We start from the raw sequence: 72,089 nt of genomic DNA on the forward strand, positions 1-72,089 counted from the left end.
TCCAGGTGCATATTGTGCAGATGGACGTTTCACATTTGCAGGGCCCGTTTGATTCCGATAATTAATGGGATTTGGTGAGTTAGTACGAAAATCTTTCTTAGCTAGAAAAAAAGAAATGTACAATCGTATAAGCAAATAATTTTTATTAAATACCTTGATGCATTGAAAAATTACCGTTCATATTAATTTGATAATTATTATTTATACCACCGCCACCAACGTGATTCTGTGGCGGTGTTATTGAACGTATGCCTCCTACGCCTCCTTGTTCGTTTGTCGGCGATGAATCTGTTGGTTGTGGTGCCCCACCTCGGCAAGCAAAAGGGGGCATCAATGCCAGAAATTGAGGAGGAATCGATGCAGTCGGCTTTTGCTGATTTTCTTGGCTTATATTTCCACTTTGAGAAATAGAACTTCCTCCATTTCCACCTTTTCCTCCATTTCCACTTTGCTGTTGTTGCAACCAATTCACTGTATCTGTTTGCGGTCTTAAACTGACGTTTTGCATGCCTTCTAAATTTCCTTCCGCACTTTGTTTTCCGCCGCCTGAATTTCCATCTCTGTAATTGTTTTGAGCATCTTTGTGGTGATGATTTTGCGAGATTTGTCGATTGTTGATATTGTTGGTCTGTATTTGTGGTTGAGCTGAATTGACCACGGTTGTTCCATCTAAAGATGGGAATTCGTGTTGAAATTGTGGACTTTGATATAATGGTGGTAACGATAAACCATCTTGTCCACCATGTGAACCTGTTGTGACTGAAGACCATGTTAGTGAATTATTATTCCCACCAGAACCAGATTGTTTAGAAGTATGTGAATTGGATTTTGTTTTTATACCACCGGAACTTCCACTTGTTATTACTGAATTGCTATTTATAGCGTTCAGATTTATTGAACTTATCCCAGTTGCGTTATTATTATGTTGATTACTTATATTAGCTGTTGCTTTTGATGATGTTGTTGAAACAAAATTATTTGTAGCTTGTTGTTGCTGCTGTTGTTGTTGCTGTTGCTGTTGCTGCTGGTTATGTTGTTGCGGTTGCTCTTGATGTTCTTGTTGATTTGATGTTGGAGATGTCTGCGGAGTACCAGACGGGTTTGTTGTTGTTGGTGAAGTTTCAGCTTTTATGGATGGAAGATTAGCCGGTCGCCGTCTAGCTGATGGTACTTTACCCAAGCTTTGCATTCCATAGTTTCGGGGTACTTGATTTTTTTGTTGTGAAGGCTCTAGAGATTCGCTCTAAAAATATTATAAATTTTGTTTATTAAATAAGATGCATTATAATATTAACCATAAAGCAAATAAACAGAAAAACCCACATTTCACAATTTAAACAATCCAATATTATAAAAAATTTATAATATGTTAAGTAAGAAAAAAATTATCCATTTTCGAATGAATAAAATGTGGCTTTTATATTTTTTTATTATCCAATGCTTTAAACTTACAAGGTTGCTATTATGTAATTCATTTATTCTGAATGCTGCGAATTTGGGCTTTGCTTGTCGCTCCCCCCTACTTCCCCCCAGAGTACTCATGCTGCCAGTGAATCCTCATCAGCGTAAGTAACTCCTTGCTGTTCTCAATCACCTTTGTAAAAACAAAGGCTTTTACTCAGTTCTATTATTAGGTTTGTATTAGCTTCTCAAGTTTTCACAAATGTTTTTTTTGTTTGCTTTCAATATTTATTGGATACGTAAATTTCGCTTCCCACAATTGATACGAACTTTTTAATATTATTACACGAATCAGTCTTTTGTTTTGGTCACTGAAAAAGATTTAAAATATAAAGCATACATATTTACAACAAATTTAAGAACAACATATACTGAATTGAGTATTAACTGTTTTTAAATGGTAAATCTGAAATTTTCCTTTTTCAAACATAGTTTATAAGTTATATTAGTGAACTGAAGGAACAATATTCGCGGAATAGTATACGAAAAACAGTAGTAAATGAATAAAATAAGTACTTATATATTTAAAAAACCGTAGAATCATCAATTCAATTAAGATATGAAAAAATTAGAAGTATGTAATATTAAATAATACAAAATGCTTTTAAAATTTAGGATAGGTCTGTTTTTTATACAGGTTAGATGCTAAGTATAAATTACAAACTTAAACTCTATAATAGCTAATAACAGTTACTTAAATAAAAATAAATTTTAAAGACACGTTGAATATACTTAATATACCTAAGTAGGAAAATTATGAAACAATTAAAAATTGAGCAAAAATAGCATTATTAGGAGTCTCTCAAAATCAAATCTGGCCAAAATTTTAAGAAAAATATTTACAAAAAAAAATAAAAAATAAATTACAAATAATTAAGATAAAATTTTCTCATGTTTTTTCAAAGCTTTAATTTGAGAAATGGTAATATTTTGCAAAGAATTTAAAAAATAAAATTCTTTGCATGCGTTAATTAACTCCAAATCAAATTTATAAGATTTTTGTAAACTAATCTGCAACATAGAAAGCATTATCTCTTAGATTGTAGTTTTAAGTACGACCCACCCTGCAGTATGTCAGGTTAATATGGTAAGTGAATACCTGCTTGCTTAATACTGTTTAATGTGGAAAAGATTTCTTTAACAAGCAATATATTAGAATTTGCTGTTTAAGTGAATAAGTAAGAGAAAACAAATTATTTATTTTATTTGGTAAGATTTTTACCGTAAATTCATTTGCATGTAATAAAATTACATAGATCAGTAGTACTCTCATACCAATATTACATACAAAGCACAATAAAAAAAAAAATTTTAACATTAAATCATGATGAAATTATTTATTATATTCAAATTACAAAAAAAAAGTAATGACTAAAAATTCTCCAGTTAAAAAAAAAAATAAGAAAGCAATATCTAAATTAGTTCATTTACTTTTCACAGGTAAAAGAAGGTAGGTATATATCTGTATGTATATGTATGAGAAAAATAACAATAAGAAAATTAACATATACCCATAACAATATATAAAATATTTAACTCAAACATACTACTACATTAAAAGAAATATGTATATTTATTATATGAAATAAAAATGATACATAAATTTCTTTTGTGTGAGTTCATGTGACTATTATATGCTACATGCACCAAACTTCATTATTCGTCGTATATATACATATATATATATATTTTAAAACAATAATAATAAAACAAAATAAAAACAAAAGAAAAGAAAAACTGCGGTGGCGGCGTCGTCTACACTACACATCTTCTTCTAAAAAATTTTTTTTTTTTTTTTATAAAACATGGCGATGAAATCAATTGTAAAATCTATAAGAAGTGGTATTATATATTTGTAGGTAACTTACCCACATACATATAGGATCTAACTATTTTATTTTAATTGCATATTAAAAAAAAAATTCATTTCCTAATCATTTTAAATTTTAACTATGTTTATATGAATGTATATATTATACTTTGTATATATTATTATTTATTATTCAATTCGAATGAAACAAAAATTTTTAATTTTTTAACAATATACATAATATTTTAAAAGAATGTGCATAGCTTATCGAAAATAAAATAAGAAAAAAAAAATGCTTAATAAAAATTGCAATTCTGAAAATAAAAATATTTTTTTTTTATATATTTTTATGCACCTAAGTAATAATTATGTATAAGATTAGTATTTATATTTATATATGTATATGTACATTATCCATACATATTATATGTATGGATGTTGGTGTATAAGAATATAAATTAAATTGTACTACGAATATATATTTTTATGTATGTATGTAAGTACATGAATACATATATTATATTGTTAATATTCTTGACGTTACAGTAAAAAAAAAAAATGGTTGAAAATAATTTAGGCTGAGACTGAGTGTAACTACTTTACTTACCTTTCGCCTTTTTTTTTTATGTCAAAAAAGAAATGTACTTTTTTTTTTGCTTTTGCAAGGTAGTAATTAATATTACTGTTTTTTATTTTTTTTTTTTGTTCTTATTTTCTGTCTAATTAGCTCAGTTATAAAAAGCGAATAACAAAACCGAAAAAAAAAAATTAATAATAAATTTCAACTTTAATATTAAAAATAAATAAGCGAAGATTTCATTGATTTCTGTTTTAATATTTTTTTTTTTTATATTATTTAACTTTTAATTACAATGATGATTAGGTAAAATAGGTGTATTTTTTTTTAATTATATTATCATCAATTGAGGAATTTTTAATTATATATTGTAGGTATAATTTTGGTTTTAATAACAATATTACAAAATACCTTTTATTGTTTTCTTTAAATTTAATAATAAAAATTCACAAAGGCGTTGATTTTTGTTTTTTTTTTTTCTGTGTAAGTATGATGATTTTTATTAATATGACACAAAAAAAAATGATTTGTGTGATTATTTCCTTTATTTTTTTTTAGTATTTCGTTTATTTTTTTATTTGAAAATTAAATACAAGAACATAAAAATTAATGAATTTGAGATGCTAAGCTACTCGTCTTAATAATTTGTGGTGTAGTAGATTTTTAAGATTATATGAAAATTTTGTTATTTTTTTTTCTTTTTGTATTTTCTTTATTTTGATTTAATTTTTAATGCAAAAAAATTTTAACTTAAAAAATTGGTTTATAAAACTGAAAAACTTTTCTCCCGTGGTGTTTAATTTACGATATTTTCACAATTTGAGAATTTTTGCAAATTGTTATTTAAAATATAAAATCAATTTTTTTTTATTTCTCTCTGTGTAAGTTTTAATTATATTATATATGAAGTTATGTATGTAGTTTTTTATTTTCTTTTTCTTTCCTTCAAAACAATTTGAATAGAATTTTTTTTTCTTGTTCGAAAATTTGAGGTTTCTTTTTTACCTAAAAGGTTTTTCTTCTTTCACTTATGTAGTTTATCTTATTTTTTGTTTTTACGTGAATGCCAGTATCTTTAAAAAAGAAAAATTGATATTAAAAAAAAAAAATCTTTTTTAGAAATTTTTTTTTCTTCTTTCACTCTTCCTTCAAAGTCAAAAGTCAAAAATCGTAATTTTTTAATTATAAATGCAAAATAAATTTCTCATTTCTCAAAAAGTTTTTTTTTGTTTCTTGTTTAAATATGTATTTAGATTTTATTGGAGAAAAAAAAACAAATAAAAATAGAAAATTATAAAAGACATAAAAAATATTTTTTAAAACAATTTTTTCTTTTTCCTTTCAAACTTTTTTTTTTCTTGTTAGAAAATTTTTTTTCTTTGAAATTAAAAAAAAAAATATGAAGAAAAAAAAACCGTATGGCTGTCTGCTGCTCACGCACTTGGAAAAAAAAAATTTTTTTTTCTTTTTTTTTTTTTAGCTTGCTTTTATTAAATTTGCTGATTTAAACACTTAAACTTTTTAATATTTTTATTATATTTTAATTATTTCACTTATAAATGATGTAAATTCACTTTTTTTATATTATTTAACTAATTTTTTCCTATTTTAAAATAATATTTTTTTTTTCTTTTTTCTTAAATAGAAAAAATGTTTCGCCACGACAGGATAGTAATATATTTTATTTGTGTATGAATGTATTGTGGTGTTCTTTATATATACATATATAAGATTTAAATGAAATTTTGATGGCTTTTTCTTTTCTTTTACATTAAAACAATATCACATACACACAAATAAATTTTCGCACAGTCAACCAATAAAAATCTTTTCAAATGTCAAAATTATACAAAAAAACAAAACATAGCCGCTTTCAAATTTTTATTATAAGTCGCAGTCGTACAAAATCTAATTAGAATATATGAAATTCAATCAAATATAATAAAAGACAAATGAATTAATTTTATATAAAATATATTTATTTATTATTGAATTATTATTATGTATTGTTAATTTATTTATAAATTTATTTTTATAATGATAATTTGGAAAATAAATGAATTTTGCTAAGCCGTAATAATGAAACGACTAGCCGTACAAAATTTTTTTATTTTGAAATGTCAATTTTGATTTTTATATCAAGAGACATCTACATTTTATATTTTTCCTAATATTATACCATCATAATACTGGATCTACATTTAAAATCTTATTTTGAGCTCTCGCCTTTTGCTAATTACAAAAGAAAGTTGTACAAAATCAAAAAATCATTCCTTTTCTAATATATATTTTAAAGGAAAATCATAAAGTATGGATTTAGTGTTATTGTCAAGAAATAATTTTGATTAGATACAAATACGTGTAAGAATTAGCAAGTGCAAATTTGACGTTAAAACTTGTAAATTGGTTGGATACTAATCGTGCATTTTGCTTTTTCATTTAAATTGTTATTCATCTTCAAATCGGAATTCGCATTTAAGATTACATATTTTTTCAATTGAATTTTTACATTTTTTCTTACATTATCAATTGTATTTTTCAAATTGAATTTGAAAATGGTAAAACGAGATACAAAATACAAAAAAAACCATCAATTCAAAAACCAAAACTTCTGGCATAAACTTTATACGAATTATAAACATGTGCTTGCGCATATACTCTTAAAATAATTATTTAAATACGAAATTGAACAAAATTAATCAATTGTACCTGTCAAATAGCAACATAAATAATTTTATCGTATACTAAACTTTCGTAAAATGAAAAATAAACTTCCTATTTTCATAAGTTAATCATTTACACGTTTTTAATTATTGCGTTCTCGCTATGCCATATATATTGAAATTTATTATATTGAAAATAAACGAAAACACTTTTAAATCAAAAAAATTTCTTATCCAGGATTTGTTTATTTAATTATTTTTTATCAATAAAGATACGTTTTCTCATCTTAATTTGATTTTTAAATGTCAAATTCATTTTTTTTTACAAACCTTCATGTCATATACATAAAATACGTAATATTTGCTTGATGTTTCCGAATAAAATCTAACCTAAATAAAAGCGTCAAAAAGTGGTTGTCAAAATAAAAATTGATCCTATGTTATACATATTTGAATATAAATCTTGACATAACAAATATATAATTCTTTCTCTGTTTCTCTATTTACTAAGTAATGCTGTCAGCTGTGATGATGTACACTATCGAAACAGAGGCACGCTAACTGCACAGAATTCAAATTTCCAAATTGAAGTGTTCGTTTTTAGAATTAAGATACTGCTTTAATTATCTGTTACAATAGCAGCTACATTAAAGTATACGGTAAAATTTTCATAAATAACAGCTGCCGTTAAAATTTCTCCTAATCTTTTTGTGCCTAATGGATAAAAAACTGCACATTTTAGAACACAAGAGAAAAATGTTTTCAAAGGATTTTCAATCTGACTGATTAAGTTCTACATCGATATGCAAATTTCTGAACGCATCTTTTTCGTAACACGTAACTGCGTTACGTTAGAATACGTTAGATGATAATAAACAAAACATAACGCTTATTCATTTTTTTATTAATTTGGTTCGGGTAGAGTTTTGAAAACAAAAAATGAATTTTTAAAACATTTTCATCAATTTATTTGTTTCTTTTCAAAAAACAAAAAATAAAAACATAGAAAAAAAAAATTACATAAATTTGACTTTGTTAAATGTTATGGTGGTAACAGCATATTTTGACTTTTCTGCAAGGGTCATAAATGCGTTCGTTTTTTTTTGTTTTCTTAAATTTATCCAATTTGTTTTCAAGTGTTTTATTTGTTTTAATTGTTAATTTTTTTTATTTTTGTCATACAGCTTGAATATCTACATGATAAATATGTTTACAGTAACTCTAATAAATTTGATTACAATAGTACATACAGGTTTCAAAAAAGAATTTACAATTATAATTTCTTTATTAGAAAAAAAACAAAAACAAAAAAGAAAAAGAAAATAAAATGAAAAACTAGATTTTTATTTTAAATAACAAATTCGATTCTCATTGTATAATACTTTCAGTACGTATAATAATTTTGCACTTGCCTATATAACGGTTAAAAGGTTTGTAGTTTTGTTGTTAATGTTTTCTTTAAAATTAAAATTAAAAATTTTTTTTACATTTTGTAATTTGTTTGGCTTTTTATGGCTTTTATTATATTTTTTTTTGTTTCATTTTTTCATTTTATTTTTTTGAATAAATAATTGAAGATTAACTTTAAATGCTTCTTTTTCAATATCTTCTTATACAATCATGGTAATAATTATTTTATATAATGACAGTTACTTTTATTACATTAACTTTTTTTTTATGTTTTTCTTTTTTTTTTTGTAATTAAGAACAATATTTTGTATGTTTTTCTAATATTTAATGAAAATACAGAGTAGAGTTACAGAGAGAAAGAATAAATTATATTTGAAAAATTTTATATTTTCGAATTTTTGGTTTTGAAAAATTCAATGTAAAATGGAAACGAAAAAAAATTAATAAATTCTGAATAATTTATAAATTTATTTTAATAGTTTTTAAAATTTATTGAATTGTTAAGGAAAATAGGAATAAAGATGAGTAAATCCAAGATTAACAATTAATTTTATTCATTATTTAAAAAACGAAATTCATATATATAACTTTTAAAAATGAGAGCGAGTTCGTTTTTGCAGCAAATATGTTTTATGCAGTAAACACAATAAGAAAGCACTTTAAACTGCAAAATTTGTCAATTGTACACAATGAAACTGCAACTGCAAACTACAACTTTAAATTTTTTTTCTATTTTTGCAGTTGGTGCCTGTCCTAGTGTTCTGTTTTTACAATATCATTTATTATTTTTTTTTATTATATGTTCTTATTATATTATTTCGTGCTGCAGCCTTATTGTGTTTTATAAAGCGTTGAGGCTAACAGTTTTGCAGCTATCGAATTTTATAGTTTTGGAAGCGCGTTTGATTGTATTTAAGGCATTACACGTCAATGAAAATTATAATTGTCAACGTTTTGGGAAGTCAATCTGAAATTCCAAAGTGTTTTCTTTGCAATTTGTTGTAGAAATAAAATTAATTTTTTTGAAAATATTATTTCAAAAAATAATATTTTCATGTTGCTAAAGTCGTTGAAAAATGCAAATGTCGTTCGCAATTTATTTGACGATTTTGGAAATCGTCACAATATGTAAACAATTAAAATTCCAACATACCTATTGTATGCAATAAAAAAAACATTATTTTTTTACATTCAATGTACATAAATTTTTCTAATTTCGAATTTAATTTCTTCATTATGTTTAATTCTTACAAATTTTTCTCTTATTTTCTAAAACAAAAAACAATCTTTTAACTATTACCCATATTCTGTTAGTCGCATCACTTGACGTAATGGGTTGTTATTTAAAAATCTTAATAATTTTCTGAGTAAAATCAATTTCGAAATTCAAAATTTTCTATTGAAAAACAAAATTTTTTCAATAATATTCCATCATTTCAAGTGATGCAACTAACAGAATATGGATGTATGTAATTGTTTACATTGTAATGAAAAAGCGAATTGTCAACTAAATATTTTATGAAAGCAATTAAAATAATAAGATTTTTTACACATATTTTTAGTTTACTGCATATAATCAAAATGTCAAAATTCAATTCTATCTAATTCGCACAGTTGTGCAATTTTCATTGCTATGAATCTGTCAAATTGACGTTGACTTAAATTTTGCGAGTAGCATTTTGTAAAATGTTGTTAAACGTAATTTCCTTGCAAAAATGAACTCAAATATATTTTGTGATTTAATTGTTATCTGAACTAAATAAAAATAAGAAAATTTATGTTATAGCGTACAGTTCAATTTTATTTGATCAAAAACAATAGTAAAGATTATATGTACATTCATAAAAATAAAAATATTTTAAAAATTAATTATTATACACAGTAGAATTTTTGTCTAATTCTAACATTTTGTTCGAAATGAATTTGAAATAGAGAATCATTAAATATGAGAAATAAATAAATATTTGAGAAAATTAAATATAAATTTATTTTACGTTCAAAATTATGTCAAAAATTGTGATTTTGAATATTTTTTTTTTAAATGACCTATTAAATTATCAAATAATAAAATTCAAAAAATAATTAAAATAAAATTAATATTATATATTTTTTAATATACTTTATGTTACAAAATGTATATTATATATAATTAGCCTGATAATTTTTTTTTATTTTCGTATAAATTAAAAATCTAGTATCCAATCGTATAATAATTTCATTTTCTAATTTCTACATAAAATAAAAAATTTTAATGTAAATTTTTATTAATTTTTTTTTTTTTATAAAACTAACACTTTAAACAAAATGCGTAAAAACAAGAACTCAAAAATTTATAAAATTTTAAATAAATTACGTAACAAATTTTTGTTATAGGTTAAGTATTCCGTTCGTAAGTCAAATTAAATAAGAAAACAAAAAAGAAAAGTATTCTCATTAAATTTTGGGGAAAGGCACGGGAAATTGAATTTTACCATATTTTAATCATTTTGTTAATTAATTTTTTTTTTTTTTAATTAAATATTTTAATTAATTAACAAACACTCATATTATTCATATGATTTATAAGAAATTGGTTTTATATTGTAATTTTTTTTCTTGTAATAATTTGTTTTTTATTAAAATGTATTTTTTTATATATACATATATATATATATATATATATAAATTATATAATGATAGTTTTATAACATGGTAATAAGAAAATTTCTTTTATTACTTTTTTTAATATCAGGAATTTTCCAAAAAAAAAAAATTAACAGGATAAAATTTGATTTTTCTTTATGTTCATAAAACGTCAAATTCAAGTTATGTATTTTGAGAGTTGAAGCTGAAAAATTAAAAAATTTTATACATCCAAGTTGATTTAATCAACTCAAAGTAGATGGCATCTATTAAAGTGTTTATTGGCAATTAAAGAAAAACGATCTAAGTCAAAAATTTTATTATCAAATTTTTTGAGTGGCACCATTTTCTTAGTTTGATTCGTCTAACTTAAAATGTTTAGAATTGGAAAAAATTTTGTTAGGATTTCTAAATTTGAATATGAAGAATTCAAAAATGATTTTTTTGGCTTAATCTACTTTATGTTGTTCTTCCTTATTACCACAGATTATTTTAATTTATTATTTGATTTTGACGTTAATGAACACAATATGGTTTTGTTTTTAATACAAAATAAAAATTTATAAAATTTTACAAAATATTCTAATTAAATTTTATTTAATTTTTGTTCAAAATTATTGTATTTTACGTTTCGCTTCGTTTTTTTTTATTTGTTTTTCATAAAAATCTAATTTATATTCTAACATTTTGTTGGTTTTTTTGTTTTGTTCTATAATAGAGATATGACATGCCAATAGCTAAAAAGACTTATTTTGTTAGTTTAATTTTTAAATTCTTAAAATAACTTTTGTTTTTATTTATTTTGTAATTTTATAGACTAAGTTGTTTACATTTTTTTTTTTGTTGTTTTCAGAATAATTTTGTTTTCTATTTCATTTATTTTATTTTTATAATTCAAAAATATTGTTAATTTTTTCAATTTTTTTCCCTTATTTGTTAACAAAATTCTGAATATAGAAAGAAAATATTTTAGTTTATTATTTTTAACATAATAATTAATTAATTAATTAATAATAATAATTAATATCTTTTGTTTTTTTTTTTTGTTAGTAAGTTGATTTTCGTTGTTGTTCTTCTTATTTAGATTTTCATTTTAATTTTATTTCACTTAAAAAATGGATTTGTCGAGGAAGATGATTTCATAGTACATAAAATTTGTCGTTCTAATTGAAAATCATATTCGAGATCTTCATTCTTTTTATTAACTTTTGTTAATTTATCCATTATCTAAAAATGTAATAAGTATAAATTAAATTTATTTTACTATACAAATAATTGAAATTATTTATGTATATACGTTATGTATGCGTTTACCTCATTAATACAAGCACCATTAGAATTAGAATTTTTGGCAAGATTTGGATGTAAAGTAAATGGAACACCTTCAATTTCAGTATAAGTTCCTAATGTTCCAATTGGTGTATAATGACTGACGGCATTATTAATATTATTTGTAGATGATGACGGTGGTTTTGGTGCTGGTCGTTTTGGTGATAATTGAAATGATGCTGATATTTCTTCATAATCATGTTCCGTTGTTGGAACTGGTGGCAGCTATTTTATAATGTTAAACAAAAAAAAAAAAGGAAAATATTAATTTTAAGAATAAAATATTGTATAAATTGTTAAACTTACTGGTTGGCTTAATCTTTTACTATTTAAATTAATTCTATTTAATGCTTTTTCTACTTCACTTGCAGTTGAATTTGTATTAGTATGTGAAACCAAAGGAACTGGTGGTGATTGTCGGACTGGTAATGTCCCCGTTTTATAACATACCAATATACCGTTTATTTCACTATATTAAAAAATTCAAATTAGAAAAAAATTTTTTATTACATGAAAATTTAATAATTTTACAATTTTTTAAAAAATATTTCATATAATTTCAATATTAAAATATTCAACATGGTAAACTTCAAAAAATATATCTACCACAATTGGTGAACTGAGGAATTTTATAAGGACATAATGATGGTACAGAGACATCTGTTAAAAAAATCTATTAAAAATTAATTTGGAAAAAAACTCAAAAATTTTAAAAATAAAAAGTTTCACTTATCTCTCGACTGAGGTTATATTCATAGAACGAAAAAAAAATTACAGCGAAATATGAAAAAATTTGTATTTTAAAAAATGGAAATACACTGTTATCTCTCGGCAGATGGCTCTGTTTCAACACAAAAACAATATTTTAGCGACATCTTGTGCAAAATGAAAAAAAAAAAAATCAATTTAAAAATAGAAAATTTGATTTATCTCTTGACAGATGTCTCTGTTTTTAAATCTAAAAAAAAATTAATTTGTTGAAATGTGACAAAAAATTTTCCTTTCGAATCAGCTGTTTTATGTTATTCAAAATTATTGAGAAAATTTTACAAATATCAAATTTTTTCTAATTATCAATTAATTATTTTTTTTTCTATTAATGATTGAAATTAAAGAATTATTACTTATTTTACCTAATTCCAATGATATCATAAATCTTACTGATGAAGGAACAGAAGTACGATATATTTTGCATGAAACCACAAAATTATTCGAAGCAAGACAATATGAAACCGAAGAATTCAAATCAAAAAATTATTGTAATTTAAGCTTTTTAATTGAAAGTTTAATTGAAAAGAAATGGGAAGAAATAAATACTGGTCATTTTAGTGAAGTACCAATAAAAACAAGAAATATTTATTCTTTAGCCTCTTATTTTACGGTAAGTAAAATTAGGACTAAGTTCATCTACCTTTGTATGTATATTTGAGTATATTTGCATATTATGTAGGTGTGTAAATATTTTTAAAATTTTGTATATTTTTAGATTATTTTCAATTTATTAAATGAGAATGCGAATATTGAAAAATGTCGTGAATATTTAGACAAAGCTATACTAATTGGATGTACTGAAAATTTATATGAAAAGAATGATGAATTCTTAAAAGCTTTATCAATTTATTTAGATCAACATGCAGGTAATGATCAGACCTTTCAAAATTTGCCTATAAAAGTTTTAATACCTTAATTTTTATATTTTAAAATTTTAGATTCAATTGAAGATTTAAATTTTTGTATAATAGAACCAATTAAATTTGAAGAATTTCCATGTGATATTTCAATTATAGATTCACCAACAATTATTGATTTTTATGAAAAATATTTTTTATTAAAGAAACCAGTATTAATACGTAATATAATTAATCATTGGCCAGCCATAAATAAATGGCGTAATTTAAATTATTTATTAAAAATTGCTGGAAATCGTCATGTACCAATTGAAATTGGTAAACAATATACATCAGAAAATTGGTCACAAAAATTAACTAAAATGAAAGATTTTTTAATGAGGCAATTTGTACCAAAATCAGAAAATACAAATAGTAATGATGATGATGAAAATTATCCAGAAATTGAATATTTAGCACAACATGAATTATTTGATCAAATACCAGAATTAAAAGAAGATATAAGAATACCAGATTATTGTTTTTGTATTGATAATAAAACTAATTCAACAACAAATTCAGAAGAATCTACAACAACCGATGGTATTAGATTAAATAAAAATAATGATATTGATATAAAAGCATGGTTTGGACCAGAAAATACAATATCACCAATGCATAATGATCCAAAAAATAATATTTTATGTCAAGTATTTGGTAGAAAGAAAATTATTTTAGCATCACCATTATATAATGATTTTTTATATTCACATGAAACGAAAATGTTAAATAATACATCAAAAATTGATGCAGAAAATTTAGATTTTGAAAAATTTCCATTACTTTCAAATGTAAAATTTTTACATTTAGTTTTACAAGAAGGTGAATGTTTATATTTACCACCGAAATGGTGGCATTTTGTAAAATCATTAAATAAAAGTTTTTCAGTAAGTTTTTGGTGGGAATAAAATTCTTATATAATTAATTATTATTAAAATATTTGAATATATATATAAAAAGAAATTCTTACCCAGCAAATTTAAATCCATCTGGAGCAGTCTTTAATTTGGAGCACAATATAATATCAGTTATGGCATAATTAACATTACCTCTTTTAGATAATTTATATGCAATTTGTCTTTTACGCCATGCTTTCTGTTCTGTATCAGCAGTTCTTGATAATAAAGAAAATTCTTGTGGTGGTGTCTCTTTTTCTGATATTATTCTAAATAAAAAACAAAATATATTAAATTATAATTGTAGTATTTATAAAATATTTTCTAAACTTACTTTAAAGTCTCTAAAACATATTCGGGTAGACCTTCAGTCTTTGAATAGCATAAATAACGTGATGTTTGACGTCCAAATAAAATATTTTCACGCCATAAATCTGCATCAGAATCTTGATCATAAGTTCTATTAACAGCAATAAAATGTTTTGGACATCTAAAAATAAGAATATTCATTTATCTTTTTAATTTTTAATATTTTTAATTTTAATATTAATTGTAAATGTAAAACTTATTAGTTTGCATTCTTAATTATCTACAATGTAATCCGAAACTTTATTCTATAAGGTATAAACGAAAAATTCCTGATTTAAGGAGCCTTTAACTAAAAAAATTTTATTCTTTTGTGCTGTAGTAAGATTTGACAGCTAAGCATATTATATGTAGGGTATGCTTCATGTATAAATTAACAATATTAACTGGACAAAGAAAATATCTGCTATGAAATCAGAGTTTATGAGACATAAAGATACATTCTAGTCTATATATCTCAAAAACTAGAATTTGAATTCATGCAAGTTCTAATTCCAAGTTTTATTGTGTTCTTTAAAATCCATCTATATTTTATTGTACATCGGGTTTAAAGTGCAACAACATCGTACTTTATTAGTAGCAAATTAAAACATACAAATGGTTACATTTCAAGAAGTTGAGCCACACAATGTGCAATCATCTTTCTTCTTATTTTAATTAAATATGAATTTAATTTATTTATTGTAATTTGAAGAGTTTGAATTCAGTTGGAAAGCAAAAATGACAAATAAATGAAGAATGAAGAAGTGAAAAAAAATATTAAAACGTGTAGTCCTTAAAATAGCAAATTGAAATTATATTTTTAATATTTTTCGTATATTCGTGTACTTATACAATAATTTTCGAATGGAAAATGATAGAATTGAAAGAAATTTTTAAAACAAAGGTACAAAAGAGAAAAAATTTTTTTAATAATTTCATTATTTTAATTTTTAAATATGCATAAATTGTAGGAATTTCATATTTCTTTTAGTTGTTTCTGACCATAATATAATGGAATAATTCGTCTTCAAAGTAGTAAAATAATAACTATGCAGATATTGCATATATGGGTCGGTAGGTACTTACCCATTTATTTAATACATAAGTGGAGATATTGAATAACCTTTTTTTAATATGTATGTGTTTGATCTTAAGGCGACTTTCACTAAATTTTTGAATTTTTGATTTCTTATTTTCGCATTTTCTCTCTATTAATGAATTGTGTAAACTAATAATATTTGTTGAAGAAATTATTCTGAATAATTTATATAGAAAAATCATTCCTTAAATTAAATGAATAAATCTAGATAGGTATACAGACCTACCTACCTATTTAGAGTTGTGCAACAAAGAATTAATACCTATATTAATATATAAATAATAGTTATGACTTTCATAATTGTACATGTGTAACGTGTATTTGTTCTCTATCTATTTTTTTTTCCTATTATTATATTAACAGAATACTAAGGCAATTATCAAAAATTATGACTCAAAGATAGTAAAAAACCAAACAAATACAATCACTTTTCACTGACGTAGACTATATTTTAATTTTAAATAATAGTTAGTATTAAGATTTCCGGATTCAAACGCAAAAAATATTTTTTGTTAAGTATGTAAGTATAAGTATTTAAAATTAAATCTCTTTAATCTACTTTTGATATTCAAAATAATTGGTTCTTTGTATATAAAATAATTAGATTTTATTAAAGAATCAGCTGCTTATTGTGAAATAATAATTTTCATCTATAATTTAATAATGAGTCTTAAGGAACCTGCTGTTTTACAGCTACCTATGTGGATACCAAGTAATATACCTAAATTTGAAAGCAAAATATTATGTTAATAGTTTACTATTATGCCATATCTACCGCTAACCAGTTAAAAAACTAAAAAAAGTCAAAAAATTTTCAAATTCTTGTTAGGTATTTACGAGTACTTTCATATACTTACTTTTCATAATCTTCAACTATTTGTAATGATGTAATTGGTCTATTATCCGGTAAAAAGCTCATTATTGAATTAATAACATTTTGCTGTTGAAATATTGGTTGTGAAGAAACATTGTTTTTCCCACCTTTAATCATCTTAATTTATTCTTTTTGAATCACACTAAAATAATATTATCACACTGAATAATAATAAGAAAGAAGAAAAACGAAAATCAAAGTTAGTCAAATTAAAAGGAAAACTTGTTGACATTAAAAATAAAATAAAACCTTTTTATAAATATATAAAAAAAAAACAACCGTCGTCGGGGAGGGAGGGTGTTAGTTACGGTAAGTAGATATTAAAATGTATAATAATAATAAGAAAATATTCTTTGAAATATAATTTGTGTAGTAATTTTATTTATTTATTTTAGAAATATTTTGGTTATCTTTACTTTTCAGAAATTTATTATTAATGATAAGCCCTTAGTTACATACTTAATATGTGTATGTGCATCAAAATATTGGTAGGTACATATGTAAATAAAAATTTTACCTATACAATGCACTTAATATATATATATGTGTAAATAAAAATTGCATAGAAATAGCTAGATGTTTATTCAAATATACTAAGAATTAAGTATTACTAAGAATATTTAAGAACTAAAAGAAAATTTTATAGAATAATTTATTTAAAAAAAATTCTAGTTATTCTCTTGCAAGCAATTAATTATTAATTTCAATTTAGAAAAATATTATTGAAAATTTCTTTTTCTTTAATTTTTTTTTTCACTTTTATAAATAACCATAAATGCAATATTTTAATTTGAACTTTCTAAATTCAAAAATTTAAATATTGGGTATGGCACTATGCTTAGGTCTAAATTAAAAAAAAAAATTTTCTTTCACTTTTCTTTTTTTTGGTTTTTTAGGGCGATAAAAGCTTATTGATTGTTTATTTTAGGAATCTGCACTCTTTTTTTTTTTTCTTCTTTTCACATTTCAATTGCTCTTATTTATTATACATTTTTTTTGTTTTCTGCTTTTTCTTGTGTTGTGTGTATGAATAGAATTAAAATTATAGATTTTTTCTTATTTAGAAAGAATTCTAACCAATTTTTTTTTCTTAAATAATAAATTTCTTTTTATAAATTTAAAAATGATTTGTAAAAATTTAATTTTTATTTATATATTTTATATTTTTATTTTTTTGCGTAAAGAAAATGAAAATCTGCTTTTAAATTATCGTAGTACTCCACTCACTCCACTATTTTTTTTTTTTTGAAAAAGTACTTAAAAAGACAACAACAACAAAATATAAAAGAACAAAGAATAATGTAATGTATTTTTTCTCTTTCCCGATAATGACTGACATGACACGAACAAAAGCAAAACAAATATTTGTCAAAGAAAACATAGAATTTGACATTATATTATTAGTTTTTGTTTTATAAAAATATATTTCTAATGATTTTAGCGCTTGAAAAAAAAAAACAAAATAATAATTTGATTTTATTTTATCATTCACAATAATAAAAAAAAATTAGATGGAATATAAAAATTGAAATGATTTGAAAATTAAGAATGACATAATAATGACCGAATTGAACTGAACACACAGCATAGTCCGATATTTTTGTACATTATGTACTTTTGAATTTCAAAAATTTAAAAACATATTCCAAGTAACATTGTTAAATTTGGCATTTAACATATGTGAATTGACAATAAGCAGACAAATGTAACATTAGAAAAAAAAACGAAAAAAAGAAAAATAATGTACTTACACATTGTCAAAATCAAAAATTCGAATTCGATGCGTAGGCTCGTAGGTTATTTGTATTATTTGATTTAAATGGGCGTAAACACTGTGCGCCCATTTAGAGTGAACATTTAGTCATTTTAAACAAATGAAATTTATTTTTTACAATAAGTAAATTAATTTTTTATGCATATATAGTTTTTTTTTTTAAATATACAATGTAGAGAAAAAAAAGTTTTAACAAAATGTCTTGACTAACTTTATATTGAATATTATTAACTTGACAAACTATTTTAATGCCTAACACAAATAAAAATTTAACAAAATCCTAATTTGGAATTATTTCAGAGATCATATTGGATTATTTTAAATGGTTCTGATAATTTAAAAGGTTGTCTGTCATTTTACATAAAATTATCATTTCTTTCACATTTTAGTTTTTATTAAATTGAATGTCAATATATTTAATAGAATTGTCATTCAACAAAAAAAAAGATTTAATGGATTGAGTAAAATAATATGAGAAAATAGATAAACAAATATGTATAATATTATTATTTTTGCCTTTTTTTAGCTGAAAAGCAGGTTTAACTGGCCTAAACTGTTTTAAATGTCATTTATTAAATATTTTTTCGAATAACATGACATATAATTTGATCGAAATTTAAATGAGAACGAAATGAGTACAATAAAAATTTATAATTTGAGAAGTGACTATCAAAGCAATTTCATTTCCAAGTCGTTGCAGAGTTGCCCAAGGAAAAAGAGTAAATGTTATGGTTTTAAAAATTAATTTGATATTGATAAAATAAATCTGCCAAAAAAAATATTTTAAAACGTACCATTTAAATATAACAATTTTCTGAACAATCTCCATTTTGTAAAACATAGAAAATCAGCTGATAACTCTTCTCAATATGCAACTGTTGTCAGATTAATGACAGATCATCATTATCCTTTTATCTAAAGAGAAATTTAAGAAAAACTTCTAAGTGAAATTTGGTTTGGCTTATTGTTAAACTAAAAATTATGATACATAGTTTATTTATTATTAATTCTAGCGGGTAAGTAATATATAAATTACGTAAGTTTCATGTAATATTTATTATAAATTTAATTAATTGATTTTAGAGATGTTTTTCTTGAAAAACATTGGAGAAGTGTTGTGTCGCGTTCGGTTTGCGATTATTTCATTGAAGCACAGAGAAGTTCTCCTTTGGTAAAATAGTTTAATCAGACATTTTTCAGAGTATGTGTATTGAATTTTGTTAACTTTTCAGGATGTACCACCTGTTATAGCCACTCCACACCATTATCTTGTAACAATACAGAGAGGTGGAATTTCGTGAGTTTAAAACAATAAAATATTAAAAAATATAAGGAATTTGGTAATGTAAAATTGATATATTTAATATTTTTAGTATGGTAGGAGTGTGTAAGCAGGAATTTCCACCATTATTCGTTATAGAATTTTTGCATAGAGTTGTTGATACTTTTGAAGATTATTTCTCTGAATGTACTGAATCAATTATTAAAGAAAACTATGTTGTTGTTTATGAGTTATTAGATGAAATGTTAGATAATGGATATCCTTTAGCTACTGAAAGTAACATTCTTAAAGAACTTATTAAACCACCGAATATATTACGTACTATTGCTAACACAGTAACAGGAAAATCAAAGTAAGTAAAAGTTTTACGCTATTAATTTAATTTTACGCTATTAATTTTAATTTAAAACTAATTAATGTTTTCAACTTCAGTGTAAGCGGTACATTACCATCTGGTCAATTGTCAGCAATACCATGGAGAAGAAGCGGAGTCAAATATACCAACAATGAAGCATATTTCGACATTATAGAGGAAGTTGATGCAATAATTGATAAATCTGGGCAAACAGTTTGCGCTGAGATATTAGGCTATGTAAATTCTTCATACTTTATCAAATATACTATGAAAATATTTTAGTAGAGCTTTAATAAACTTTGTATCTCAAATTAACAGATTGATTGCTGCATCAAATTATCAGGGATGCCAGATTTAACCTTATCTTTTATGAATCCACGATTGTTTGATGATGTTTCATTTCATCCTTGTGTCCGCTTCAAAAGATGGGAATCGGAAAGGATTTTGTCTTTTGTGCCACCAGATGGTAATTTCCGATTGATGTCTTATCATATTGGCTCACAAAGTGTTGTAGCTATTCCAATATATGTGCGACACAGTTTAAATTTTAAAGCTGGTGAGCAAGGCAAATTAGATATAACAGTGGGACCCAGAACAACTTTAGGACGAACAGTTGAATCAGTTAAATTAGAAATTCAAATGCCAAAATGTATTTCGAATTGTTTATTAACAACAACACAGGGAAAATACTCATTTGATTCAGTAACAAAGATTTTGCATTGGGATGTTGGACGTATTGATGTTACAAAATTACCGAATATTAGAGGAACGGTAAATTATGAGATTAATATTTTTTTCCCTTTCAAATTACAAACTTTATTTATGTGACATACATATTTGTATGTGACAATTTGTTATTTGATTGTAGATTTCTCCAGCTTCTGGTACAACAGTTATTGAATCTAATCCATCTATAAATGTTCAATTTACAATATCACAACTAGCCGTTTCCGGATTAAAAGTTAATCGTTTAGATATGTATGGTGAAAGGTACAAACCTTTCAAAGGTGTTAAATATGTTACAAAAGCTGGAAAATTTCAGATTAGAATGTAATAATTATAAAAATAAAGTAACTTTGTATTCCATTACCATTAATAATAAGTTAAATTCATAAGTTAAAAAAATAAATTAAAGAAAATATTAAGTTTACAAAAAGTTAAAAGTTAATTTGCAAAATATTCTTCATTTTTATAATATTAAAGACATAGTTTATTAATCGAAAAATTTTAATGAATTTTTACGTAATCAGAAATGAAATGATCTTGAAGATGGTCTTATATGTTAATCTACGTCTGTACAAATGTAAGTGCACCTTGTACTAGAAGGGACTTTGAGAAGTAGTGCCATGCATGACCAAGTAGAACAAAATCTAACTTTTAAAATTCATTCTTTAATCTTTTATAATTTAATAAAAAAGTAATGAATCACAATTTTTATGGTGAATTTTATTATTCACAAAAATATACATACAATTAATAGGTACATCGTATAGAGCGACGAAAATAAAAAAAACCAAATCAAATATAAATTTTCTCACATTGTCCCCATTCTTACACTGATAATATGAAAAAAGAAAAAGTTAAACAAAGCGCAATGTAATGTAACTAAGCTATTCTTATGTAGGTATCCATTTATGTATGTATATGCAATGTGTCTACGATCTTTGTATCATTCTATATATTTAAGTATGTACTCCTATACATACGTATTCGTATATTATGTGCATATTATGTTTATTTATACATATATGCATTTAAATTTAGAAATAATGTGACCGAAACCAGTTTTTAAACGTTTTATTTTTTTCTTTTATTTTATTTTAGTATAATTTTTTAACACTTTATAATCATCGTTCCAATATAAATTTTAGTATAATATAAATTAAATCCTCCTCAATTTCATATACACATCTACATAAGGTATGTGCCAACATAATATGCATCTATATAGTGTACAACAAAAACCTTTTTTTATAGCTTTTGATATTAAAAATTTAAGAAAGATTGTGGTATAAATACAAAAAAAAATTCTAAATGGCAGTAGCATTTTTCACAATATGATGAGTCTTTAAAATAAAACGAATGGGGAATTGATCTTGAAAAGAAAAAAGGTGAAAAAAGTAAAAAAGAAAATCACAAACTGGGCCCCATCTAAATATTACGTTTTTTTTTCTGTTTTTTCCCGAAAATTGGTTTCTTATATTTTTTTTTATTTTCATTTGTAGATTTTAAATTTTTTTTATGGTATAGATATGTGGGTATTCTTAATTTATTTATCGTATCTGTAATGATGAAGATTGCAGGTATGTAAGGAATATTTTTAGTTTCGGAAGGCATAATCAAATAAAAATATAATTAATTGCATATGCATATGTATAATCCTGCCAATCCCCATGGAAAATTATTGGACCCATGGTAGGATTTAATATGATTAAATAGAATTCTTGTGAAATTTTATTTGAAAAAGTTGACTTTAATCTGAAAATTTTATTTGAAAAAGATAAAAAAATTGCCCTTATTAGGTATATTGATTTTTAGAAAATTTAATTTATTAAATCCTTATTAAACTAGTTTTTTTTAAATTACTTTAAACAATTATTCGTATATCAGAGTTTACATTTCTTAGCTAGGTCTTCTTCTAAAATTTTAAAATTCTGTTAATTTGTTAATTAATAAAAATTTATTAATTTTAATTTAAATTAAATATTTAACAATATATTCATACATAATTATGTACATGATATGTAAAAGGAGTTGTGGGATGCACTTTTCTTGGCTTGCATACTTACAAATATACCGTATGCTTTTTTAACTGATCTTAATGAGTTACGAAAATGAATGTTGCTAATTTTTTTAATCCCTTAAAATTTATTAAAGTAAAAATTATAATAATATGATTGCTAAATGCTTTGTATATTTATGTATATACACGAGTATATTTGTATTTATGGTATTATAATATACATACATACATATGTATGTATGAATGTAAAAAGGTGCAAGTCATACCTTCATTTTTTTAACTTCTTCCTTTCGTTTGTCAATTTAATTTTTTTTTTATCTTGCTTTAAAATTTAAAGTCAAGATCTGAAAGATGAAATGAATCATATTTTTTGTTGTTTTTTTTTTTTTGTGGTTTAGAAAGCGTTTTGTATTTCACATGGAATTCCTCCATGATGATACTGTTTGGTAATATTTGGTTTTTTTTTTGGTAGTTGCTTTTCAAAAACTATTCAACATTTTCAGTTTAATAGTCATTTATTATAGTATAATAAAATAGTATGTATGTATATATACATAGATACACAAGTGTATGAAAGAAGGTTCATTTTATATAAGTAGATACATATAAAGTATCCACACATGTTCTTACATAGTTATCATGCAAATTAAAGAAAACAAAGAAAACGTGGAATTAATTATTATTTCGGCGGTCGTCTATACTAAATATGCTGTCATAAAATAAGAAGAAAAGAAAAAAAAAATAAACCAATAAGAGAAAAAATGTCGCGATTTCATTTTAATTTTTAAAGGGAATTTTATTTTTTTTTGGTATAGTTTTTTTTTTTTGTATAATTTTAGTTGTAATTTTATTTTTTTGCTTGATTTTATCGGCATTTGATTTATTTATAATAAAAAGAAATTGATATCCGTAAAAAGTGTTGTGTTATAAAATTAAGAATTTAGTGCAAGAATTTTTTATATAAGTGCTTATACATAATGTACATATATATGTATGTATGTTCATATGTATATGAAATTATGGCAACCAATGCTAATTGATCTTTAGTCGAAGGATATGCAATAATTATTGTTGTTAAATTTCTTTGAGAATATGTGTATAATACTCACTCGTGTATATACTGCGTGTGGATATATACATATGTATAAAAATGTATGCCCATTAAATATGTAAATATCAATATTATTTATTAATTTTACAAGGTTATATGTATATATGAGGTCCAATAACAGGATTCATAATTTATTTGTATATCACTTCGTTTATGAACATGTATAATAAAAAATTTTGTAAACTAATTTTAAGAAAAATTAATAGTTTTATAATATTTCGAATATTCAGATTAGAATTATATACAATTAAAATAATTATATACAATTAAAAGAAATATTAAGACAACTATGTAAGGCATTTGAGTAGGTATTTATTTCGAAATTAAATAAATTTTGTTTACTAATAAATTACTTTAATTCAATAATTAAATTAAAAACATCATTTTAGACTATAAATGATTGAAAGCTATGTGGACTCTTGTTCCATATTCAAAGCTATGTGAAAGCTATGTGAAAAATTGTGTTACTGAAATATTTACACGATTAAAATTAAATATTTTGAATTATATTATATCAAAATTGAATTTGATAATGAAATTATTAAAATTTTTAAATTTTCTATTCAAATTATAATACTTGTGTAGTTCTTCTAGAATTGCTTAATTTTGCGACTTTATCGTTTATTTCTTACGTATGTACAGATGCGTATAAGTGTACACAATGGCCTATTCTATTTCATATCTTGTATTATTTTTAAAAATTTTATGTTTTTCTACAATATATTTATATGTGTACATTTTTATAACAAAAATTTTTTATATAAAAAATAATAAATTTTAATTACCATCAAATTGAGCTTTATGATCTAGAAGAAAAATAAAATATATTCAATTATGTATATTTGTACATACTATATATACATATTATGTACATAATAGTATGCTATGCATATAAAAAACAAAAAAACAAAAAAACTAATATAGTTTAATTTTTAAATTACAAATAGTATCACAAGGTTACTTTTATACAATTATAACAATTCTCACTATAAATTAATTCTTATGGTAATTAAAAATAAAATTCTTTTATATATGAAAAAAAATTTCAATTGATTTGTACCGATATTTTAAGGTCAAAATTTAAAATAGATTATAGGGAAAAACTTACTTGTGTACTTATACAATATAAATTGTAATAAATCATGTACACCTTTATGTAATAAATAAGAGAAAAGAAAATAAAAATAAAAAAATAAAATTTAATTTAATTTGAAATAATCAAAAACGTATGTTGTGTAAAGAAAAACGTTTATTATAAATATTATAAATAAGGTTGCTATAATTGAAATTTATAAAAGATTTTGTTTTGCAGTGGTCGGGCTATTACTGTTGTTAATCATAAAAAATATGGTAATAATTTAAAAAAAAATACAATTATGTGTAATTGTAAATGAAAGAAGTCTTTTTAAATTCCAAAATTAAATTCTTCATTCATTATCATTATTATTTATCGAATTTTCTTTGATTTATTGAAATTATTTGAATTTTTTCAAAAGAACCCGTCCGTATACTTCCACACCATTTAAGATAGAAATTTTGTATATATAAATTAGCTTAGTTTATTAGTATTAGTAAGTTTCTAGCATGAACTTATTCCCGTAGTATAAAATTTTTATCTATCTCCATCCTTCTAAAAGTTATAGCCCCTTAAAGTCCCAAAAATGCCAGTTTTTGATTATTTATTGTAACCACAAACATTTTTTAAATAATGTAAATACAGAAAAGTAGTGGTGAGATTTTTCTATGGCGGTATAGCTTTGTTAAGCTTTAAAAATACAAAATTGTCGTTTAAATTAACCGTTGTCTAAGATCTGTTTTTTTTTTCAAATTTTTGATACCTCTGTTAAGGTGGGTCTATCAGGTGATAAGAGGTGAGAGCCTGAAATTTTAACAGGTTGTAGATACTTATAAACAGTTTAGTTTACAAGAATCAATTTTTTTCTACCTCGATCCGTTCTCAAGTTATCTCATTTGGAAATTTGTGAAATTTGAATTTTCTCAAGCTACAAGCTTTCCAAATTTCAATAAATGTAAAACGCTAAGAAGCCTCATTCTATATGTATGCAATTTTTCAAATATTTTATATGAATGAAAGTAATTTTAATAATATAATTGATTGATTTTAGAGGCAGTATTTGCACTTGTTGAAAGGAAAAGTTCTACTTTAAAAGCCATTAGTTTTGCCCAACTTTATTATAAATGGCGTTAAGTTTGCATCCTAATTTTCTTTATTTACAAATATTTTTTAAAGAGGAAAACTAAGGAAAAAGATAATAAAATTTTTTAGAAATACATAAATTAAATATTTCAACAAATTTTAATATTATAAAAACTAAAAAAAAGGGCATTCATTTAACTTATCTTTATATCCGAATAGTGCAAAATATTAGCAAATGGCGCTAAAACTATATTAATAAAAGGATAATGTGTTTTTATACATATACAAATATAAATAAATATGCATATACATATATAAATTTAATGATGCATTAAAAAATTCCTTTCTTTCTTCAAAATATTTTAAAGTTTTTATAAAAGAAAGAGAAGATTAAAAATAAAATTTTTACCTGGTAAAAAATTCTAAAAAATTTTATTTTATGGTTTTTTTATTGTAATGTTTAAGTTTTTAATGGAATGTCGGATTAAATTTTTATAACACCATATAAGCTGAAATTTATTAGAAATACTTGTTTTTACCATATATTGTTCATATTTAATACCATAATATAAATAAATAAAATCATTAAAAATTATTAAATTATTTCATGGGGAGTTTATAATTAAATTGAAAAAAAATTGTGATTCATTAACAAAAAATCGAGTATTTATTGTTAAAAATTATTTCGAAGAAATTGATATATCGTATATAAATATATTAATATATTAAGAAAGTATGTACATAAATACACAATTTTTTTTTGTATTTCTTGTTATTGATATAATCGTTTAAATAATTTGTAATAGCTTTTTAAAGTCAATATTAATTTTAAGAATTGAAATCTTACAACGAATTTAAGAATTACTAATTAATTTTATTGATTAAATTTTTATGTTTATTGATTTATTGTCCCAGTTTTTTGTTTTTAAAATTTCAATTTAAAATGAAGAAATTTTGACTTAAAATTGGACTCGATTTTAAATTAAAACTCTTCATTTTTCAAAGTATTATTCTGATACACATTCTTCTTATTCAAATATGAGAGATGATCTTCATAGATCTAAAATATTATGGTTTTTCTCAAATTTATTGTCACAATTTTATTTTCTCAAAATGAATTAACAAATACAGGATGAAATCAAAAATTAAATATTCCTTTTGTAAGAAGGAAGTCATTTATTCAAATGTCCCATTTATTCAAAATATATATATAAATTGTGTATAACTATAGGAAGTTTCAAGTTTCAATTTCATAAATAGTTTTGCAACATTAAATTATATATAAAGACCAGCAGCTTAAATTTTTTAAAAATTAACATGTGTGAGAAATATTTATCTATTGCATACTTTTAGGATTGATTTTAAAATAAATTTATTTTTTAAATTAAAAAAATAAACTAAACAAGAATTCTGCTGTAATGTATGCGCGGTTTTATGGCAAAACGAAAATTATTTTAATTATAAATATTAATTTTTAAAATATATAATTTCTGTTTATCAAATTATTTATTATACGAGTACATAAATATATTTAATTTACTATATTAGGTATTAGATATATGCACATTATCTATGGTATCATTTAGAATCAAAAATATGTTTCTATATAAAAATTTCTTTAATTCAAAGAAAATGTTTTGGTTCCAATTAAAAGCGATTGGATACTAAAATTATTTGTATAAAAGTTTTTAGAAAGTCATATTACATAAGTTTTTGTTAACAGAAATTAAGAAAGTAGAAGAATATAATATAAATGCAGTATAATTTTAATTAACAAACAATCGCAAAATGTTTTTTCAATAAATGAAAAAAATTTCATTAAAATAAATATTTTAGAAATATATTTTTATTATAAGATTGTTATATAAAATAAAAAAAAAATAAAAAATATAATTAAGTTTAATTATTAAATATTTCATAAAATATTATAAAATGTATAACATAATTGAACTGATCGCCGTCTCATAAGATATAATTAATTTTGCTTTTTTCTTGTTTAATTTTCAGATTCCTCCTTTTCTTTTTACATCTTCTTTTCATTTATAAAAATAGCTTCTGTATATCTAAAAAAAAAATAAAATTATTTTTCATTTATTATTTTTTTTTCCTTCTAAAAATTTTTGTTTCATCCAAGGAGGGAAGAGGAAAATGTATACTGAAGATACAACATAATTTCAATCAAAGTTGTTATATTTTTTATATAATAGATTTATATGTATATAATTATGTGTATATGTAAATGTATGTGAACTTAAGGTATCCAGGGGTGTGTTATAATTAAATAAGTCAACAATAATATAATCGGTTCACTTATTATTAGTTTAGATTTTTTAAACTTAATTTTTTCCTTTTTTTTGTAAATATAAAAATGAAAAATAACAATTTGGTTATTTGTTTAAAGATTTTTTAAAAAATTATTTGGGTAAAATTTTGGTAAAAATATTATATAAATTTATTTAATAAAATTAATTTTTTTCTTCAGAAAATTTTTGCAAGTTGATTAATAAGGTTTAATATACTTTCTCCCTTTTGTAAAATGTGGAAAAGAATGTTAGATTCATATTAGCAAAAAAAAAACGAAATGGCCGTTCAAAATTATACCGTTATCTAAAATACATTTTTTCCAAATGTTTGATATCGTTTTTCTTTAAGACCGCCGTTTTGTATATTATTCAATATAATAAATGATATACGATGTTCTTGTTTGCTTTCTTAATTACGAATAAAAGTCTAAAATTTTAGCAGTTTCTAGATACTAATAAATAGTCCACTTCAATTGAAGAAAATTTAATTGCACCTCCACACCTTCTCAAATTATCGCCCCACGGAATTTGTAAATTTTAAATTTTGGACCTTATTCGATCAAAATGATCCAAGCTTTTCCAAATTTCTATAAATGCAGAAAGCTAACGGTAAATGCCATATCATTAAAAAATATAATTATTTTTCTTAACTCACTCAATTAACCCTTAAATTCGAGTATTATGTTAACATCTAATTTTTTTTTTTTGCCAAATCCTAAATGTATGCAATCTTTGAAATATTTTCCTATATAAATGAAAGTTATTTTAATAATGTAGTTGGTACATTGTTTTTAAAAGCAATATTTGACTTTTTAGAGGGAAAAGTGATACATTACAAACTATTGGCTTGACCCTACTTCATTTACTATTTAAGCGTATTCCAGTGCTGCAAGACAATCATACCAATTGCATAATCTATCTTTATTTTGTTTTTTAGTTTTTATTTATATGAAAATGTGTAGAATTGTAAATAGTATGCAAAACCGACTCAATTCTAGCATATCAATTTATATATATATATATATGTATGTAAACATATCATATCTGATGGAACATGTTAGTTTAAGGTTTATGTATGTATACTTTTAAAGATATTCATTTTTATATAAATGTTTGTATAAATGTGTAGATATGAATATTTGAAAGTCATGATAAAGTATTAAGAAGACAAAGAAGTATGTACTTGCATTACATATATAAATATATATATATATATATATATATATATAGATAAATAGAAATAAAATAAAGACCTAAAATGCGAAAGAAGTTAAAATGATGATTGAGATTTTTAACATAATATTCGTAAATATGTATGCATGTAAGTATCTAAAATATTTTAAAGTACCTTTAAAGTTAAAGAAAGGTGTACCTTTTTTATTTATAGATCCTCTTGAAAATACCACAGGGTTTATTTTTTTTTTTTTTTTTGTTTTTGGTTTCTTTTCAACTTAAGTGTATTACAAAAATGAAATAAATATAAAAAATATGCAAGAATCCAATCGTTTATTAATATGTAAGTATTTATTATGTATATATATATATGCATATATAAATGCATTTTATTGATTTTACACGATATGTTACAAGTCAACTTGAGTACATTTACATATATATCTATTTATATACTTACATAAAAAATATTATAATAATTATAAGTACATTATTATATTATATCTATATTATATTGTAAGTATGTATGAAAATACCACACGCTATATAAAATTTAACAAGTTGATCGCTATATTTTTACTCTTCTTTTTGAAGACGATCCATGATATTGAGAATGTTCTTTGTTTTTTAAGCACTATACATGCTTCTGAGTACATCATAGATTATTCAAAATTTTTTATTAAATTATTTGAACTTTTATTGTGATATTTTTATGTTATACTTTAAAGATTTCAATTATATATAATATGAAAAGTTGAAATTGATTACTGTAATATTGAAAAGATATTGAAAATTTAAAAATTGTAAAAACATTATTTTATATAGTATTAAAGTATTAACAGATACAATAATTTATTTCTCAATTACTAAGAGTAATTGACTATCAATATCAAAAATTTCTCAATTACTAAGAGTAAGAATAAAAACTTTTAAAGGTGGAAGGGGAGGGAGAAAGGGAGAAAATAAGAAATCATGTCTTAGAAATAATATAAGATCAAAAATTTTCAGAAAATTAGAAACGGATGGGGGGTGGTCAAAATAAATTTATTTTAGTATTCATAATTTTAGATAATGGGTATGCAATATTTTTTAATAATGGGTATGCAATAATGATTTTTTTTCCATACATTTGAAACTACATAATAGCTAGCGATATATTAATGAGAAATGCTTAATTAACAGTATATTATATGTTGTATACAGGTACGTTGTTTTTAAATTAACAAACTTTTAAATTATCACAAACTATATCAGAGAAACTCAACAAGCCCAATTTATTATTTGTTTCTCTTCAAATTCACAATTTTTTTAAATTTTTAAAAAGTTATAAATTTTTAAAAGTTATTGAAAATATTCCTATTTTCCTGCTTTTATCTCCTGATATGTCTAGTTTACCTTATAAATATTTCAATGAAACAAAGTAACCAATTTTCTGATATGTCAATTAAAATTTCTGCCTTAGCAGGCAACGTATCTTATATTGCAATTTTAAATCTGACATTAATAATTTTTGAAGTTAACAGTTTTTAATATATAGTTAATTTTTTATCGAATAATCCCAAAAAACTTTCGGGATTTCTAAGAATTACTAAAATATTTGTAAAATTTGTATGTCGACTAATGAGAAACAATATAGTTTTAGCCTTTATTACATAAAGATGTTACAATAATTGTTAGAAGCACTTTAATAAATATCAAGAATTCGCTGTATAATAAATAATTTAATTATACTCTAATCTGTTATACATTATTAAGTATTAACTCTCGTACTTTCGTATTTAATTATAAATATTAATTAAAACTACATAAGTATATTATGTAATTCAGCTGAGTTTTCGAAACTTACAGAAATTTATAAAATTTCTTTTTTAAAAAAAAATTTTAACAAATTTTACTGCTTATACTCCTATGAAAAAAAGGTCCTACTTATAGTCTAATAATTTAAATTTTCAGTAAAAATGTCAAGGTACATTTGGCTGCAGTCAAAAAAGAAAAAAAAAGCAAAACTAAAACAAAATATGCATATCATACAACTATAAGAGAAATAACAATAACAAGAAAAAAAAAGTAAAAAAAATACAAAAAATTATTCAAAAATTTAAATATTTGCACACCAAACATAATAATGGTTATATTTTATGGTTGTTATTTTTATTTTTTTATTAAACATAACTTTAAAACTAGTTTTGAGTTTTTTTTTTTTGAAATGTGCAATAGTATTTGTGTAAAAGATATTAATCTATATAAACTGCATTTTCGTTTTTTGAAAATTTGTTAACGTATTTGTGATGACGTTTCATCTAAAATTAAGTTACCTAAACTCTACACCATTCAATAGAATTTCATTCAAGCACTTGAAAGGACAATTTCCAAAGGTTTGGACATTTTGTATTTTACTCTCGTAATTTGATATTTTGTAAAATTTCTGTTATGACGGTAGGTTATAAATTAATTTTCGAACAGATAAAAAACAGATTTTGTTTTGAATATAAATAAAATATTGGAATATAATAAGTGTTTTCCAAGCAAGTTAGATGTCAATGGAGTTTATATAATTTTATTATATAAACTGCAATAAATATATTACCTTAAGTACCAGTATATGTATCAATATTTTTCCCAAAATTTTTTAACAAAATTATTGTTTAATCTTCTCTTTATTCTCATAATGTCCAATCCTTATAATTATATTATTTATTTTCACGTAACCATAATAATAATAATAAAAAAATATTTATAACACTAAGCTTAACATACACATATTATAAAAAAAAATTAAAATTTAAAAAAAAAACGAAATAAAAATGCAAATTTCCCCTTTTTCTTTTTGATTTTTAAACACGGTAGCACTATTATTTATGATTTTCGGGCTATTTCTGTGTTAGTTAATAAACGTATCTATATATTGAAGTGTTAAATATCCTCTCTAAAGCCGAGTTTCAATACAACTACAAAGAATATTTCAAACACATATATTATTTAATGTATATGAATGTGTAATTTAAAAATCATTTTTTATTTTCAAATTTCAATCTCAATTTTGATATACAAACGTATTTTACGTGATTGTATTTGTGTATTTTGCTTTAATACATTATTGTATTTTTATTGAATTAAAAATTTAATTACGAATTAGTTTTTTTTTTTAATAAATTAATTATTTATTATAAATTAAATGATTAATAATATTAAGTTTAATTCATGATTTTATTTAATTACTTTTATATTTTTATTTAAATTTAAATTATTAAAAAAATAAAATTAAAGAGGGGAGAAATTTAACATAATTACTACACATGTACAGCTTACGTTTCTAATGTAGAAGTATAGGTTTTGGTTTAAAACTTATTTTAAAACTTTAATAAAAAATATTGAGAAATAAAGGATTGTTAGTGTATTATTGCACACATTCATGTATGTATACAATATTTAAGAAATGAGTATTCAACAATATCATAATGATGTACACAATAAGTATATTGTATAAAAATAATACAAATGTACTCGTAATAATAACTGCATAAATAATTTTTTATGTAGTTGTGAATTTATTGAGAATTCTAGATTTTTTTTTTGTTTAATTTGTTGATATTTTATATTATGAGTATGTTTTCTTATGTTTCAAAAATTACAAAAAAAAAAAAAACAAAAAAAAAAAATTAAATAAACAAAATCCGTTTGAGCCTCAAATAACACCCTGTGTTATACTGTAACAGTAGTAACGAATTTGTAATCGAACTGTGCGCTTCGTGGTTTGACGGTGGCAAACCGATGCGTCGCTGTTTTTAATATTAGAAAATTTAGCAAAAAAAAAAAATTAATTAAAAGTAAAAAAAAAAGCAATTTGAACCTGAAAAGAAGAAAATAAATAAATTTTTATATATTATATTTTTAATTAAAAAAAATAAAATCATATTTAAAGTATACATTTTATAGAATGTATAATAATTTTTTATTTTCATAAATATTTTAAAAATTAACAATTATAATATTATATACAGAAGAGAAGAGATAATACAACATAAAGTAATAATTTTTATTTTAAATATTAAAAGAAAATTTTATAAAAAAATTTCAAGAACTTAATTATATTTTATACACACCTATACATATAGATATATATACATATATATATGCATCAAAATTTATACTAACTATACATTCATATTTGTCTATATATACATATATGTATACGTATAGATTTCATATATGTATGCATATATATCAAAACGTATAATAGACTTGTAGAGTGTCAACATAATAATATTTTACAACAATCTTTAGATTTTGGAGACTTTTTTATAATTTTTTATTCTTATAGTTATTAAATTTATTAGTTAAGTGTAATATGCTACAAGTAGTAATTACACATTACCGTTTAAAGTTTTGTTCTTTTTTTTAATAAACTTTAAAAAAAACTAAACTAATATACATACATACATCATATATTATACATTTCTATGTTAGTATATTATATATTTAATAGCCTTGTTCAGTTTTGCAGGGAAAAATATAATAGCGATAACTGTATATAAGTATATGTAACTGCTATTTATCAATTATTATCGTGTGATAAAAGTAACACTTATTAAAAAAAAAAACAAAACAAACATATAGTTAAAGAAATAGTTAAAAGAAACATGTTATAATTTTTTTGATAAAGAAAATTTAGTGTACAATTTTTTAATTTTATATATACATGTACACAATTATAATATATAAGTATATTTGAACCATATGCATATGCAATTACAGAGAAATAAATTAAAAAATATAGGTAGAAGAAATATAAAAAAAAATAAAAAAAATAAGGAAAATTTCTGTGTCAAGTGAAATTTGAGAAATTAATATACATAAGTATATATTTATTATACAAGTATATATCATTAATGATTAGATGTAGAAGAACAGAGAGAAAAACAAAACGAAACAAATTTTGAAAATTGTTAAATAAATAATAAAATAAAAATCAAATGATAAATAATCAAAAAAATAAAGAAAAAAAACACGATATAAATTGCAAGCGTATGCATACATATTTTACATATTGTTATACGTTTGTATAACAAAATTTTTTTTTTTTTGAAAATTGTATTTTATATAAGATAATTAATAAATATCACATTAAAATTTTTGAAAATTCAAATTAATTATTAACGGGATTAATTGAAGGTTAAATGAAAGATGTGGGCTATGTATATTAATTATACAATAAATTTTTGATTTCTTTAATGATCTACATTCTATATATTTATTCTAGTTATGAGTTGACGATAAAATTTTTGTTTTTTTTTTTAAATGTTAAATTAGGCAGATACCTATACCCACTTTGTTGAAATTTAACAATTGTTTTACAAAATTTAACAGATCAGAAAAGATTTAAAAGGATCATTAAAAAATTTCTGTAATATTAATTTATTATAAAATTTACTTATTTTTTATAGTATTAATACTTTCCTTAATAATGTTTTTGTTTATGTAAGTTTTATGTGTTAGCCTTCAGATTACATACGTAAGTCAAAATTCGATTTTGATAATATCGATAAGTATTTGAATACCTTTTATATATAAGTACATTCTCTTTATTATAAGTACACACATACAAATATGTATATTCTGGTTTTAATAAGAGTTAACATATTCTGATTAATATCATGATCTAAATTCTTATCGCTTTATCTTTAATTATTCACTTATAAGTATATAAAAGAAAACTGAATTAAAATTTGCCTCAAATTAAATAATACAATTTTACATTTAATTATTATACCTCCATATAATAAGATCTGAGCTCTGCATTGTTTATTAAAATCAAAAAATATGACATAAATACTCGCTGGTTTGGTTTTCTTGAAAACTTATTCCATTTCTTATGTTTTTTTATATTTTTCATTGCAAAGTGTGATTTAAATAGGTAGTATATGTTAACAATTTATATAATTTATATAACACATTTTATATAATTGCATTTTATAAACTGAAGCAGGTCCCTAACATTAATACTATATATTTAAGTCAGCATTGTTTCAAAAGCTTAAATTTACTTATTACGTTATTTTCTTATTATACGATTTATTATCAATATTGTATTACAAATCATTTTTTCCACTATCAATTACATTTAATGCAATATAACAATTGAATTTAATCTGTAATTTTAGTTTTCGCAATATAGTCAATCATTGCAAATATTAAGTAATAACGTCAATGTATGTGATTATACACATGTGATTATATTATATGTATGTGATTATACATTCAGTTATATTACATACCATTGAAAGTTTAAGACTTTTATACTCGTGGGATTAATCTAAATAATATCTTGTAAAAAACATTATAACTATTAACTGACTATACAAAATAGTGATTGAATAATTAAGATCTAAAATAAAATATTAATTACGATCTTACTTGATCGTAACTTGAACTAACTTTGTAATTGTTTAAACTTAAAACTATTTAGACTTTAACTAGTAGTGACTGTATAATTAAGATCTAAAATAAAAAATTAATTACGATCTTACATGATCGTAACTTGAAATAACTTTGTAATTGTAATTGTTTAGGCTTAATCTTTTAAATTAAGTGTGATATTTATGATTTTTTTCTAATTTAATGATTTTTTTAATTTATAGGTATTCTAAAGTGGATTTCTAATAATAAATAAAAAAAAAAGTTGTGACTTGACAATAGTTCAAAATATAAAATTATGAAAGCACATTTATACTAGTGAAATAAAAATATTAATTTAAAATAAATAATAAAACGAAATTAAGTATAAAAATATTTATATACATATATATGTATATAACAAACGATAGATTTCAAAAATAATTTATTATAATAAAATAAAAATAAAGAAGGAAAAATTTTTTATAAAAAAGTGAAATTTTTTAAATAAACAACGTAATAATAAAATTTTTTCTTATCTTAAGAAGAAGAAAAGATATAAAAGGACAATTTTATACATATAGAAATTTTGTGGAGAAATTTTAAATAATTTAATAATATTAAATTTATATTTAAATTTTTTTGATTGAAAACAAAAAAGTATAAACTAATTCAAAATGTTTGATGTATTCGGCTCCGTTAAGGGGCTCCTGAAAATCGATCAAGTATGCATCGATAATAATTTATTTCGAATGCATTATAAAGCTACTGTCATTATATTGATAGCATTTTCATTATTGGTAACATCAAGACAATATATTGGCGATCCAATTGATTGTATTGTTGATGAGATACCATTACAAGTAATGGATACATATTGCTGGATTTATTCAACATTTACAGTACCAGAACGTTTAACTGGAATAACTGGACATGAAGTTGTACAACCGGGTGTTGGTAGTCATGTTGAAGGACAAGATGAAGTTAAATATCATAAATATTATCAATGGGTTTGTTTTGTATTATTCTTTCAAGCAATATTATTTTATATACCACGTTATTTATGGAAATCATGGGAAGGTGGTCGTATTAAAATGTTAGTATTAGATTTGAATAGTCCAATTGTAAATGATGAATCGAAAAATGAACGTAAAAAAATTTTAGTTGATTATTTTAAAGATAATTTACATCGTCATAATTTTTATGCATTCCGTTTTTTCATATGTGAAGTATTAAATTTCATTAATGTTATTGGTCAAATATATTTTGTTGATTATTTTTTGGATGGTGAATTTTCAACATATGGTAGCGATGTATTAAAATTTACTGAAATGGAACCAGATGAGCGTATTGATCCAATGGCAAGAGTATTTCCTAAAGTTACAAAATGTACGTTCCATAAATATGGTCCATCTGGTTCTGTACAGAAATTTGATGGTTTATGTGTATTACCATTGAATATCGTAAATGAAAAAATTTATGTATTCTTATGGTTTTGGTTTATAATATTAAGTGTATTCTCTGGTTTATCATTATTATATCGTATTGCTGTTGTTGCTGGACCTAAAATTCGTGTATTATTATTAAGAACAAGATCAAAATTATCAGAACAATCAGATATTGAAAATGTTGCAAGTAAATGTAAAATAGGTGATTGGTTCGTTTTATATCAATTAAGTAAAAATATTGATCCATTAATATATAAAGAAATTATATCAGATTTAGCAGCAAAATTTGATGGTAAAGATGTTGTTTGATTAAATTAATATGCAAAAAGGAAAACAAATTATATAATTACATGAAAAGAAAATAATCTAATACATTATATCATTATATAAATATGTACCTATTATGTATTTTTCTACTATATATAAATAATTCTTAAATTAAATTTTAATATTCCCGGAAATTCCTTCAGAAATATTTTAGATAAAAAAAAATTTTAATTTATCTTGTTTTATTATTTAAAAAAATTTCCTTTTCGATTAAGCTTTTAATTTTATTTTTTTTAATTAATATTCAAAATAAATTCAATTACATTAAAATAATAAAATAACTACTTAATTAAATATTTTTTTCATACAAAAATTGCATAGTCACTTAGAGAAGAAGTATTATGAAAAATGTTAAAAATAACTTTTCAAAATATAAACAACGAATTTAATTTTTTTTATTTATTATTTTCACATAAATTTTATTAACTCAAAATATTATTAGAGAAATTTTTGGCATTTCATATTCTAACTTCATAATTATTTGAATGTTAAAATTTTTATTTAAATATTTTAAATTAACATTGTTGTAACTATTATTGATGCATTTCGATCTTGACTCTATTTAACATATTAAAATAATAAAACTCAAGTTTAAATTGACATTAAAAAAGAATTAAAATGAATAAAACATTAAGAATATTTTCAATATTCTATTGTGTGATCTCTAAATTGCAAGTAAAATACAAACATTGCAAGCTTTTATGATTCAAGTTGAGAAAATTTCATTTTTGACATACGTAATTAATTTATTTAAAATTTTGACAGCTGTCATGTATAATTCATATATGGCAATCATTATGTAAATTGCATCACTAAAATAAAAATTGTTCGAACAGCTAACAAAATCTTATTGTAGGTAATCAAAATTGTTTAAAATTAAACAGGAATAATTTGCTTAGGAATTTTTTTAAAAGAGGGATGAATTACATACATATGTCAATGTATGTATGTATGTATATAAATGCATGTGTTCTTAAAATGGCATTTATTTGTTTCCCAAATAAATTTTATTATTTATTTGTTTGTTTTTCAAAATTTATTTTACCGATGTTTAAGAACATTTTTAGAACATGCAATGACAAAAGAATGGATATGGCTCTCTTTTACAACAAATACTTAAATAATATAAGAATATGCATGAGTATTTGTTGTAAAGGGAATAATATATAATGTTCGTTTAATAAACTCGTTTGACAGCTTTTTTCTTTATTCGTTTACATCTGGTGTTACGTAGTAAACGTTATGTTATTGTTGGTATATTTCGCTATTCACATTTTATAATAAGTATATACCATTGATAGAAACTTCGTCCATTGATTTATACTTTGAGTACATACAAACATTCATATAAAAAATACAAGAATGACTTTTTGTTTTTTGTTTTTATATATGAATCAAGAAATAAACATTAAAATTTTCTTTCGTTTATATTATAGCTATTCTTACGTTTTAAAATAATTTTATCTCCATATATGAAACATAATGTTATAACAACTAGAAGAAGTACAAAAAAATATATCAGATGAGATTTTATTTTTCTATATATACATTTCTATATATGTATGTATAATAGCTACGTAAAAATGAATGTGTATAAGTGTTGTAACTTCATTTAAAAGAAATACCGACATTCATTTTTGTTCTTTTATTTTTGTATATCTTAATAAAATATTATGCTTATGTTTATAAAGTGATTTGTAACATAACAGTTATAGTTTCATATATCTGACAGATAGACATATGATTGTGTGCGAAATATATTTTGTATCCATTTAATATTATTAATAATAATGATTGACTTTCAGTATTACATACATCCATACATATATATTTTGTTTTTTCCCTTACGACAAAGAGACTTGATTTCCAAATCAAGCATATCACATGTATACCAATGGTAGCATTTCATGAATACATACTTATAGGGATTTCACAAAAAAATAATAAATACTTCATATATTGAATGTTTTCGAAAAAAAAAAAAAAATCGAAATGAATGTTGAGTTTGTGTCATTCATGTGCATAGGCTTGGTTGTAAAGTTTTTTCTTATATCGAAAGATAATTGAATATATTATTAGCTTAGGTGTAATACATAGTTCAACATTATGAAGTGAAACAATATATAGTATGTATAATTAATCAAATTCCCCTTGTTCAAATTCTTTTTAATTTGAACTCACCCCTAAATTGACCATATTTTTATTAACTTAACATTGAATAAATATTTGAAAACGTATCTCATATTCGAACATTCCTTATTTCGAAGTTATTTCTGAAAATTAAAATTCTTCGAATTTAAATCGAAGTTTTACTGTACTACTGAATAAAGATTTATGGTTGATATGAATAAAAGTCGTCTGCACATTGTTGTCGTAAGATTTCTTTAATATTTTAGTAAAAAATACAAGTATTAAAGAAATTTTTTCCATAAATTTTTTAAACAATATAAAATAAATAATTTCAAAATATATATATACCATAGCAAATAGTTATGATACCATTCAAAAATATATGCCATTTTCAAATTCATCACGACGTATTCATGCACATGCTCATAGATTTTAGAAATTTTATCTAGAATTTTCATATGTGTATATATATAGAATTTTTATATGTCAATAATTTTCATGGTCAACAATATGAAGATTATGATCATTACGAGTATTATAGTTGTATGAGGATTATGATTACATTAAGTATAATATGTAGAACACCATATACACAAAAGTACAATTTCAAATAAATTGAATTTTTATTTCATATTTTTTGTTGTTTTTAGTTTTTGAGCTTGTTTTTAAATTGATATAAAAAAAATAATAAATAGTAATAATAGTTTTATTATTATTTTATTATTATTGTTTTGAACACGTTTTTCTTATTAGCTTATATTCACGATTACGTAAAATCCTTATTTTGCATTTTTTGAAATTAACCTTCATAAATATTATAAATATCAAATTTATTAAAATATAAAATGCATTTAACTCGAAAATATTATTTTTATAAAATAAAAATAATTGAGCGGGTTTGTTAATAAAAACTCATATATTTATAATTTCTATATATATATCGATTTAAATAAATCACTAATTTATATTTAAAACTTATTATTTGAACTACTTATTGTATAGTATAATTGATGTTTTTTTACTATATAAATATAATATTATATATAAACATAGATAAATATCTCATGTAAGACTGCACCTTACTCTTTGGATGCCAGTGATTGCCAGCCCTATAAAACTCAAATCAAATATCTTCAGGTTATTATATGTATATATATAATAATAATAGAAAATATTTCAAATTGTAATAATTTTGATATTTAGAAGTATAATTAATAAATCGATTTCATATGGTTTTTACCGAAAAAAGAAAAATGATGTGGCTATGCATTTTAAATTAAATAAAAAATTATTAACTTCATTAACTGATGAAAAATTTCCCATACTTCGCAAAACTAATACAAAATTTAATATTTTAATAAAATAAATTTTAAATAGAAATTCTTTTAAATAGAAAATCAAAATGATTCTTTTGTTTTTTAAATTTAATATGAAAAAATTTTTAATATACAAGCAAACATTTAACAATAATTAATATATACTATAAAGCGTAAGAAATCAATTATAGTTTTGAAATTTATAAAGTTAAAGAAATTATTTAACATTTACAGTTTCTTTTCTTATTTTAGAATTATTTTTTATTTTTGACTAATATTTTTTTTTTTCAAAAATAAAATTAAGACTATAAAAATAAATAATCAAATTTTAGTACAAAAAATATTATATAACATGTAAAAAAGGCATATAACTAGGCGCACAAAAGACAATTTTTTAAAAACTAATTCTAATTTTAAGATTTAAATATAAATAATTAATTGCTATAAGGATGTGAAATGAAAAGTACAAAAGTAATAAAAAAATAAAAATTGTAAATAAAATAAATTTTAATTAATTTTCAGTATTCTTTCTTATGCATTTTCCGACAGCATATTTTATGGTTTTGTTCGAACAGTTTTTGATTAATATTTTATATATTTTTTTAAATCAATTGTATAAAAGAATTTCATTTTTGAAATGTTATTTTAAAAGAATTTTTAATAACGTAGAAAAAAAAAAATATTAAATTTTGTAAAATTTCCGGTTAAAGCAATTTTCTATAAAGTTTATAATTTTTACTAATTATTCTATGTGTTATACATGTATATTAAAATTGCGTATACTTTGTATATAAAAGCTAAAATATTATCAACAGAGTATAAGATTTTGAAAACATAATTAAGAGAAGTAGTTAATTTAGTTCTCATTTCTATGATAGAATTTAGTTTTGTATACGAAAAAAAATTGCATATATCGTGGCGTTTTGGTAGAAAAAAATTAAAAATTACTAAAATAAAGAAAAATTCATTTATTATAAGTAATATTTTTTCTTTCACTATCGAATTTTTTGAATTATCCATTACAATATAAAAGAAAATAAATATCCAAATAATATTTAAAAGTTGTTCGTGTTAGAAATTACGTTACTTATATTTTCGTATATAAAACAAATAAATTTGAATTTTGTCATTCATTCATAATTTTTGTTTCATAATTTTATTGCATATTAATTTAATTAAAATTATGATAAATTTACGATATATGAACCGCATGCTGAATTCTTTATAAAAATATGTAAGTAAGCAAGCAATGTATATTTTTTGGCCAATCATTTTATAATGCAATATCACTATACTTATAACAATAAACTGGAGTTTATAAAACAATGGAATCATAAGAATGTATTGAATTATAAAAAAATTCCTAAAAATTTTTTAATATTGCCGAAATTTTTAAAATCATTTTGTGTATATGAATTAATATCAAATGTAATTTTAACATTAAAGATGAAAAGAGAAAATTACATTTAGAATACAATAATTTAAAACTTATTCATTTTAATTGGTTATATTTAACTATATGTTTTAAAATGCAGTCACCTCCAATTAATTTCAACTATTTTTAATACATTTTAATTTTTTTTAAAACTATATTTTAATTATTTATAAATGTTATATACGAATACAGTTTACCTACAACACATTTTAAATTTAAAATTTATTTAATATTTTGAAAGCATGTGATTAATACCTTAAAACAATTATAAATTACAAAATTTAGTAAAAGTATATTATAAAAATCCGAAAATATTTTCAAATGTTTGTTCTCTATTACAAATTTGCGAAACTAAGATATTGGAAATTTTTATTGAACATATAAAGTGAGTAAATATACCTGTAGAGTAAACAATATTTTGATAGAACAAATTTTCGAATTAAATTTAAAAATAAAATTTTTGTTACAAATATTAGAATGCAAAATGCAAAAGTTTTAAAAAAATAATTTTCAAATAATTAAATATCATTTTTTTACACTACTTGCATGAAATGTGTACTCTATTTATATTATTATTTACTCTACAGTATAACATAATATAAAAATGCTAATAATATCTGCCATTACACTGCCTTAATTAGAATTTTGTATAGGGTAAAAAAAATATAATTGAAAAAAAGAAGAAAAAATTAATTTTCAATGGAAATTTCTAATAATCTCTATTATGCACTAATCATTTATTTTGATGTCAAAATAGATGAGACTTGTAAAAAAATTTGCTATAGAAAGGGAAATATTTTTTTTCCTTTTCCAGTTGTATGCAATTGATACAAAATTGACACTATAATTTCCCAAAATAAATATTAAAAATTACAAAAATATAATTTGTAATTTTATCAAAAATTAATTATTTTCACATAATTGTATTATAACTCTTAAATAATACATATTTACTCTTTAGATACAATGGCCGGATATTAAATCTTTTTTTTTATAATTTTTTATTTTTAAAAAAGCTTTTCCCTTGAACTGTCTTCTATTAAAATTTATATATATATATAGTAATTAAATAATTGTAATTTTAATTAGCACAATTTTTATTACATTTTGTTATACTACTTATATATAAATATAACATGATAGCTGTTTTATTGATTTATTATATTATCATCAATCAAATCAATTTTAATTTCTACATTGATAAAAAGTTATATAAATTATTTATAAATACAAATTTATTTTAGTATTTCAGTAAATTTCAACGTAATGTTTAATTTAACATTATTAAATCATTAATAAAATAATTAAAATTATTGATACAAGATCTTTGAAATTTTTAAAACAAGAGTTTTGAGATTTGTGCACTTTTTTGATAAAATATTTAAAATTCAATTTTCAAGTATATGTATTCAGGATATTATTCAATAGATATAATATTTTAAGTATATATTTTATTATTTTAATTTAGTTTAATATGGAATTTTGCTTTTCATAAATAAATTGAAAAATATTTCAATTTTCTTAATACAAAATTATTATTTTATTGCTATACATTCTGTTTTCTCTCTTTCCTTAATTGAGCAATTGAGTATAATTATAAAAATTTTCCTTATTATACATTTATTATAAAAAGACCAATTTCCTGCCTAAATAAAAAAAAAAACTATTATAACTTAAAAATTCAAACTATAATTTTAATTACATATTTTTCGAATTCAAAATGAAGAAAAACAAAGTAAAAAAAAAATTTAAAAAAATAAGATTATTTGTTGATACTAATTTGTATATTTTAGCATTTATATCAGAAAATTTTATAAAAGACAATCAATATCAGGCACATTATAATTACAATAATAAAAGCATTTAAATAATATTAAACAAATTCTAGTTGAATATATTGTATAAAATTAAAAAAAAAAAACAATTTAATATAAAAACAAAAATCCTTCCCAACGATTATCAAAATGACCACAAATGGAAATAAATTAGATATTAACAAATATATACAATTAATATGTAAAATTTAAAATCTTATAATATTTACTTATAAATAATCAAATATATTATTTAATATAACATTTTTCAAAAGCAAATAAAAAATACATATTAAATTTTCAAAATAGAAATTGTGTCATATATTAAAAAACAAAAATAAAATAATTATTATGAAAGTTAATCAAATTAATAATAATAATTAATTATAAAAAAACAAAATTATATTAATTATACATCGAATATATTTAATATTATATATATAATATATTTAATATTATTATTAATTATTTTAACTGTAACAATAATAATATTTATTTTTATAACGCTGTGAAATAAAATTATATAAAAAGAAGAAAAAACAAAATAAAAATAAAATAGAAATTTTTTTGAGACAATTAAATTACTGCTTTCAGTTTCAATAACAGTAGAATGCGGTTCTTAAATTAAATTCAGAAATATAGGTAATTAAGCTGAAGGTATATATTATGTCTAATATGAAATTCAATCTAAATGAGGTAGATAACTAGTTTGAAAATGTTTCATTTTCATATCCAAAATTAAATTATTTTTGTAAAAGTTTTTGAAAAAATCTAAATTACATTTTACTAGTTATATTGTTGAATAATAATTGTCTTAAATTTTTTATTTTGTTTTTTCTCTTTTATTGTAAATCGTATAATGTTAAAATCAAGCACAATATAATTTTTTTTTTTTAAATGAAGAACTATTTTTGTACTAACAATTTATATTATACTAAAAATTTATTACTGTATTAAAGAATAATAATTTTATTTTTGAAATAAAAGTTTTTGTAGTTCAAAATTGTAATGGTATTACACGTATATATCTTTTAAATATTACATATTCAAATTTATATAATGAGAGAATTAAAATTATACTATACATATTTATACATCAATTAATTATGATAATGTAAAAATAATTATTATTCTTTAATTATCAGTATGATTAATTATGGACATATATAAAAGTTATTTTTTGACATAATATTAATTTACGGTAATTGAATATTTTGAAATATAAAAATTTATTTATAAAGCATAATCATATTAATTGTATACAATACTTTCTTATAAAAATAATAAAAGGGTTAATAAATATACATAAGAATTTAATTAACATTTTCATTTTTTTCAATAATTTGTTGTTTTAATATTTTGATTTTAAGAATTTTATTTCAACATATGTAATTAATTATTTTGTGATTTTAATCCGTAAATATCACAAATTTAATATGATTTATGAAAGATACATAATGTTTTTACAACACCAATGTTGAAAATTTTGAATTTTTGAAAAACATGTTATATAATTCTCTTATTTATTAACCATTTACATTTACATATACATTGATTATAATATTAATAATGGTATAATTTATCAAGCAAGGAAAATTAAAAAAAATTTATAAAAATTAATAAATTAAAACAAAAAAAAAAACAATTAATTTTTTTATTTTTTAAATATATAGTTATAAAAATTTTTTCTTTAAAAAATATTATTTACATTTAAAATTAAATACTATTATATTAATAAAAATATAAATTTTTAAAATTCGTAATTTTAAAAGAAGAGTTGTGATCAATTTTTTTTTATATAGCAACTAAAATGTAAGTCAAATTAATTGAATTATTATTATTATTTTTTTTATTGATTAATTTTTATTCTTTTTAATTAATTATAATTTAATTTTAAATTTATGTAATACAATATATATATATATATATATTTAGTCAAAGTGAAAAATAAAAAAAGAGATGTGAAAATATCAGAAAAAAAAAATTTAAGTATAAAAGTAAAAAAATTAAATTTTTAAATATTAAGAAGTAAGTTAAAAATAAAAAAAAAAAAAAAAAAAGCAATTAAAAATGGAATTTCCTTATAGTTAATTAAAGAAAAATGGAAAATATAATTTATGAAAAAAATTCTAATTTTTGAAATAAAACGATTTAAAATATTAAAATTTTATAAATAAAGTACACACATGTTTTTAAATTAAAATTGAAATTATTTTTGTTAACACAAAATATTTAAATACAAATCTAATACCAACTAGATTTGCTTTAGTTAAATACTACACAGTTCAATTATATTATAAAATGTCCAAGTTCATAAAACATTTGCATTTTACATGGTATCCCGTAAATTTTATTCAATTTGTATAAAAGTATGAAATTTCAATATGAAATCTTAAATGCAACAAGTGATCACAGTGTATATAGTAGCTTCTAGTACATACATACATTCGAAATACATACCTTTTTGAGTGGCGCTAGTGAGTATTAAGTTTTTTAATTTAAAACAGCATCACTCTAAAAATGCATGGTTCTATTGTGTGATTAACAAAAATTGTCTTTTGTATAGCGCTATAAACTATATACACAACGCTTTAATTAATTTTATAATTTTTGCTTTAATAATTTAATACCTTAATCTTTGATTATACAATTTTAATATATTAAATCGTTTGATTTTTTCTCCTTATTCTATAACATCAATATTTTTAAAATATAATGCATATATATATATATATACATTTCTTTTAAATATATATTATATATATTAATATATATAAATATATATATAATATATATTTTAATATATATTATTAAAATATTAATTTCTAGAAGAAATTCATTAATTACATATTAAGTTTAAGACAAAAAAAAAAGAAATAATGTTAAGAAAAAACTCGGCATAATGTGTAGCTTGTAATATTATATTTACGAAATTTCATTATTTTAATATTAAGTTTTTTAAAAAAATTACCATATAATTCTAATTCCAATTTTTGATTAAGTAAAAATTATTATGAATACGAAGAAAATATATATATATATATAAAAAGAAGAGAAAAAAACTCAATTATATAATTTAAGATGTAAACAATATTGTATAAGACAGAGAAAGAAACAATGGAATGATAACAATAAATACATATCTAAATGCAATTTTTTTTTTTAAACAATTATATACTATACTTATGTAATAATTATATAATGTTATATATATTATAATTAATAAAAAAAAATATTAATTATCTAAAAATGAAGAAGAAGAGAACCTTTTTTTAAGAACTTTAAAATTTTATAATTTTTTTTTTATAATAATATATTATTTTTGAAATCAGAATTGTATAATTAAATATAGCAAGTATATCATATACATTTCAAGAATATACATAAAAAATATATATATATATGTATATATGTACAATTTTTTAATTGTATAACATAAATTTATTAAAATTAATATAAATCTTTTTTTTTTGATCACGAAAAATTAATATTGTACACTAAAATATAATTTAGAAAATTTTATATACATTTTATATACATATGTAACATAGAATGTCTAATAGAAAAAATTTAAGAAAAACTAAATTTTTAATTGTATTTCACATACATATATATATATATATATATATATATACATATATAAATTCGATTATATTATCATTTGAAAATAAATACATAATAATGTACTATTGTAAAAATTTTTTATATTATATGTATATTATATATATAATTATATAATAGTAATACATATATAAATGTATCATTATATATTAATTATTACTTTGCAAAAAAATGCATCTATAATATATATGCAAAAAAAAAATGTAAGTGCCAATATTAAATTTTTATAATTGTATTTTGTATTTAAGTATAATATAAATGTAAAACGATAATAAAATAATAATGATTTTCAATTAAATTATATGCAAAAGTTAAAAAAAAAAATATATTAAATTTACATACATATATATGTATAAATAAACATGTGTATATGTCTGTATAGGCACATACATATATAAATATTTAAATATATATATACGTATTTATATATGAAGAAGTTTAATAAATTTTAGAAATAAAAATTTTAAAACATTAATTTCATATTGAATTTTATTTATTTTAATTGTTTAATTATATTTTTAAAAGAATATTGTAAAAAAGCTAAAGCATAACAATTGCGGAGTTATGGTTTTAAAATTATGCAACTCAAATCTTACATTGATTTCTGTTCATAAATTTTAAAATATAATTAAATGTATATAATTATGTATTTATACTATTTCAGGAGGCAATAATTAATAAACCAAAGTATTCCGAGTGAAATTTTTCGCCTTTAAATTTGAGACTACTATATAATGGTATATGATCTAAGTGAGTATATAATATTCATAAATATGTAATAATATGTATGGTAATATAAATAAATATGTATGGGGAAAAAGAGTGAACTATAGTTGTGTTCAATTATAATGCAGTTTTCGAATGAGAAGAGGATTTCTTTTAATTTTTTCACATAATATATTTTTTTTTTAAAACTGCGGGTGGAAAATTACAAATAATTACATTTATTGTTTCATCTCAGAATGAAAATTGCTAAGAAAATATATTATTTTAAATAAATGTATGTATATTAGATATAATATAATATATTATTTATAGTAAAAAGGCTCTGAAATTTATTCAATAATTATTTAAAAACAGGGCTATTCTTAAAGTAAAATACAAAACTGAACAAATTTGTCCTTGCGAATTTACTGCTTTCCTGTACTAGAACCTAATAATAAAGTATATTTAGAAAATTATTTTTTAAATTTAAAAATTTTTTTTTAAAGTGGTTTGAAAGTCACTAAAAACTTGTTGTACAATATTTCTGTTTTTATTTCAACTTTTTATTAATTGTAATCAATAAGTATTTAAGTAATTAAATGCTTCTGAATTTAATTACTTAAATACTTATTGAAAAAATTAAGAACTAAAAATTTTTAAAAAATTTAAAAAATTGAAACATCAACCATTAATTTCTTTTTTATTATTTTTTTTTGAAATTCCTATACCTACCTATATAGCTATTACCAAAGACAAGTAGCCCTTCTTTTCTTAGTATGATATCTATGTATGGATTATGCCCATGTAAATATATTTTTATAAGAAGGTAAGTCTATATGCATAAAACTATAAGAAATAAGGTATGTATGTGCATTTGTATATTAAAAAATGATCACAGTTCTACTCATATGTATTATATACTTATATGAAAAAGAAAATAAAAGAATATAAGAGAAACCGACAATTTATGAGCTGTTTCGAAGTTGAAATGAAATGAATGGTGTCCTTTAATTTGGTAAGAAATAAAAATATAGAGTAATAAGAGAAGTAAAAATTTTTATATTATATATTTTATGTGCATTTATGGTAAGTATACTCATATATGAAAATAAAAAACCACTTACATTTATGTGGAATTGAATTATAGTTGAGCATATATTGTATGCGGTAAGTATAATAAATTTCTTATAAAGAGGGTTTTCAATAGCACAATAAGCTTTATATAATATAGTGATTGAAATTACTTAAAAGGAAAATACAATTTTTAATTGTTATAAAGTTATAAATGAAAATATTTATATTTTTTATTTTATACATTATATTTTCTTAAGAAGAAATAAGTAGAAAAACTTTTGAGAAATTCAAAATTTATTAAATCTTTTCAATCGAATTTAAGAAACTTTTATTTTTAAGTACTGGTATGCATTCCTATTGAAGTGGCAAAATCTTGAAATTTCTTTTTCTTCAAAAATAAATTTCATATATTAATATTCAGTCGTAAGTAATGAAGTTTTAATATAATTTTCAAATTTCATACATTAGGAAAAATTTGAAATCTACATATACTTTCTAAGTTCGAAACCTATTTCGAAATAACTTGTATATTATTACATAGGTATACATATATGGTTCATGTTGAACAACTAATTCTATTTACATACATAGATATATAACTATACATATTTTCATATCGAATTAGTTAATTATTTTGGAACTAAAGCACTTAATTAATAATGTTAGTTTCTTGGATATAAACTAGTCTTTATGAAATTTGATGAAATTTTTTAAATTTATGCATAATGCTTAGAATTATATTGTAACTATAATATGTCAAATAACTAAATAATATTAATTATATTATTTGAAAAATTATTTAATAAGGAAAATATTTGGTGGGGATTGAAAACTTTTAAACATTTCAAGTTTGTATTAAGTATTCGTGCGTGTATGACGATTACACGCTTATATTAATTAAGAAATGGGTCTATAAAATAGGATACGAAAATTTAAATACTCGATTTAAATATTTGTTTTTGCTTAATTTCTGCGTAATTTTGATATTTCATTGAGTGTAAATTCTTTTAGCCTTGTTAAGAAATACATATTCAAATATACGATGTATTCATAAGTACGCACAATATTCCTACTAACATATTACATATATACATACATATGTATATTAATTTTAAACTAGACCGATTGCAATTTCATTGTATGTTAAATACAAAAATATCAAAATCAAACTAATACATTTTTAAAAGTCAAAGAATGCACACCTAAATATGTAATATTTGCTTTTTTATAAAATATAATATATTTTATTTGTGTATGTATATATGTGCATAATTGTGCATATTTCTTTCTTTTAACTTAACTACTATTATAAACCAACTAAAATTTCCCAATCGGCCACTTTAAAATGTTATTTATTCTGTCTTTTTCCATCTAAGAAAATCTTACTTTTTAACAGAAACAAAAAAAAGAAAAAGAGTTAAAAATATACCGATATGGTTAAAACCAGTTTTTCATAAATGTATTGGTTAACTTTTTTTTTACAAGAAATTCACATTTTCAAGAAACCAAAAAAAAAAAAATAAAAACAAGAATTCCAGTTCAACATGGCTATAATGCTATAATAATGTATATAAAAGTACATTATACCACCTATAAATGGTTCTTTAAAGAGTTTGTTGCCCCCATTCTCGATTCTCTTATGCTTATTATTTTTTTGAATAATGTTCTTTGACTTGAATATCTACTTAAAATACATAAATTATTTTCTGTTCTTTGCTGTTGTTGCGCACTCTGCTGCTTTGCTTTCGTAGTTCTACTATAATTTTTGAAATAATTTTTCCAATTGAGACAGCGCAATAGCGACAACATCGCAGAATTATTATATAGGCTTTTTGTATTATACTGTATCACCATTTTAGTATTTATATACATATGTATATTGTAGATAAACATGGATGTATGTATGTATTTATAAATACGTAAATATGTAATATTTATATGTATGTATACATAAATATTCATTTCATTTGAAATTTGAACAGAATAAAGTGAAGATCATTTCTTCTGTTTGATGAAATTCGTGGTAAAAAACCAATAAACAAAAGAGTTAAACTTCTCCTTTAATATTATTTCTTATACTGAACTAAGTTCAAGATTTTTCCTTTTAGAAGTATACATTTTATAAATAAAATATTTGTACATACATGCATATGTATGTATATTCAAAGTTCAGGCCGTTGTTGGGTACCAATTTTTGGTATGATCTTTCAAATTCATTTTCTTCTATAATAATAATTTTTAAAAAATTGGTTTTCTCCTAAAAAAAAGAAAAACATAAGAAAAAATAAAATGTGTATTTATAAAAAAAAAATTTAAAAATGAAAAATTCGTTGTCAACGGTGCGGCGTGGCGCAGCAACATAATAAGAGTCAGCAATCTCAGCATATGAAAAACAGAGTTTTTTGTTTCTTTTGTTTCACTTGATTTCTTGTTTTTTGATCTTTTTCGTATGTAATGTTTTGCAGATAAGGCAATCCAGACAACTAGAATTTTGTCGTGTAATCACGACTTTTTACTCATTTATTTTTTTTTTAATTTTTTTTTTGAGTTTTGCTTTCATTTTTCTTTTTATGATATTGATTGTTGTGCTTGAAATACAATTAAAACAGTTTGTCGAATAACATTGAACGTTTAGAAAATTTAGAGTGTAATATTTGTGTTATAATAAATATTGACGTATCTTTTTTTTTATTAAAAAAGTTGTGGTACTTGTTAAAATAAAGTTCTAATTAATACAAATTTGTGAATATGAATTCATCGAAGAAGAAAAATTTTAACAAATACCTATGTACGTGTTTTTTTTAATGTGAGCAGTTTAAATTTTTGATTGATTTTGTACTTGGTCAATCAATTATACGATCAAATCATTTTTTTTTATTTTAATTTATATCGATTAACATGTTGAAAATATTCATTGCATTTAATTAAAAATTTTCCTATTAGAAAAAGGTAGAGAAAAACGCTCTCTTGAAAATAAACAGAATAATAATTGCTGTATTAAATAGGACTCGACGCATTATAATTTCGTTAATATTGTGTTTCATGTATTTTTATTCGGATTGTTGATAATAATTGTGGCGTATGCGTTTCTAATGTTTTTTTTTTTGTTAAACGTTCGGCTCTTCTTTTATAGTTTTAAAGTTGTTTTTGTTTTTATACTTATTAATTTATCTCTACGTTAGAAATTATAAATAAAACAAGTAAAAACGTTTCAGTCGGTATGAACCGATTGAATTATACCCTGCACCTTTCATTGTTGTATAGCAATTACTCAAACCTGTGAAACCATTCTATAGAAACTTCACGGATATGTCTGACCTATAACTGAACACACAACTACCAAGTTTCATGAATCTGACTTTATTTTTTTTCCAAATATTTAAAATTAGCTTTTGGAGTTGTATGGCAGGTACCTAAACCTGCCAAGCAATTCCACTAAAACTTCGCTAATATATCTGATCTATAATTGGACACACAACTGCCAAGTTTCATGAATCTAACTTTATTACTTTTCCAAATATTTAAAATAAGCTTTTGGACTTGTATGGGAGCCACTCGAACCCGTCAAGCAATTTCACCAAAACTTCAGAAATATCTTTGACCTATAATTGGACACACAACTGCCAAGTTTTATGAATCTTGCTTTATTATTTTTCCAAATATTTAAAATTAGCTTTTGGAGTTGTATGGCAGGTACCCGAACCTGCCAAGCAATTTCACTAAAACTTCGCAAATATATCTGATCTATAATTGGTCACACAACTGCCAAATTTCATGAATCTGACTTGATTATTCTTCCAAATATTTAAAATTAGCTTCTGGAGTTGTATGGCAGGTACCCGAACCTGTCAAGCAATTCCACTAAAACTTCGCAGATATATCTGATCTATAATTGGACACACAACTGCCAAGTTTCATGAATTTGACTTTATTATTTTTCCAAATATTTAAAATTAGCTTTTGGAGTTGTATGGCAGGTACCCGAACCTGTCAAGCAATTCCACTAAAACTGCACAGGTATATCTGATCTATAATTGGACACACAACTGCCAAGTTTCATGAATCTAACTTCGTTATTTTTCCAAATATTTAAAATAAGCTTTTGGACTTGTATGGGAGCCACTCGAACCTGTCAAGCAATTTCACCAAAACTTCAGAAATATCTTTGACCTATAATTGGACACACGACTGCCAAGTTTCATGAATCTGACTTTATTATTTTGCCGATTATAAAAAATTTGCTTTTGGAGTTGTATGGCAGCCACCCGAACCGGTACAGCTATCTCATTAGAATTTTTAGAGCATATGTAGAATATAATTGGACACATGTATACAAAATTTTACATTTGTACCTTTATTAGTTTTTGAAATAATTAAAATAAACTCTTTGAGTTGTATGGCAGCTACCCGAACCCGTTGTCCGAATTGGTCCAATAACAATAGGGTTCGTCCTTGGCACAAAAGAAGCAACTTGTGAAAGTTTGGTGTCGATTGCATTATTCGTTTTTGAGTTATCGTGCGATCGGACGGACGGACGGACGGACGGACGGACGGACGGACGGACATGTCTAAATCAACGCAGAATTTTACGCTGAGCAAGAATATATATATATGTCCATACCGCAGGTGACTCCTTCAAGTAGTTACAAACTCCATACCAAAGTTAATATACCCTTCACGAAGTGCAGGGTATAAAAAGAATTAAAACAAAAATTGTCAATATGGCAATATGCATTGAAATAAAAAATCAAGTATATATGAATATAATATATAATATGAATAAGCAAATATCATGTATATAAACATATAGTATAAATAATGTATGTTCACAGCATATACATGATGTGATTGAGGATAAATTGAAAAAAGAAAATTGTTTGTTTTTTTTTTATCCATGCACCGTCGTAAAAGAGCAAAGGACAAAGAGGTTTTACCAAAAATAAGAAGAAGAAAAAATGGTAAAAAGAAAGTTTAATATTAAAGTCAAAATATCTTACAGGTTATATATTTTTGTCAAAACTCAAAACTTAAAGATTTAAAGACGTTTTTTAAATTTATATCCAATGATTAGTTTAATTTTCACATACAATTAATTTTTTGATTATAATATTTGCCAATAAGTTTATAACCATAAACTTATATATAATAATTTGAAAATATTCTATGGTGAAAATCATCCTTACTATGATAGCTCATGGGTCATGTCAAATTCGTAAAAGTTGTCTTAATAGTAAACAATCCCTATAATTTTAATACAATATTGTATATGCGCTTAATGCTAATAATGTATAATAATTTTATAAATAAGAAAAAATGAACTGCCATTCCATCAATAATATCGAATATCCATTAAAAATAAAGAAAAATTTAAATATTAAATTAATATATGTGTTTTATTTTATATTGAAGCTTTCGAAAAATTTTAAATTGTAGGAGTGGTTCAACAACGTTTAACAGCAATTTGCTTTTTATTTTTTTTTCTATAAGTAGGTCTCATGATGTTTTTGTATTTTTGTTATTGTTATAAATTAAAAATTTGAAAAAATATCACGTGAAGAAATTTTTTTTCTGCTGTGTAAAAGCCAGTTATTTAAGAATATAAATTAATGATAAAAACGAGTATATTTCAAACCTACATGATACAAGTTAATATACATATTTTATATACATATACCTACGTGTATTTTTATATATTCGTAGATACATACAAACCTACATGTAAATGCGTTGCAAAAGTTATCACATTTTTAAACCGATAAATTGTGCAAATCGATGTTGGTCAAAAAAAAATTTTTGTTTTTTAATTTTTTTCTAAGTTAAAATTATTTTTTTAATATTATTTTAATACAATTTTTAATATTAATTTTTTTTTTTATAAAGTGTTATTTGCACTATTTTTCACTCGTCAGAATGTAGCGAAATTGTTATATTGCAACCATAGCTCTTTCCGTCCTCAAACGCATTCCTGTTTAGCCTTATGCATATCCCATGTAGACTAAAATTCGGTCCCTATATTGGTTATATATCTTCAATATTAACTACATTTGGTTTTGATTTTCATTCAATACTTCTACCTAAAATGATATTTCAATTGAATTTTTAGAAAATCATTTAAATTAATCTTAACTGTTATATAGAGCGAACAATATTTAATCTAACTTTAATTTATTATTTTCAATAATATCTAATTATGGTGATGCATATTGTGATGTGATCTTATTCACGTCTCATATACATGTGTAATATGCATCATTATGTACAGAAGTTCAAATAAAATAAATTGTAATTTTTATGTTAAAAATAATATTAATTAAAAATATAATATAAAACATAATTAATATACATACATTCATATTATAAAAATCTTCTTTTTAAAACCAGGAGAAAAAAAAACTTGTAAAAAATCGAAGAAAACAATCCAAAGTTATATTTCATTAAAAAATATTTCTTGCAACATCATTTTTAAATTTCTTTATGTCTATATACAAATGCACATACATTGTCAGTGAAAAAAAAAAGTTGCTAAGTCAGTTTTTTTTTGTACATATAGGAGCTACTAGTCATACGCATCATTCAGGAATTTTTTTTTTCTTAACCCATACACATATACTTAATAAAATCCTGAAAGATATAATATATTACAAAATAATACAGTGAAAATTTATTCGAAAGTTAAAAAGATTTTTTATAGTAATTTAATTTATTAACGATTTTAAGTATGTTGCATCACATAATGCATATTTTGTGAAGAAATTTATTTAAAATTTATGAAATTATAACATAATAATTATGGATGGAAAATTTTCATTAATAAGCTAATTAATTTTGTTTAATAAACTTGATTTTTAGGAATTCGGTTTAATATTATAAGTGAGGTCTTGGATTTCTACTTAAAATATCTTTTAATATTACAATAAAAAATCAATTTTTTTTTTTGGAAATATTTTGCAGATATATTGGGAGTATACTTGAGTTCTCTTTTATAAAATATTTTCTCTGCAACATAATTTGTTTAGTTTTAAATGTTTTGCTTCTGTAAAGAATAAATATTGTTAAGAAAAATCAAAAATATAAAACTTCATAATGGGCCAATTAAACTTAAATATTAAGAACTAACAAATTTTTTAAATAAAATATTAATTTTGCAGATTTTACTGTACCAAATGATTAGTGGATGGATTCAGAATTCCATAAAATGTAATATTATGAACAATTTCAGTACTTATGTCTGCAAAATTCTATAGCATGGGCATATACGTGGGAATGAAATAAAAATTCAAGCGATTGTGTTAATTCAAATATCTTGTATAACCCACGTGGCATATTTTAAACTTAGTGTTTGAATGTATGATTACAAAATTATATTGTTTTTTTTTCCTTTTCTTTTCTTTTATATAAATTTATTTAATTTTTATATATAAATTCAATTTTCATGTAGTGTCCACATTATACTTATTTATTTAATTTTTTTTTGTTGTATATTTGAAAGTATCATATTACTACTTTTGGTATGATGTCTGTCTAGAAATGTTGCTTGCAATTGCATATTGTTGTCCATGTTAAATGAAAAAAACAAATCGTATTGCAAAATGGTTATTCGAATAATAATTATAATCACTTTTGGAAAATATTTTGAATATATTATAATAATTTTTTCTTCTTTCTTTTTTCTTCATTTACATTAATATGAATAAGTGTTTGTGATAAATTCGAACAAATTATTTGCATTTGTATGTATGTAAATAGTAGATATCTAACTGATAATAAAATGATACGTATGTATATTATTTGCATTGAGGTGAAAAAAAATCAAAAAAACACAGTGAATATTTGTTTATAAAAGTGTTATACGATTGAAAATTTTAAATGCAAAATAATTTCATTGTTATAATAAAAATGTATTTAGGCGATATAAAATTTGTAGCATGTAGTATTTATATATTTGAAGAAAAATATTACTGAACTTGATTAAGTACAAGATCTTAAACTGTTTTGGGTGTGTCCAAGAATTATGGGTATATTTTAAAATATTATGTAAAATACAAAAATATAATATTCCAATTTGGGTAATTGATATTGCGCGAGTTACTCTAAAGTAGTAAAATTAATGAAAATGGAGGAACTCATGGATACCAGTATTATTCTAGACCATACTCTAAAAGATTTTAAATATTATTAATTATAGTCTTTTTGCCAAAAGATTTTGTATAGGATCGAATAATATTTTGTGTGGAAAATCGAGAAATAATTTTTTATATTGTTCTTGATGTTGCTGAGTTTCATATTGACTTTTTAATTTTAACTTTATACGACCTCTTGTGTATCGTATAAAAAGCTATCATTTATTGTTAATTTCACGATTTTATAATGAATTATCATTATTTCATAGAAATATCCTTGACATTGGTAAATTGCTATTAAACAGTACCCATACTTTAGAAATTCTTATATAATATTGAGATAGAATTTTTTTCTTTTCTTTGAATAAAATGTATGAAGAAGATAATTAGATACATTTTTTTCAACTTAACTCGTCTTATTAATCATTTTAAATTGAATTAAAAAAAATATAACGTAAATATATAAAAATTAATTTTTATGAATGTGGTTTGAGCACTTTTTTAAGCTATTTAAAGTATACATATATAAAAGAAGAGAAAAAAAATATATAACCAGAGGCGATGTTATTTTAATCGCTGTATAGGTATAAAGGTAAATGTAAAAGTATTATATTTATGTACCGATACAGTGTGTTTCGTATAAGATGGCAAATAATTTAAGGAATGATTCTTTGATCAATTTCCAGCAAAAAATTGAATGGGTGGAGGGGGGAACTATGCGACGTACAGTAACTATCTGAAGTTCTGACGTTATAAGCATTTATTTATATGCAGGAATAATCTGGTACCATTTTTTCCAATACGCTATATCTTCACCTCTTCTTCCTCTAAAGGTTTTCGCTGAAAATTGATCAAAGAATCATCTCTGAAATTATTTGCCACCCTATTTGAAACAGCCTGTATAATACATATGTAATATGCGAGCAACCATGTTTAAATATTAAGTTCAATAAATATTTTTAATATGGACATAAAGATACAAATAATTTATAGGACAATATGTATTATAGTACCGGTATACGAACATACTTTTGCATTAAATATAAGTATATTAAAAGTTTTATTAAATTTTTATATTATTTATAATTATGTGTGTTTAAATATTTGTGTTTATATTCATTTTTATTAAATATTTTTAAATATCACAATATTACGAGAGAGAAGATGTAAGTCTTCTTAACTAAGTTTTGTTACTCATTTTTTTTATTATCTGTAAATATAAAAAAATACTGGTTTATTGTGGTTTTAAACCACCAACTTTGTAATAAAATGGCAAAAAAAAAATAAAAATAAAAAGAAAAAAAAATTATAATAAAAATTTTAAAACAAGTATTTAAAATATTGAATTCATCCATGTATGCACTGATATTTTTATATTGTGAATATGTAAGTATATATTTCGATAAACATTCACAATGTATCATACGTCCTATTTATAAATGTAACAAGCTTCAACATTAACATTAAGAGCTAATATAAATCTAACGTTCTAATAAGATAAGTTTGAGGTAAATTAACAGTAAATTAGGAAATACATTTCTGTCTTAGATATATTGTTGGTGACAAAATGATGAATGACATTATTGGTGTTTTCGATGCATGTTGTACAATTTATTGACTGAAACAAAAAATTGCTTCCTTTTTTTGCTTTCCAGTTCGAGTTCCAAGACCACAAAGGGTAATGTTAAAGGCATTTTAATTTTCGGAGCGAATTTTCTTAAATTTAGAAATTTGGCTTTTTTAATAAACTTTGCACAAAACTGTACTTTATCATCTGATTCGTGATGGTATTAAATTCGAGATGTCATTGGAAATTAAATAATTAAATCATGGCGTAGCATTTGTAAGGTATTCCATTTGCAAATTTATAAAATTTATTGTTAAGTTAGTCAGCATTGCATTTTTTTATTTTTATAAACAGGTTTTTGTTTTATTATAATGACCGGACAGAACATAAATTTGGAAAAAAAACATTTATTTTTTTGTTTAATTTTGTAATGATTTTTGATAATTATTTTTTATAATTTTTACTTAAACATCATTTAAAGAAGAGAAGGCTCAAAATGTATAAAAAGAAAATTTTATAAGGTAATCAACTATATATTTGTTAATATATACTACGTATGTAGCTACATACTTAACTACATAATGTTGAATAAAGTTTTATGCACATACATACATATATTTTAAAATATTATTCTTAAATGGTTGATTACCTTGTTTAATTTGATTTACTTCAATATAAAGTAAAATATTTTTGAAAAGAATTAAATACATGTATTTTTTAATATGTTGAGATTGCTTTGATTGTATTCATCTATATACAAGTGTTGTATTGTATGATATATGTGTGTATGTACGTAAGTTTTTATTCTTATAACAAAATTTTGTGTGTTGTTCATAATTACTTTCAAAAAAATACAGAAGCTTGGAACTTTTTTTGCTATGTCCACGATAAATGTCGATTGTTATACTAAATTATAAGTTACAGTAATATAAATGACCGACTATTTTAAAGACCACAAAATATTTTAAATGATTTATTAGATTTGAAAGATTTATAGTTTTGAAATTATTAGATTGATATTTTAATTAATATTATATAAGAAAATAGTACCAAAGTTTTATTCTAAAAATTTAATTAAGTTATGCAAGAGTTTCTTTTGAGACATGGTACAATTTAGAGATCTAGAAGACAAAATTTTGTATCTCTCTAATTTATTCCTTTTGAAAACTGAATTTTTAATCTAAGCAGAAAAAACATATAAATTTTTAAAAAACTCATATCCCTTGATTATATCTGATTATATGCAACTAATAGTTATAATTTTATACATAGACACACATTTTCAAATATTAAAAATTATTGATAATAAATTGTTATAATTATAGCTATATAAAATTAAACACAAATTATTTATGTATATATACTAGTATACACTTAACATATTAAATGCTTACTATGTATATTAATTATTAAAAAAAATTACTCAATTCTTTTCATCGGTTCATTATACGATTATAATGCAAAGCACTATTATCAATTTACAAAAAGTTGTACATATTATATTTTAAACATTTGTTCGTCTATATTGCAACACGCATGTAAACAATCTGATGTGGTCAGCACATAACCAACCGCTATATGTATTATTTAGTTGAGTGATAGTGTGACAGAAGATTATAAAAATGCCTTTTAAACACTTCTTTCCAATTTTAAGGGCGTTAGTAAGCTTTTAGTTAACATATCTAAAAAAATGTAAATTTGCTCTTAGTAGAATTTCGCTTTGTGCTATCCGAATTCCCTGAAAAGCTCGCCAGTTAGTTTTGGTAACAACTAAAGTTCATATATCAAATTTCAAGAAATTTTATCAATCTGTTCCGTACATCAATTATTTGTTTGGGATGAACAAATAATTATTTGTTCATCCCAAAAGATGATCAATCTGTAACATAGTCAAAACAAACTCACATATAAAATTTCATGAAAATCGGTTCAGTCGAACTTGAGATACACGCGTGCAGACGCAAACAGGCAGAACGACAGACCGACACCTCTCTAAAAATAATTTATTTATTGCGTTCACACCGAAAACTCGATATTCAAAATTTGATGCCATCACATGGCCGCCTTTATTATATGCAATACGGTAGGTGAAAATGAAATAAAACGAAAAATTATATAGTTAAACAAAATATTCACGTCAGGTTTAATAAAATAAATGTTATAAAATGTTAATTTTTTCTCAAATAATATAACCAATTATTATGTGAATATTAATTTGTGTTATTTAAATATTTTTAAAATGGAGCAAAATTTACTTTTTTTTTGGACTACACATATAAACACTTAATTAACGTATATGTAATGTACATATATACAAGAAGAGGTGATAAATACTAAGTATCATTTTCATATTACTATATATAGTAATCTAAGCCTAAAATATTTTAAAAGTAACTTAATCTACTTTCAGTTTTAATATTCACATATTAATTGAAAAAAATTTAAAGATATCAATTAGCAGTAAGCCGTGAACTCAATCAGATACCCAATATATTCAGGTGACTTAACCCATAGTATATATGTTATGTGAATATAATGTATTATACATATTAGAATTTTAAATTTTTCTTATAAAAATATGGACATGTACTTAATATTATATTATGAATTGCGACTATAAAATTCATTTAATGTAACAGTATTACTTAAATAAAACTAGAATAATATAATATAATTAGTGGTATGTATGTACATAATATACTATTGATGAAATAGTCAAAAAACTAATCAAGTGATAGTTTAAGATCACTACAATAATAAAAACTTTGGATTGTTATTATGATGTGATGGTAATGAAGTTCGAAAAATTAAGAATTGAGACATAATTATGCAATTTTGCAATTTATTTGTGTGAGTGTGCAATGGGGGTGATCTTTATCCTTACAAAATTTTTGTCTTTAATCATTATGTGGAAGCTAGTGAGGAAACAATTTTATAAGAAGTACCAATTTCAGGCTGCATAACTTGATCGAAACAATTTCTCAGTAGTGTATAAAGGTATTTGTTAAGAGCAGAGTTTGTTTTTCTGAAAATGATAAATTTCTTTTTTATTTAAAATTATTGATATTGTTCTTCTCCTAGGCGAGATATTGATCTTCTCCTGTAGGAACCTGAAAATTTAACAACCTTTATCTATGTTAATGATTAGTTTATTTTGTTAATAAAATACCTCCACACCCGCTTAAGTTATCGCTTCACTTAATTTGTAAAATTTGAATTTGGAATATAAATATATTTCCGAAACTGCAAGCTTTTCCAAATTTCTATAAATGCATAAAATCTAACAGTAAATGCTATTCCATTAAAAAATATAATTAAAATATAGAAAACTTATCACTTAAATTCGAGCATTATTTTAACGCCTCTTTAATTGTTTTTTCTGTATTTCAAAGAATGTATCCTAAATGTAGGCAATTTTTCAAATATTTTGTTATACAAATGAAAGTAAAAATTGTAATATTGTATAATAGCTAGATTGTTTTTAAAATCACTATATTAATTTTTTAAAGGGAAAAGTGCTACTTTACAAACCATTGGTTTAATCCGACTTTGTTTAAACAAAATTTAAACTTCGAAAATGTTTTCAGCTTAAAATTTTAATTATGATTGGTTTGAAAGCTATGCTTAATAAAATTTATTTTTTATTTTAGGGTCATTTAAAAAAAAAATGTTTGTTTTTTTTTTCTTTTGGTAGGAATGATTTTATTTTTTCGTTTTTGCTACTTAATATTGGAATATTTGATAGCAAAAAATAAATGTTTTTAATGGTATTGATTTTCACTTATGTTAGTTTAAATAATTTGCATATTTTATGTTTCACATTACCGTTAAAAATCTTTTACGCTTATGTATACGTAATTTTGTATGGGTATTTCATATTGTTTTTCATTAAAAGCTATAGAATTTTATATCTATTTAATAGGAAATTTAATACTTTTGATTGATTGAATGTGGTACACAAAAATGTACCTACCTGTTACTTTTAGGGAATTTGTTTCTATAACATGTGTGCATATATGTACACAAATTGTGAATTTAAAGAAATTTGTGCCTTATTAATCTTCTTTGATATTTATTTTTTTGAAATAATATAGTGTTGGATATTTTGCCAAAAATATTATAAAGAAATTTAAGAAAAATTTACGAAAAATTTATCAGAAAGCAAACTTAAAGAAGAGTTAATTAATTTAGACATTTCTTGGAATTTTTTTTGTAAAACAAAAATAGGTAGTTGTTTTTAATGTCCTATGCAAGTTTTATAATATATTTTAACGTTCAATAGCTACAAATTAAAGGATTATTAATTGTTAATTTGTTTTTCTTATTATCGGTCATTAGATCAAGCTACAGTGCAGAGGAGATAATATGGAAAAAATACAACGAAACAGTATATAAATTTATTTATGAATGTTGTTGGCTTCTGTATTTAAAAATCTTACATATTATCTAATTTATTGATATTAAATTTTTTGCATAGTTCACTGTTTACAGGTATAAATGTCTACTTATATAAATGTATACTTAATTTATAACAATTTTTAAAATAATTTTCCATAACTGATATTTTTATAGTATAAAACGAAACATTCTTTTTAATGACATCTATTATCTTTAGGTGAATATTAAAAAAATAATATCGAATATTGAATTTATTGTAAATTTATATATATATCACTAAAGGTATTCATTATTTGTAAAAACATTTTCACATTTTATTTATGAATAATGATAACACTTCTCTTTACACTTGAATAATTATTTAAATATACTTATATTACTAGTTACATTATTTATACGTTAATATTATAAATATCAATAATGTAAACTAATATTTGAAGCATTTGTGTCAACAAATTCGATAGTTGTTTTTCAATAAAAGTTATGTTTACCTACTGTTTTGTTGTTTTGTTTAATTTTAAATTGAATATCGAAAGTATTTCAAATTAGCTATGATTATTGGAGCTTAAAATGTGCAAACATTATATTATTATTTCTGTCATATAATGATATATTGTAATAATTGTAAAAATAAAAAAAAAAAATTGATGTGATCAGCACATAGTCGATCGCCAATTCCATTTTCGGATTTGGCGAAAGTGTTTCTTAAGATTATGAAAACATCTTTTGAACATTTATTTGAAGTACTCGTATTAGGTAGAGGTTTATAGTATCTAATTTCCCCAAAAGCTCGTCATTTAGATCAGGTGTCAAATTCCACCAAACCAATTTGAATTGGTTGCTTATTTTTTTTAAATGCGCGAGAATGACCCCTGATATATCCCAAAAACTGGCCAATCTTTGGTACGGTTAACATTTGAATAAATTCATCACATAAATCTAAATTTTCATCAAAATAGCTTTAGCTGAAATCGAGATACGTGAATGCACAAACATAGATAGACCGACTAACATCTCTTTAAAAATAGTTTATTTTTAGATATAAATGAAGAAATGCATTGAAATTAAAAACTTTACATATGAAGTTGATGCCATTATATAAAGCCTAACTTATTGTATGCAATGCTGTCAGTAATATATGGAATAAATTTTACGTATAGTATGTATGCATATTTACACATTAAATATGTAAGAATGTTAAGAATGTTGAAAAATTGTAATGAGTAACTATTATAAAAATAGTCTACATATTAAATCAAATACCTTACTTTTAATATTGTAAGGAAACGTTAAGTATCATTTAACTCAAACACTCTAAAACAGGATGTGAAGTAAGATTATAAATTATGTGTTGTTATTATAACACGCGTGACTGTTAAAATAAAAAATGTAATTTTTAAAAGTGGATTTTTAAAAAATTTTATAAAATTTAATGAAGAAATTTTCAATAATTTACGCATGTAGGCACATTTTAAAGCATAAAATATTTTTCTAAAAATTATTATTCGACTGTTTCAGTAATAATAATAAAAATTTATATAATGAGAAACACATGCATAAAAAGATATGCAATTTTACTTTATGATATTTTAAAACTTCTGAATTATTAATTATCCAATGCAATATACAATATGGGTAAAATTCAAATTTTTTTAAATTTATTTTCTTAAAACTATAAAGTTTTAAGGTAATAAATTTAAATAGAGCACATATTGCAAGACTCATTAAAAAAATTTATAATAATTTGTAAAATGTTTGCGAAATATTTTAACAGAATGTTAAAATTGAAAAACATAAAAAGCCTTTTCTTTAGCTTACAAAATATACATAGTTTATTGTAAAATTCAATTAACGAGCTTAATTTCAAATAAAAGCATGTTTTGATGCACGAAGAACTCGTTGCATTGCAATGTACCTATAGTGTATCAGATTAAATTCTATAACTCTACTTCTGTAAAAAATAAATAGCATAAAAAATTAATACGAACCTAATGATTTTGTTTATGTACGTATATTTAGTGATCGCTTACGAATGTGTAAAAATTATTATATAGCTTAGGATTACAGAGACCTATTCATATTTAAATTCATTTTTTATAAAATTAGGAATTTAATTTATATTTTAACATAGTTAAGGTAAAAAAAAATTTGCTTAGTTTTTTTTAATATATTTTAAATATTTGTGTTAAATTTTACAGAGAATTAATGTTGCACTTGCTCTATGTCACGTATGCAAACATTATAATAGAAAACTTTTAGTACAATACGACGTAATCTTATAATTTAATTACTTAGAATTATTTTAAATTTTTAAAATTGTTGTTATGAATGAATTTCATATTATTTTCTTTAAAAAATTTATGTAATAAAAAAATTTCTTATCAAAAATGAAAAGCTTATCATGATTTGTTTCAAATGTTTGTTATTCATACACATACACATGCGTGTGTATTATGAATGTACGACGTACATATTCGTATATTTGTATGATATCATTATTAATGTAATGGTATATAAGTGTGTGTGTTTAAGAAAACAGTTTTTTAAATGATAATAAAATGTGTCTTAACTACGAGTATACAAAATTTATAACCAAAAAATATGTTTGTAAATCACAGTAAATCTAAATTTGTCGAAATAAATACGAGTATAATTTGTGCTCGATAAGTATGATAACAGACTTAAAGATTTTTGATGTGCGATCATACAAATATGATGTGATTTTTTTTTTGGTGCTAAAAAACCAAAAGTTACTTGTATATAATATGGTAATTTTATTAATACGGCAAAATTCAATAAAACAATAAAAACATTCTGGTATTCTTGCTGAAACAGAATAACAAATAATTTTTTAATTTAATTATTTGTATATTTTTAATAGATTTTTGTAGTTTTATTCGAATCAAGCGTAGGCTCTCGATATGTAAGTATTCGAATTAAATGTAGATAATTTTTTTTGTGTACCACTTTTTTCTTCAGTAGAAAAAGCGCCAAATTTGATTATTTGGGATTCGATAATTTGTAATACAATGATTTTTTTTTGAGCTACATAGGCATTTTTTGATTGAATTGAAAATAGTTTTGTTTATTTTAGATTAGCAAACATTATTATTGAGAAAACTTTGCTGAGCAAGGTTAATTGTTTATACCATTTTTAATTTTTATATATAATTAATAAATATTTCAAAGTAATAAATTTTTTGTAATAGTATATTACTTATTAATACAAATGTATATTATATTGGTGAATATTATTGAATTTTTTTTTTAACAAATTTTTTAATAATTTTGATAAGTTTGTGAACCTTTTATAAAAATACTGTTATTAAAGCGAAGTTCTTAATTTTCTTCTTATTAAATATTTTATATTAAAATAAAATTGTTACAAGAAATCTCTTATTTAATCTATGTACTCATTTTTAACATATTTTTAAAAAATTAAAAAAATAATACGCTCATTAATTTTATTCATAGCGTCCGTCTGTCCGTCTCCTCGTCTGTTTGCAAAATTTAAGCAGTGTTCAATCTTAATGAGTGAATTATTTTTCCGTAGATTATGGATGTAAATTGTCAGTTTTCCTTCGACATAATAAGTAGGATATTTTCACTCGATACTTTATAGAAGCCAAATCGTAAAATATCAGTCAATCTTCTTAATTTAGCACTTAAATTATAAGTAAATTAATAACAAAACAGTTGGATTGAAAACTAATTGCGCGCACACTTAAACAACTAAAATATTTGAAATTATTAAATTGTTTGTAGAAAATTACAAAATGTTTGATTACTTAATTAGATGCTATCATACAGTTGCATGTGTGCTGGAACATTAATTTATGGAATGCAAATAAGCAATTAAACAAGCTTTAGATTTAGATAAATAAAGAGAAATGTGCTATTTTGCAAACCTTAGGTTCGATCGACCACATTTTTTCTTTATGAAGATATTTCAAAGAAAAATATGGTCATGTACTTATGTGTTAAGGGGTGTAGAACAGGATGAAAAGGCGGAAAGATTATATATCACTTACATTAAAATATTATAAAGAAAAACAAAATTTTGGTTCTATTTTTTTTTTTTGATCAGCAGCTGACAAAAGCGCACGATCAGTTGCTTTTTTTCTAGAATTATTGTTATTCTTGATTTTTGTACTTTTGAAGAAATTAGAGATAAAAATTTTTTTTTATTTTACTTGCCGTTCTGATACTAGAAAAGCTTTTTATATTGCGCAATTTTGAATATATATGTATGAATATATGAATGTATTTTTTTACTGTTATATATAGATTCTAATTTTCTTTATGATTTAAGTACGTTTTGTTGATATTATTCTTATTATTCTTGTACATATTATAATAAGTGAAAGAGAATATCAGTTAAATATTTGTTTTGTTGTACATTCTAATATATATACAAAAAACATATGATACCTGTATGTACAAACGTAGTTATGTAAATTTGTATACATTTAATGAAATTGAAAAGAACGACATGTGCCTTTGCCATCACATAGACAAGTTATAAATAATGCTGAAGTTGGATATTTATACCCGTACGAACGTATGTTCGAAGGGTATACTAAATTTGCCTTACCCTTTGTAACGCTAAGAAATAACTGTGTTAGATATAGACTCAAGTGTTTGTTTTTGATCAGCGTCAATTTCTGAGTTGATTTATCTTTGTCTGTCCGTCCGTCCGTCCGTCCGTCCTTCCATCCGTCCGTCCGTCCGAACGATAACTCAAAAACTAATTGAGCTAAGTTCACCAAATTTTCATAAATGATTTATTGTAGTAAGTGCCAGAACCCTATTTAAATTGGACGTGATCGGGGTACCGGTTCGGGTAGCTGCCATACAACTTCAAAATTTATTTGGCTATATCTCAGAAACTATAAAAGCTGTGATATTGAGATTTCACACAAGTGAATATGTTAGTAGGGCCGATGTGCTTGATGAAATTCGCTAAAATTTTTTGGCTCTTTCTGGTAGCTGCCATACAACTTCAATAGTAGTTTGGCACAACCAGTATTTTGAAAAACACATTGTACTGAAATTTTGCATAAATTAATATAGTAATACGGCAACTTAAAGTCATAGTCTGCCCCATTGTTAGTTATGGCACATTAGTTATTCGCACATAGGATAACGAATTCGTACGAGTATCACAGAGTTGACAAGGTCAACTCTATTTTTTTCTCGTTTTTTTATAAGAACAAATGTAGAACTGTTTTTATATTTTATAATGTAAATTATAGTGCATCTATACCATAAATATGCACGTGTTTTATGTGTCTATAATTGAACAGACAATGGAGCTTATCTAGAATTTAAATGTTTTCTACATAACATTCCCTACAATAAGTATATCAGTATAATAAGCAAAAGTTTTTTTTTGATTTTTAAATTTTCTTGGAAAATATTAAAAATTCGTTTAAGTGGTCAAATTAAATCGAACAATGTATACATTTATTTATTTATGAAAACAATACAACATTATTAAATTAAATATTCCTTTAAAACAAAGTGTTTTAAGCTGGAAATCTAAAAATAAACTTAAATTTAGATCAAATCTATAGCAAAAATTCATGGCCCTTTATATAGCCTTCATAAATGTATACAAGTCTTCCTATATAAATGGTCGTCTATAACACATTATATTGGACTTTATTTGATGCTTTAAAGAGATATAAAATGAAACACCTTGTATATAAACGTATCATTTTTCACAATTTTTGTATAAATTTCAATTTTACAATTTAAATTGATCAAGAATTATTTAAAATTAAGCTCTTGATTATAATATCCATGAGTATCTATTGTGATATAACAAGTATAACATTAAGAATATTATGCTAGTATATCTATATTTACTATGTATATTCTAAAATGTATATGTTAATAATTTAATTGAAATATAAAATAAATTCATATATATGGCATAATATAACTGCATAATGTCGAAAAATATATGTTTATAACTTTGAATGCCTTTAGTTTCGGTACTTTTTAAATAAAAATAATTTATTGTGTAGTATGTACATATATATTCAAATGTAAAATAGCTATATATATACATTTTTGTGATGAATTTTTGTTCTAAGTAAAAAAATATCTTAAAGACAATTTGTTTTTTTTATAATAATAACAAAAGAAAAGAATATAAAAAGTTGATTTACCGCCTTATTCAGTGATATGATATAGATATAATAACTATATCTATGTATGTATATTAGGCGTATACTCTTATAGTAGTATGAATTTTAAAAAATAAATGTAGATATAAATTTATATATATTTATATGTATACATTGTGTACACATATAAGTATGTACATGATTCTTATGTACTTTGATTAAACTTAAAAAGAATTTTTTTTTATAAAAAAGAATCATTTGAATACCTTACTAATTTAGTTTAATACAAATAATACTATTAACAAGAAAAGCATTATAGAGTATGAGTATAAATATTTGAAAGTAAAGTTTTCGGTGAATTTGGTTTACAGGTACCTACTTAAATGGCTTCTCTTTGTTACCATTAATAACTGATGAACTTTTCAGAGAATTTGGGTGGCAGAAAGCGATATTCTGTTGAGGACCAAATTTATGTTTTTCTAAGAATGTTAACTGAAAGCTTATTTGTGTCCTTAAAATTGAAAAGAAGTCTTTAAAATGCATTTTCGTAATCTTTTGTAATATACTTCCATTAAACTAGACAATAACCATTGCGGCCGTTTAAGTGCTGATCACCTCAGATTTTTAAGCTTTGCTAATATTATAAAAATATTTTTAATTTCTGTGAAAACTAGCATTGATTTTTTTAATTGGAATTTAACATAGGTAAATTGATTTTACTTCAGTATAATCCAAAATATTAAAATGGTACAGAATTACCATATATATAAGCTGATACATACATCTACATTATAAGCAGAAAATATTAATTTTTATTCTGCGGGATTATATTATATAGTAAAGTTATGATTGTAGGTATTAGGACTGTAGATAAGTGTAATTGTGGAACTTTAAGAAGTCACCAAAAATTAAATTTTCTAATTAGATGCTAGATTTGAAATTTCGTCTATTAATTATGACAACCATTTTCAGAACAAAATTTTTATAATAAAAAATTTTTGTAATTTCGATAAAATTTTTTTTAAGAAATTACTTTTGATAAAATTTTACATCAGCTTTCAGTATAAACATATCAGTACATGCATACATATATAATTATGTTTTTTATTCTTAAAATATTTCAGCATTTTTCTTATCTTTTTAATATGAAATTAAAATTTTAAGTTTAGCATAAATGGCGTCTGTAGGTTACGATTTCATTTTCTGTTCTTTCTTTTTTCTGAAAAAAAAACACTAATTACTACTTGACACATTTAATTGTGTATGCTAATTTTTTATTTATTGAATTTCTAATTAAAAAATGACTATGTAATTTTTTTTTTTGAAAAATATTAACTTAAATTCTAAATTACATAACCAAATGGGTAGATCTATTTTATAAATTTAGAATTCATTCATAATATTTTTTTCTTATTGAAAAAATTAAAAGATTAATTAAATTTTTTATAAATTATGTATTTATGCAATTTTTCGATAATTTCTTTGATCCAAATAAAATATTATATGTACTATTTACTTAGAAAAGAAATTTTACTCTGAAAAATATTAGAATTTCAAATTCATTTTATAATAGAAAATATAATTGATATAAAATTGATGTGGGAAATTTTAAATACTAAATTTTTTATTTTTTTTGAATAAGTAAAGAATTCATTCATAAATTTAAAAATATTATTGAATGAGAATTTTATTCATATTGTATTTTAAATTTATGTTACATAATCATTTTCAAATTTAATAATTTTATACGATATAAGCATATGATGATGAGGATGAGGGTGAAATATAAATTATTCGTATTAGGGAAATGTTATATTGCTAAAATTTAATTTATGATGTTACGAAATTTTAGCCTATACTAAATATGAATATATTATATTCTTGAATATTTTGTAGTTGTACATTGTTTATGGAAAACTTTTCTAGGTAAGTCTATTGTAATCCAGTTTAAT

General features: G+C 22.1%; 5 protein-coding genes across 12 annotated transcripts in view; 3 read left to right on the forward strand and 2 right to left on the reverse strand.

Moving 5' to 3' along the window:
* The window catches only part of LOC129611416 (bromodomain-containing protein DDB_G0280777), a 14,150-nt gene extending 8,612 nt beyond the window's left edge, over window positions 1-5,538 (reverse strand). For 3 of the 4 annotated variants that reach the window (XM_055524560.1, XM_055524558.1, XM_055524561.1), the window contains exons 1-4: window positions 3,879-5,538; window positions 1,453-1,772; window positions 154-1,243; window positions 1-101 (exon numbers count right to left, since the gene is read on the reverse strand). The exon at window positions 1-101 is cut by the window's left edge and continues 2,788 nt beyond it. In XM_055524560.1, the coding sequence (XP_055380535.1) occupies window positions 1-101; window positions 154-1,243; window positions 1,453-1,542 (1,281 nt within the window). In that variant the 5' untranslated portion in view covers window positions 1,543-1,772; window positions 3,879-5,538. The remainder of the gene's footprint in view (window positions 102-153; window positions 1,244-1,452; window positions 1,773-3,878) is intronic. The other variant, XM_055524559.1, reaches the window with a different exon arrangement.
* A 5,307-nt stretch (window positions 5,539-10,845) lies between these two features.
* Window positions 10,846-18,090, reverse strand: LOC129611377 (multivesicular body subunit 12A). Of its 4 annotated transcripts, none has more exons than XM_055524505.1 (7): window positions 17,984-18,090; window positions 16,740-16,917; window positions 14,770-14,925; window positions 14,510-14,704; window positions 12,179-12,341; window positions 11,858-12,097; window positions 10,846-11,770 (listed from the first exon to the last, which is right to left on the reverse strand). In XM_055524505.1, the coding sequence occupies exons 2-7, from the start codon at window positions 16,871-16,873 to the stop codon at window positions 11,648-11,650; spliced, it is 1,011 nt and encodes a 336-aa protein (XP_055380480.1). In that variant the 5' UTR covers window positions 16,874-16,917; window positions 17,984-18,090; the 3' UTR covers window positions 10,846-11,647. The 4 variants fall into 4 exon arrangements, with proteins under 4 accessions (XP_055380480.1, XP_055380482.1, XP_055380481.1 ...); XM_055524507.1 differs by having other exon boundaries at window positions 16,740-16,898; window positions 17,984-17,999; XM_055524506.1 differs by lacking the exon at window positions 17,984-18,090 and adding an exon at window positions 17,834-17,973 and having other exon boundaries at window positions 16,740-16,898.
* LOC129611375 (bifunctional peptidase and arginyl-hydroxylase JMJD5) lies at window positions 12,938-14,447 on the forward strand. The gene is made up of 3 exons (XM_055524503.1): window positions 12,938-13,253; window positions 13,359-13,509; window positions 13,582-14,447. Exons 1-3 carry the CDS (start codon window positions 12,972-12,974, stop codon window positions 14,445-14,447), a joined length of 1,299 nt encoding a protein of 432 aa, XP_055380478.1. The 5' UTR covers window positions 12,938-12,971.
* A 1,326-nt stretch (window positions 18,091-19,416) lies between the features above and the next one.
* LOC129611298 (AP-3 complex subunit mu-1) lies at window positions 19,417-21,386 on the forward strand. Its single transcript, XM_055524370.1, has 7 exons — window positions 19,417-19,546; window positions 19,614-19,701; window positions 19,763-19,827; window positions 19,904-20,164; window positions 20,245-20,404; window positions 20,486-20,938; window positions 21,036-21,386. The coding sequence occupies exons 1-7, from the start codon at window positions 19,512-19,514 to the stop codon at window positions 21,219-21,221; spliced, it is 1,248 nt and encodes a 415-aa protein (XP_055380345.1). The 5' UTR covers window positions 19,417-19,511; the 3' UTR covers window positions 21,222-21,386.
* Window positions 21,387-33,358: 11,972 nt separating this feature from the next.
* On the forward strand, window positions 33,359-38,265 carry LOC129611492 (innexin inx2). 2 transcript variants are annotated; one of them, XM_055524672.1, is made up of 2 exons: window positions 33,359-33,681; window positions 36,294-38,265. In XM_055524672.1, the coding sequence occupies exon 2, from the start codon at window positions 36,726-36,728 to the stop codon at window positions 37,803-37,805; it is 1,080 nt and encodes a 359-aa protein (XP_055380647.1). In that variant the 5' UTR covers window positions 33,359-33,681; window positions 36,294-36,725; the 3' UTR covers window positions 37,806-38,265. The 2 variants fall into 2 exon arrangements, with proteins under 2 accessions (XP_055380647.1, XP_055380648.1); XM_055524673.1 differs by having other exon boundaries at window positions 33,382-33,482.
* The last annotated feature ends 33,824 nt before the right edge of the window (window positions 38,266-72,089 follow it).

This window comes from Condylostylus longicornis, unplaced genomic scaffold (genome assembly GCF_029603195.1).
Source record: "Condylostylus longicornis isolate FDR11 unplaced genomic scaffold, ASM2960319v2 ptg000049l, whole genome shotgun sequence".
NCBI classification, from domain to species: domain Eukaryota; kingdom Metazoa; phylum Arthropoda; class Insecta; order Diptera; family Dolichopodidae; genus Condylostylus; species Condylostylus longicornis.

Excerpts from the sequence above, each read along its gene's own strand:
- LOC129611375 (XM_055524503.1), top strand. The coding sequence starts at position 12,972 with ATGATTGAAATTAAAGAATTATTACTTATTTTACCTAATTCCAATGAT. Across the intron at positions 13,254-13,358 it reads CTTTAGCCTCTTATTTTACG|ATTATTTTCAATTTATTAAA; the intron begins GTAAGTAAAATT and ends GTATATTTTTAG. Across the intron at positions 13,510-13,581 it reads TTATTTAGATCAACATGCAG|ATTCAATTGAAGATTTAAAT; the intron begins GTAATGATCAGA and ends TTAAAATTTTAG.
- LOC129611492 (XM_055524672.1), top strand. The coding sequence starts at position 36,726 with ATGTTTGATGTATTCGGCTCCGTTAAGGGGCTCCTGAAAATCGATCAA.
- LOC129611298 (XM_055524370.1), top strand. The coding sequence starts at position 19,512 with ATGATACATAGTTTATTTATTATTAATTCTAGCGG. Across the intron at positions 19,547-19,613 it reads TTTATTATTAATTCTAGCGG|AGATGTTTTTCTTGAAAAAC; the intron begins GTAAGTAATATA and ends AATTGATTTTAG. Across the intron at positions 19,702-19,762 it reads CACAGAGAAGTTCTCCTTTG|GATGTACCACCTGTTATAGC; the intron begins GTAAAATAGTTT and ends TTAACTTTTCAG.
- LOC129611377 (XM_055524505.1), bottom strand. The coding sequence starts at position 16,873 with ATGATTAAAGGTGGGAAAAACAATGTTTCTTCACAACCAATATTTCAA. Across the intron at positions 14,705-14,769 it reads TATGTTTTAGAGACTTTAAA|AATAATATCAGAAAAAGAGA; the intron begins GTAAGTTTAGAA and ends TTTTTTATTTAG. Across the intron at positions 11,771-11,857 it reads ATGGTGCTTGTATTAATGAG|ATAATGGATAAATTAACAAA; the intron begins GTAAACGCATAC and ends TTACATTTTTAG.